This window comes from Ricinus communis, chromosome 6 (assembly GCF_019578655.1).
Source record: "Ricinus communis isolate WT05 ecotype wild-type chromosome 6, ASM1957865v1, whole genome shotgun sequence".
Lineage (NCBI taxonomy): Eukaryota > Viridiplantae > Streptophyta > Magnoliopsida > Malpighiales > Euphorbiaceae > Ricinus > Ricinus communis.
Window position 1 is genome coordinate 14,403,542 of NC_063261.1, and position 60,948 is coordinate 14,464,489.

At 31.7% G+C, this 60,948-nt stretch overlaps 4 protein-coding genes across 6 annotated transcripts in view; 2 read left to right on the forward strand and 2 right to left on the reverse strand.

Annotated features, from left to right (window-relative positions):
* LOC8282057 (EEF1A lysine methyltransferase 4) overlaps window positions 1–1,831 on the reverse strand; it is a 4,139-nt gene extending 2,308 nt beyond the window's left edge. The window contains exons 1-5 of one of the 2 annotated variants that reach the window (XM_015724634.3): window positions 1,353–1,831; window positions 538–651; window positions 412–432; window positions 209–303; window positions 51–103 (exon numbers count right to left, since the gene is read on the reverse strand). In XM_015724634.3, the coding sequence (XP_015580120.1) occupies window positions 51–103; window positions 209–303; window positions 412–432; window positions 538–651; window positions 1,353–1,536 (467 nt within the window). In that variant the 5' untranslated portion in view covers window positions 1,537–1,831. Of the gene's footprint in view, window positions 1–50; window positions 104–208; window positions 304–363; window positions 433–537; window positions 652–1,352 lie in introns of both variants that reach the window. The other variant, XM_015724635.3, reaches the window with a different exon arrangement.
* A 13,740-nt stretch (window positions 1,832–15,571) lies between these two features.
* On the forward strand, window positions 15,572–16,561 carry LOC8282054 (glyoxylase I 4). The gene is made up of 2 exons (XM_002527908.3): window positions 15,572–15,958; window positions 16,175–16,561. The coding sequence occupies exons 1-2, from the start codon at window positions 15,620–15,622 to the stop codon at window positions 16,439–16,441; spliced, it is 606 nt and encodes a 201-aa protein (XP_002527954.1). The 5' UTR covers window positions 15,572–15,619; the 3' UTR covers window positions 16,442–16,561.
* An 11,858-nt stretch (window positions 16,562–28,419) lies between these two features.
* Window positions 28,420–40,898, forward strand: LOC8282053 (protein transport protein SEC31 homolog B). Of its 2 annotated transcripts, XR_007216239.1 has the most exons (23): window positions 28,420–29,043; window positions 29,986–30,040; window positions 30,146–30,268; window positions 32,165–32,261; window positions 32,350–32,386; window positions 32,498–32,603; window positions 32,692–32,749; window positions 32,981–33,078; window positions 33,189–33,308; window positions 33,556–33,598; window positions 34,549–34,658; window positions 34,738–34,865; window positions 35,004–35,559; window positions 35,756–35,848; window positions 36,286–36,471; window positions 36,549–36,762; window positions 37,168–37,280; window positions 37,385–37,651; window positions 38,662–38,787; window positions 38,870–39,146; window positions 39,669–39,907; window positions 40,019–40,253; window positions 40,624–40,898. XR_007216239.1 is itself a non-coding variant. In XM_048375404.1 (22 exons), the coding sequence occupies exons 1-22, from the start codon at window positions 28,727–28,729 to the stop codon at window positions 40,118–40,120; spliced, it is 3,465 nt and encodes a 1,154-aa protein (XP_048231361.1). In that variant the 5' UTR covers window positions 28,420–28,726; the 3' UTR covers window positions 40,121–40,497. The 2 variants fall into 2 exon arrangements, 1 of the variants encoding a protein (XP_048231361.1); XM_048375404.1 differs by lacking the exon at window positions 40,624–40,898 and having other exon boundaries at window positions 40,019–40,497.
* Window positions 40,899–45,069: 4,171 nt separating this feature from the next.
* On the reverse strand, window positions 45,070–47,109 carry LOC8282052 (serine/threonine-protein kinase-like protein At3g51990). Its single transcript, XM_002527906.4, has one exon. It carries the CDS (start codon window positions 46,806–46,808, stop codon window positions 45,348–45,350), a length of 1,461 nt encoding a protein of 486 aa, XP_002527952.2. The 5' UTR covers window positions 46,809–47,109; the 3' UTR covers window positions 45,070–45,347.
* Between the last annotated feature and the right edge of the window lie 13,839 nt (window positions 47,110–60,948).

Here is a 60,948-nt window from a genome sequence, read left to right on the forward strand (position 1 = left end):
TGCAAAACACAATCAGAAATAAAACTATTAAATGTTCTGCCTAGCACGACCTGCTCACTTCCCCCAACATCTGAGCAGCACTAATTGGAGCATCATTTCCGCACTAAGTACACGAGCATATAAAAAAAAAAGAGTAACGATATCAACGATTAGGAACATCCAAAAATGGGAACAAAGGAGCATAAAAACATTTGGAAATGCATCATACCATTAAGGAATCAAGAGTTCCTGAATGAGAATCACCGAGCCAGAAGTCCATGGTTGTAATTTTAAGCAGCAAGAACAAAGTTAACATATAATTCACTGACATAATTGAAAAGCCAGCAATTAGAAGAGCATGTAATGGAAAAGGGAAGGCCATACCCTTGTCAATGACACCATTAAAAGACTCATCAGGAAAGAAGCTCATATCTCTAACGTCCAGTTGCATGTCTGAGATTAACCGTATTAGGGAGCTTACAAATATATAGATGTATTCGTGCGGGGAAAATAATTCTAAGATTCAGAACCAAATTTGAAAAATTCTTTTAAGGATACATTTGAGCTGAGGAAAATATTCATATTTCTTCCTCATCATGTCGATGGCCACTGAAGAGATGTCAATGTTCATTATGTCTTCATATCCATCCTTGACCATATCCTCTGACATGACTACAATGTAGAAAAAAGATCACCATTAGACACAGTCTCCAATTGTACAAAGAGATTTATTGAGAAACTACATTCCCCTTCCAAGGGTTAAAAGTACTTTCAACAGGAAAATGCATCATTTCCATAAGGGTCTAATAAAATTAGTCAACTCGCAGGTAGTACAATTAACAAAAACTTTGGTGTTATACCATAAAGGTTAACATATTAATCTCCCTAAATATGCTAACATATATAGAATTCACAGTATCTCAAACACCAACCAATCATCTACAGTTATTTCACTAGACAGCATCCTATCAACAAGTATAAACAACTAAGACAGTTGCATCAACAAGAGGATTTATATATGTATATACATATAGGCGTTCTTTGAATTACAAGGATATCCATTTCTACATTAACAAACTCTAAAGGTCACTACTTCACATCAATTCTATCCATGTCCAATACTTTTTCCATTCATAAAAGCACAAATTTTAAAAGGGGTGGATCTAGGAGCATAACATTTTTAGCCAGAAACCAAAAACAAAACCCTAACCAACCTATTATCCATATCAATCCCAATCACCCAATTCATTCACTCTATTCAATTCAACATAACAGACTCAAACCCAAATGCAAATGATAATGAAAAGCAAAATCACTACAACAAAACTAAAAAAACAAGAAAAATCAGGCAAAAGAGTTCAAGAGATAATTACGAGCATTGCCACAGCCAACCATGAGAACACGAGAGGAGAGAGGTATATAGCGACGAACAAAGGGACGAAGCGAGGAATAACGCTGGTACCAATCAAAGCTACCACCTTCTTGCACATAACGAGCATCCCAATACAAAGCATCACCGTAGTTGTAAGTGTTGCAGCTTGACACATCTCTAAGCATTTTGTTTGGTCTCGGTTTCTTTTTCCTTTTCCTTCTTTTTGTGCTTGTTGTTTCTTAATTTAAAAGATTACTATTTTTGTGTGGTTGTTAATATGGTGGCAGTGGTGGTCGTGGTGGTGGTGGTGGTGGTGGTGGTGACGGTGGGTAGAAAGGTCGTGTGGGGTCTGTTGTTAAGTTTGGTTGAGGTGTGAGAGAGCGAAAGAAATACAGAAGTGAATTGTAATTTGTGTGGGCTTGAAGCGTTATGGCACAATCGAGAGTAACGAAGTGAAGTCAACTAACATTGGGTAATGTAACTGAGACCTTTTCTTTCGACTTTCTTATTTTTATTTTCGCAAAGAGCACACATAACTCCCTAAACTTTCGAACAATCTTAATTAATTCCTTAAAATTAAACTCTTAAACTAAATAAAATAGAATAATTAAGCTTCTCCATGTAACTTTATTACTAATAATATTAAATGATTTTATTGACAATGGTTCACATATAATGACAATTAATAGCATAAAAACATCTAATCTACTTTCAAGAAATAATACAAAAACTAAAAAAATATTTCGACAAAAAAAAAAATATTTTTTTATTTTCACACGTAATAACAGCTTATCATATTTTACAATCTCTCACTTTTTATTTGTCAATTTCAAGAATCCAACTTTCTAGATCTTTAATCTTACCTCATGACCGACTACATAAAAAAATCTAATTTCTGATCGAACTACAATGAAAGCAAGCATCGTGAACCTACTCCTGAAGGTGGCGGCGAAGACAACAGATCTCACCGCCACCACTAGCAGCCACATACAATTAGGTCGTTATTGTAATAAGAAGGATGATGAGGAGGAAGAGGAATTTGGTTAGAATAAAGAGCAAGTCGTTACAATCTCTCACTTTTTATTTGTCAATTTCAAGAATCCAACTTTCTAGATCTTTAATCTTACCTCATGACCGACTACATAAAAAAATCTAATTTCTGATCGAACTACAATGAAAGCAAGCATCGTGAACCTACTCCTGAAGGTGGCGGCGAAGACAACAGATCTCACCGCCACCACTAGCAGCCACATACAATTAGGTCGTTATTGTAATAAGAAGGATGATGAGGAGGAAGAGGAATTTGGTTAGAATAAAGAGCAAGTCGTTACAATGTGAATATTGGTGTCAGCTAATCAGATTGGTTGAATTATAAGAAAATGTGGACAATTTGTTTAGAGCATCAAGAATGAGATTGCTCAGATTCGTATTTAAAAGATAAATATTTGCCTTTTTTGATTTTATCTTTTACGAGCTTTTTGTATAATTTATTTTTAGTGATTATGTTATTGCTATTATGCTATTCTTTAGTCTAAAAATGCTAGAATTCTCATTCAATTTGAAGTCTTTAGCGGCGGTTAATGGTGGTAGTGATGGACAGTGGTGGTAGTAGATGTATTGATAAAACAGACAATTGATGGTGATAAAAACCAATTCTTTCTGTTTTTTTTAGTAATTCTTCCTAATTGTTTTAATTTTTCTTCTAAAAATTCAAATATAAAAGATATATATATATATATATATATATATATATACTTTTTGTGTTTTTGTATCTCTAAAAACTATAGAAAATTGAGTTTATAAGTAAGATGTTGCAGTCCTATTAGATATCATTTTAAATAGGCTTCATCAGTAACAGAGGTATTAGTGATGTTACTATCAGGACTTGATTGTTATGTTTTATTTTATTTAAAGTTAATGTTTTCGTGTAAAATTTAAAGATTTAATTGAGATTTGGTTAAAAATTTAGAAAATTATTCATATTTTTGCTTTTTTACTTTTGTTTAACTTCTCGAAATTAGATTCTGGTTAAATTTAATGTTTTAACTGTTAAACTGCAGAATCTTAAATAATTCCTAATATGTGTTAAGAATATATAATAGCTATATAATTCTTATATTTAGTGCACTATTAATAGTAAATATACTTATTATATTATTTAATAAGTTTGATTTTAATTTTAAAGATTACATATTAATTATACTTTTATTATGAGGAATACATAAATGTAATTATAGATAAACTGATAATATCAAATGAGAAAACCTTTATTCTTAAGAGGATAAACTTTTGAGTACATGTCTCCACAGTGAAATCTTCTTTTGAAAATTCTATTAAGATAACTATAAGATATTAATCTTGAGCCTAATTTTGTCAGTTATGCTATTTATACAACTCTATTGAAAATATTCCTAAAGTATTGAAAATTAGCAATTTACTCATGCTATTGCATTAGTATTTTATTTATTTTATATTTAAAAATATTATCTTATATATACTATATATCATTATATTTGTAATTATATTAATATAAAAGAATAAATTTCATTTTTATAATATTTTTATTTATATTTATATTAATGTTTTCATAATACATTTTTATAAACTTTCTATATTTATTATATATTAAGGTAAATATACATAAGAAGTATATATATTTATCAATTTTAATTTTTTTATTTATTTCTTATACTAATAAGTTTCCATATGTAATAATTATGTTTAATAAATTTTTAAATTCTTATTATTTATTTTTTATTATTTTTACTTGTTGGTATCATACACGCACGTATATAGATTGAAAATTCTTTTCTATTCATTATATTGTACCAATAAATTTTTCAACATGTCAAAAATTTCTATTAACTACTTTTATGTTTCAAGTTTAACATTTTTATATTGTTACTATTTTATTTTTATTTTTTTTTTACATATATGGATATAGACATATATTTTATTATAAAGATATTAAGATTTATTATTAATATGTAGTAAATCATAAATTTTTATCATATTCATTATTAGCATGTAAAATCACATTTAATTCTTTTATAAAAAATTAAAATTATTAGAAAACAACATGACATGATTTTATAAAAAAATTCAAATAGGTTCTCATGCGAAAACTTGGCCTTCTTTATATATATATATATATATATATATATATATATATATATATATATATATATATATATATATATATATATATTTCTTAATAGATGGCTCAAAATTCCATATTTAGAAAAGGCCTAATTACAAATTAAATCTTGAATTTTACAATTTTAAAATTTTAAAGATAAACACTTATTCTTTTAATTTGTTTTCAAAAATATTTTTCGATGACAATTTTCAAATTTTCAAAATAAAAAAGATGATGTGGGAAGTCGATTTACTTACTAAAAGAATAACAATTATGAATTAGCAAAAATAGTTTACCCTAAACTTAATAATATAAGCACTGAAATTTTCACATATGTGCATTCAATCACATATTTTATATTTAAATATAACGAATTTTTTATTGACTCACTAATACTTATTGACCCGTCACATCACTTTTCTCATTATAAAATTTCAAAAATTATTATCAAAAAGTATTTTTGAAAATAAATTGAAAGTATATATATTTATTTTAAAAATTTTAAAAAATTGCATAAAATTGATAAAAAGATGTAAAGTTTAGAATTTAATTGGTTTTAAGCCTTTAGATAATTTTATATCATTTGAAGTTGTATAGTTGAAGAGTTTTAATTCCTAAGACTCCATAGTTGTAATGCAAATATTTAGGCTCGTGAATAAGAGAGCAAAAATCAACAAAAGAGTTTACAATGGCTAAGCAAAAGGATCCTTCCTTGTGAGAATTTTGTCACAGTTGTGAACACTTGAAAAGTGCATTTTTAACCGTCATGTCACATTTTCTACCATTATTGATACTCTAACTACTAGTTCTTACTTAAGGCTATATATACACCCACTTGCAACATTGTTAGATTAAATTGATGAACTTTCCAAAGTGTATATAGAAGTTTTCTAACATCAATATCATCAAATTAACAACTCTATCTTTGTTTAGCTAAATTATCGTTGCTTTTTTTTATTATAAAATGTGATGTTGTATTAAGGAGTTAGGGTGAGACCTGCATCATATAATAACAACTTCCTCATATGAGGAGGGAGAGGAAAAACTGCTAAAGAAAGACAAAGAAAGAGCTTCCTTAGCTAAGAAGTCTGCTACAACATTTTTCTTACGGTTAATATGAACAAAGAAAAATTACAATCCAGAGAGCAGAAAGCGTTTATTTTTAAAATAAAAGCTTCAATCTCCTAGGGGGTCTATCATCTGAACCATCAACCGCAATTATAAGAGTGATGTTATCATACTCAAAAGTGGCCTTATAACAGCCCATGTCTTTGGCAACACGAATACCTTCCAACAATGCTAAAGCTTCACATGCTAAGAGAGAAGACACTCTACTTCTTTTGATTCTGCCTCTAACTAAACCATCAGTTCAATCACGGACAACCACAACAATTCCTACATCCCACGATGTTAAATTAAAAGAAGTTTCCATATTGACTTTCAGAGCTTCTCTTCCCGGAGCAATCCAAAGAGGTGCAAAAGATTCGAGTGGACTTTTGATACCATGCTTGATAAAGAACTCAGGAGCATATCTAAACTTAGAGAAATAGGCAGTTACTCTAGTGGCAACCTCATTTCCTTTGGATTGGGAATCTTGCTTGTTAAAAATTATTTCATTGTGCATCTTCCAAATTGGCCACACAATGTTCATGACTCGTTCCACAACATTATCTTGATTTTTCAAGAGGAAGATTGTGAATACTTTCCACCAATCTTTTATAGAGCCAAATCCTATTGAATTTGGAGAATATCCCACATAACTTAGGAACCACACCTATATAGCAAATGGACAGAAAAACAACAAATGTTCTATCGTTTTCACCTCAGAATCACAAAGACCACACATATGGAATAGATTTGCATTGCATGCAATAGCATTCCTCATTAATCTCCAAAAGAAAACCTTAAGGTTTGGGGGAACCAAAGAGTTCCAAATTGACTTCCAAAAACTAGAGTCATTAGTTGATAAGGTGGATGCCTTATGACAGTTACGTGTTTTTCCTCGTTGATCAATAATTGATAACCACTCTTTACCGAGTATTCTCCTTTCTTCTCAAAGTGCCAAACCATGCGATCTAGAGCCTCACATGGACTAATGAGAATTTTCTGAATTTCATTACTTTTCTTTCTAGAGAACATATTCTTGATTAAGCTCATGTTCTATGATCTAGAACTCTCCCACTTTAGATCTGAGACATTGTATATGTTATAATTAGAAGGCTCCAAACATTGAATTCCAAAATTTGAGAGTGAAGGGATCCATTGGCGGAGCCAAACCCGAGCCCTGTTACCTCCATTTATGTTCCATCGAGCTCCTTGTTTGATAACTTCCCTGCCCTCCACTAGACCTCGTCATGCCCATGAAGAAATAGAGACAATGCTCACTGACCAAAAGTCATCATAAGGGAGGTACTTTTCGTGCAATATTCTAACCCATAGAGCTTACGGATTTTGATTGCTCTCCATGCCTATTTTGCCAACATGGCCTTGTTGTAAAGCTTAAACTTTGTAAAGGTACAACCTCCAAGATATTTTGACTTTGTCATTAATTTTCAGCTTTTCTATATTACTCCTTTCTTATCAAGATTTGATTTTCACCAGAAATGGGAAATAAGTCTATTAATCTCTCCACATATTTTTTTTAGAAACTTGAAACACATCATTGAGAATGCATGAATTACAGTGAGCATTAACTTTATAAGTACTTCCCTTCCAGCTTGGGACAAAATACTGCTCTTCTAAGATTGTGTCTTCTTTGTTATTCTTTCAATGATGAAATTCAGTGCTTTTATTTTCGAACGACCTTATTAGGAGGGAAGGCCCAAATACCTTTCTTTATACTTCATATTGTCCATCTTTAGAATGGAATATTAATTACTCCTGGACTAAGTTTGGATACATCCACCACATTACCAAATAAGCTTCACAACCATTTTTGATTAAATGGAAAGCAGCAATAGCTGAAATTAAACAAGTTGAAACAATATTCCTTTCACCCACAGAAACTATTTTTCTCTGTTCTGAGGTCTCAATAACCACTTCTTTTGTGTGGCAATCTATTATAGTATGATTCTTAGATAGCCAATCCATTCCTAAAATAACATCAAATTCCTTAAGTTTTATCACTACTAGATCTGCATACAGTGTGTTCCCATTTATGATCATAGGACAAGTTTTGACAATCTTATCTACAATTACAGTACCCCCAGCAGGCATTGATACACAAATGTTATACCCCAAGGTTTCTATATCGTTATGGTTTTTGTCACGACCCCACCTGTGGGCCCGTGACCGGCACTAGGGAATGGGTAGGCGTAAGGCCACCGAATTCCGTAGTAAGCCTGACACTCACTAACTCAAACCAATCTCAACTCAAATTTTACTATTATTAATATCACAATTTACAGTAACATTAAATTTTACACAATTAAATCAGTCTGCCAGAAGAATTAGGCGAGACCCGAAACTACAGAAAATTACCACTGATATCCCTACTATTACTACTGCGGAGGATCTAAGATTTTTATAATTTGACATACCAAATCAAACACCACCGGATGATGAAGGAGTCGAGGTACTGAATAAGAGTCGCGGGAAGACTAACAGTCACGAATCTGAAAAACAGTAAATGGAGACTATCAGTCTTGAGAGTGAGCTAAAATCATATATCTAAAACAGTTTCAAACATCTCAATATCACATTATTTAATTTTTAAAATAATTAATAAATCATGCTAACCATACATGTCATGCCATGCTTATACAAAAATAATTCCACATGCAACGGGATGGAGTACTTCAGTAGAACCCTAATCCCAACTCTAACATCTCAATTTATTTCAACACTTATGTCTCGACTAATCTCAACTCTAACATCTCAATCTCTCATTCCAACAAGACTGGCGCTCAGAGAGCAAAGCTCGACCAGGGACCTTACCTCCAGTCCGGTTACTTAACTCCCAGCCTTAGCCTTTTGGCTCTCTTATCCAATAAGACTAGCGCCCAGAGAGCATAGCTCAACCAGGGACCTTACCTCCAGTCTGGTCACTTGACTCTCAGCCTTAGCTTTTCGGCTTTCTTATCCAATAAGACTGGCGCCTAGAGAGCATAGCTCGACCAGGGACCTTACCTCCAGTCTGGTCACTTAAACTTCCAAATAACCCGGCGCCCAAAGAGCAATGCTCGACCAGGGACCTTTACTCCGGCAACCACACTCTACTAAGCCCAAAGAGCGATGCTCGACCAGGGCAGGTCCTAATCTTTCTTTCTTAAAATTTTACCTATTTATCCTTTCTCTATCTCATCTCTCTCAGATTTATACTGTAACACTCATCCAACTCCTATGTTCTACTGTCGTCCTATCCCGAGTCATCATGCATTATTAAAATTGGTGATAAAGGAAAAACATATTTAAATGGTAATTAAAAGCATCATGCAAATAATAATAATAATTAAATGAAAATTGAAATTGCAACTGAATAATCACAGTAGCAAATCAAATTTTATGCATGACACGTGCATAAGCGATATATGACTTTAACTCACTGGTTTGGCGACCTCTTAACTCTGCTCCGGTGCCTCAGTTGGAGCGAGTCGAACAAACGGACTATCTAGTCACGGAAAATAATTTATCAAAACGCTGAAACAATCGATCATTAATCCTAGGTCTAGACTCCTAGGACTGACTGTCTAAGTACCTCGACTCGGGAGAATTCTACCGAAAATCCGGCAGAACCTCCCCTACAACACGGACATTACCCCCCGTAAAAACGGGTCCAGGACCTGTCAGAAAAACACTTCAAATATTCAACAATTCAAACAACGGGAGTCGGGTCCCCAAACTTCACTATTTTCCGACCTCACACAAAGACAAAAATACAAGGCGTAAACCGATGACAATTATTTTTGACTCACAAATATTAAATACACAACACAAAATAATAAGCACAATTCTAAATCAAAGGATTTCCAAGATCAACGGGCTAGAGAAAATTATCGAGACGCTCAGTCGCTCGGTCGACTCGCCTCCGACCGCCGGAGTTCGATCGACGATCCAAACACACCATCGGACTCACAACGACGCGCTGATGACGATCCCTACTTCCGATTTTCCGATCCAACACCCGATCATCCAGAGAGATTTGCGGATGATCTCGGCCATCGATTCACAAACGAAGCTCGATTGCCACGAAACCGGTGCCATTTCGAAGCTTGAGGTGAGGAGAGTCGGGATATGTCCTCCGATCATCCATAGCTCACCGGAGCTCGTCGGAAAAATCCAAAAACCTCGGCTGCCTCCATTTTCTCTCTCCACCGTGAACCTCCGTTTTCGGCCACCATTGTCGACACCGCTGCCGCCAAAACAAAGCTAAGGCCGAGAGGAGTCGATCGGCACCAAGATCAGCGACCACCGACGCCGGAAGCGCCCGCACAGCGGCAAGGAAGCTTCGGCCATCTTCCTCCTCGCTGGCCACTTCGCCACGGGCAGCCAAGGCACGGACGGCCTGACACCGCAGCTCCTTCCTCCGCATGCTCCTCTCTCTCCCCCGACATCTCTCTCTCTTTTTCTTCTTGTTCCCTGATTCCATTCCTTTCAATATCGACATTAGGCCCCCGAACTTTTTCTTATTACAATTTGGTCCCTCAACTTTGTTAATTACTTACAATTTCATCCAGCAAGATTCCAATTTAACCCCTAAACTTTCCTTTAGCCTTTCAATTAAACCCCTAACTATTTAATTTGGGCCAAATTAGAATTATTGAAAATACACAATTACAAAAATACCCTTACCGACACAATTATTTACAAAAATACCAAACATACAAATTTCCATTGAAACCCCATATTAATGAAATTATACTTTTAATCCTTATTCCAAAATAAATTTCCAATTTAGTCCTAACACACAATTAAATTAAATAACCAATTTACTAATTACTTTCCAACTTAAATTTTAATACCACTAGTTAATTAAAAATACAAATTTCATCAAAATTCTTTTATAAAAACATCCTTTACAATTTCTTTCAAAAAATTTCAATATATATAATTTTATTTATACATATACATATACATTGGGAAAAAAATTAGAATAACCAAAAATATATTCTACCCTTCAAATAATTTACTTAATTAATTCTTAAAATTTCAACTAATTGGGTATAGAAAAATAATTTATTTAATTGACTAATATTAAAATTTCCATTAAATCATTTCAAATTAAACCAAATAAAAATAAAGTTAAATTAATTTAAATAAAAACTCATTTATTAATCATTATTAATATTATCTCTACTAAAGAAAAAAAAAATTCGGGTATTAGAGTTTTTTAATGCAAATTCATATGAAATGAATGAACATGTTGATCCTGGATCAATTAACGTATAAGCATCAAAACTATAAATAGAGATTTTACCAGTCACAATATCAGTTGCAGAAGGTGCTTCCTGTCTTGTCACTGCATACACTCTAGCTTGGGGCAGTGATTGTTGAGGTTGGCCTATCTGTCCAGCCTGTACCATGTTAGAGATATTGCACCGCAGAGGGAGTGTAGTTGCTAAAGCACATATTTAATTTATGGAAATTGATCTTTTGCCCTATAACTCTATTTGTTTTGAGGAGGATTTTTTTAATTATCTTGCCTTTTTAGGAAAGCTTTATCAAAGATTAGTGTTTCATCAGTAAACATAAGGTTTACTATAGCAAGGCATCATCTTGGCATTTTAAGACCTCTAATAGAGCCCCTGATCGACTATGCATCAAACATTTTAGGAATAACATCAGCAACAAACAGAGAAATGTAAAGGGACAGGGGGTCCCCCCTGCCTCAGACCTTTCGAAGAAGTGAACCAACCTGAAGGAACTCTATTAATGATAATAAAGAACTTTAGAGTAAAGACACATATCATGACCCATTCTACCCATCAAGCACTGAAACCCAATTTTTTCATAGCTTTCTTTAGAAAATCTGGCTTACATGATCATAAGCTTTTTCCATGTCCAACTTAACTGCCATTGGCCTTCTTTTTTCCTTGTAGACATGCAAAGCATGTGAAATCTTCATGAGCTACTAAAATGTTATATTAGATTAGACGGCTAGGCACAAAGGCCGTTTAGGTTGATAAGATTAAAGTGTTTCTTGGGTTGGTGAGATTAAAGTGTTTAAGTGAGGTTTTAGGCGATTGGCTAAGGTTTTTGATATTATCCTGTATAGGTAGTTGCAAAGCCCAATTGGTTTGTAATGTCCTATTAATTCTGGATTGGGAGTTTTTACGATTAGGGCAATGAAAGTATCGTTTAAGTGGTTTGAAAGGAGACCTGTAGAGAAAAAAATTTGCACTAAAGAGAAAACATATCATAGCCAATCAAATTCTAATAAGTTTAAAAGAAAGTACCATAGAAACATTAGGACCAGACAATTTTTATGCACCTATACTAAAGGCTGCCAGTTTTACTTCCTCCAAAGATATCAATTAGTCAAGAACATCAAATCCTTAAACCTAAGAACCGAAACGATGGAATCTCTTCCTAACGATTGATTTTAGGTTAGTCTTAAGATTAAATCCACTACTATTAAGAGTTGATAATTCTTAATCCGGCTAGTCAATTACCCTTATATCTAAGTGATCATTAACCAGTTCTTGCTATTCAAATTTTCAATTACTAAATGAACTTCTCAATTACATAAAGCAATCTGAACATCACAAATCACAACGTCTCATGAATAATACGATTTCTCATTAATAATGAAAGCAAGAAGAATACAAGCATTGGTAATCAAATCTCATAAACATTAAATGCAATCCAGCAACAAAGGAACCCCAATGGGTTCAACAGTTCTAGCTACTCATGCTAATAAGTAACACAAAGTAAGGAACAAATACAGAAAAGCAAATTGAAAACATGTACATCCTTCTTCTTCAAGTCAGATGAACAGCCCTAAATCCTAAAATCTGAATGATGAACCTCAACTTAAGAAACTCCTAACAATCCTAACATAACTAGGGGGTGGTAGCTTAGATATTGTTTCTATTTTAGCTCTATCAGCTTTCATCCCTGCATATGAAATCTTATGCCCTAAAACAATTTCCTCTCTCACCATAATATGACATTTTTCCCAATTTAGCACCAAGTTAGCTTCAATGCACCTAGCTAACATGTGTTCTAAATTTGTCAAATAGTGAGAAAATGAATTACCAAAGACAGAAAAGTCATCAATAAATACCTCCATCGACTCCTCAATCATATCATAAAAAATGGGCATGATACACCGCTGAAACGTAGCCGGCGCATTGCATAGACCAAAAGGCATCCGTCTATAAGCAAAGGTCCCATAGGGGCAGGTGAAAGTCGTCTTCTTTTTAAGTCCTCGTTGATCTATTGGCTTATCAAAGTTAGGAAATAATTTAAGATTCTATTGATCCCATAAACTCTCTTTTCCCCAAGTATTCCTTGATAGTGTTGATTATACTATCTTTGTCTTCTAGCTATAAGCCTTGGGCGTTCTTGATTCTCTATATGTAATATCTCTGCCTTCGCTGGACAACAATAGAATGGAAGAATTTTATGTTCTTTTCCCCTTATTTAGCCAGTGGATCCTTAACCGTTTTTTCTAGTGGGATTCTTCATCTTTCTATAACCTGTCAATCTCTTCAAGAATACCTTTCTTTTCTAGGTATCTTGCTTCTGATGTAGGGCTACTATTAATCACTTCCATTATGTCTGTTACTTATTTGATACGCGCCTTATAATTATCACAATTTATTTTTGCCTAGTTGATTAAAGCCCTCTTGCATCTTTGCATTATCGCAGTCGTATCCTCAATTCTACCTCTTTCCGTCTGATCGGCCATGCCCGAGTTAAGCCAGGCTTGTTGTATCACTTCGAAGTAGCTCGGAGTAAGCTTCCACTTTTCCTCAAATTTAAATAGACTATTCCTATTTTTCTATTATACCTCCATCATCAAGACCAATGGATAGTGATCCGATCCAAGGAAACTCTCATGAATCAGGTGGGCTTTCGAAAACAACTCAAGCCACTGCGTATTTACAAGAGCTTTGTCAATCCGCTCCATCACACATCGATCCCCAACTTGTTCATTAGACCAGGTATACCTTGGTCCTTTAGAGGCTAGTTCTAGCAAGTTGCTTATTCGTAAAGTTATGAAAATCTTGCATGAGCTTCGTCGAGGTAGGATTCTTACCAAGGTTGTCTGAGGGATAGGATATCTCATTGAAATCCCTAATGCAAACCTAAGGCTATCTACTTCTAGGTCTAAGAGATTTGATGCATTCCAACACATTTTCCATGAGCTCTTTTGTGGGCTCCCTGTAGACAAAAGTCATGAACTAATTTTCACTACCAGCAATACAAGTGTGAGTAATATTTTTATTTTTAAACCTCACAGGAATATCCACCCCCATTTTCGACCATAATGCTAAGCCTCCCTATGCTCCCTCTAGCTCTACATATACACCATTCTCATATTTGAATCTTCCTCTCAGCTTTTCTATTTTATGTTCCTTTTGTTTTGTTTCCATAAAGAACAAAATAGATGGGTTGTACTTCCTCTGGAGCTTTAACAAAGCTCAAATTGTCGAGGTTTGCCCTAACCCTTGACAGTTCCAAGTTATAGAATTCATTGTTGCACTGGTGGTCTGGTGGCTCCCTTAAGACCACCAGCGCATGCTGTTCTTCATTATCACAGCTTTGAGCATCAGTATCTTGAGAGAGTTGTGAGACCATTTTTTATCTTCTGACATTGAGTTATACTTGTGAGAGTTAGATGAGATTTATTATTCTTTAATTATTATATATTTATTAATATTGCGTTAAATTATAAAATATTTAAAAATATTTAATTATATATCTTGAAAGCACTTAAATTTAAAATTTAAAAAATTTTAACTATTAAAATATTTGTAAGAATTCTAAATGGGTGCCTAGAAATCCCTTAGTTTAATCTTACACGGTAAAATGATTATTAAAAATGGATTTTTAGGTTTTTAAACTTATATTTAGAATTTTAAAAATAAAAAATAAAAACTTACGAGTGTGTTGGTAAAATTCTCAATTGATGAAGATTTGGAGTTAATCAGTAATTAATTAAAAATTTAATTTTACAATAAATATAATGCTTATCTTAGTTGCTATATAATAATAATAATAAATAAAATTATTACTTTATTATAAACGGATAATAATATTTAATTTTAATTATTAATTCATCTTATTTTCTTGACAAGAATATATCTGTGGGTGTGTTTTTGTGTATATGTGTACGGTTACTGTACTCTTCTAATTAATTCAAAAGAAAAGGTTGATTATTGTATCATTAAAAAGAAAGGTTATTTGTATGTGCTACAAAATATTATCCTATAACTTAAATGGCTCATAATTCTTCATTCAGTTCTTATATGCTAACGTTTTATCATTTGTCCTTTAATGCAAAGAATACATATTCATGATTGAATTTGTTGTTCGTAATCACAGTTCTCAGTATGCTAATCTCAAAAGAATTAAGTTATTTTCTTCTTTTCCATTTCTTAATGTTTCATTTTAATAATATCACAATGCAAAACTCATTATACTATGCCCCCTTGTATTCTATTAATAATACCAATTGTCTAGTCAGCTTGTCTTTCCAAAATTAATTTTTAAATTATAGAAGAAAATAATAAAGAGAACTCAATTGAAAATCTCTTATATAATATAATTTACGTGTATATTTATATTATATTTATTAATTTTAGATAATTAAATATTTATTTTCTATTAAATATTAAAAATAAAAGTTATTTATAATATATTTATATTAAATAAGAATTAGAATCGGTCGAATACAAAGCTGAAAGAAATATTCTCAATAGTTATATGATCTAAATATTGTGACATGGTTCAGAAAAAGGAAAATCTACAATTTTAAGAGCTAAGCGCAAAATGCAGACGTCTTCTTAACATCACCCCACGTACTACAAACGTTTTCATGCATCACCCTTACGCGTCACAACCTTCACTCCTCTACGTGTCAAAGAATACATTCCTGTGGAGTAGGGTATTAAAGCAGAAACCCCGTACTCGCTCCATTCTTCTTCCAGCTTCTAGCAAAGTAGCATATATTAAGACAGAAAATGGAAATGAAAGAGGAGAGGAAGGATAGTAATAATGAGCAAGTGAAGATGATTAAGGAGAGCAATGATGAGAAGAAAGAGGAGAAAAAGGATGAGCAACCTCCTCTAATGGCGTTGAATCATGTGTCGAGGCTTTGTAGGGATGTGCAGAAGTCTATAGATTTCTATACCAAAGTTCTTGGGATGGTCTTGACTGAAAGGCCACAAGCTTTTGATTTTGAAGGTGCTTGGCTGTTTAATTATGGGGTTGGGATTCACCTTGTTCAAGCCAAGGATGAAGATAGGTTGCCTGATCCTCATCAGAGCTTGGATCCCATGGACAACCACATCTCCTTTCAGGTTTAATTATGTCTGCTCTGTTTTCTCTTTAATATTCATAATAACTGGTTAAGAGAATTCAGAAATGATTTTGAGCAAGACTTTTGGATTTCTTTCTATTAACTCTATGATTGATAACATTAATGGAAACCAAGAAGAGAAAAAGAAAAAAGAACATAAATGCTATTTTAATTTGGTATGGTAGCTATTGTTTTAAACTATAAATATGTTAAACAGTGTGAAGACATAGAAGCAATGGAGAAGAGATTGAAGGAACACAAGGTGGAGTATATAAAGAGGACAGTGGATGAAAATGGGACAAAGATAGACCAGTTGTTCTTTGATGACCCAGATGGATTCATGATTGAGATATGCAATTGTGAGAATCTTAAGCTCGCTCCTGCTGGTTCGATTGGCAAAATTAAGCTTCCCAAGGATCGCCATATCCCACCAGTGGATGTGGAAAATGGAAGGAATGACTCGAAAACGGAAAGCTCTGCTTGAATGGCATGTTAATGTTATTGTTAGGCTGAAATGAAAAGCAGAGTTTGTTTGTTATAATACAAAGTTATAAAGAGTTGTGGTGTAAATGAAAATGGAAAAATTGCAGTTGCAATTTATACACTGCAGATCCAGCCGAAGAAGAAGAAGAGTCGATGATGGATTTTTCCTGTAGCTTTTCATAGGTAGAAATTTGTATAAATTATAGTAAAATGAAATAGTAAAAGTTAGGAAAATATAAATTATAATTTTCCTTATAAAATATTTCTTTTATAACAATGATTACATTTTTTAAATTACATTTTTATTTTAAAAACGTTTATAAAAAATAAACTTTTTCTTAGAAACAATACCCTTAAAAGGTTAAACATCCTAAAACTGAATTGGACGTCAATTATTTTAAAATTCTATTATTAATTTTTTAAAGTAATTACATCAACAAAATTATACATTATAAAGGTATATGAAATAAATGAAAATCAATTAGTAGAATAAAAATTAAACAAATATCTAATATATAATAAATAAATAATCAATTAAAATGCCCACAAAACATAGTCATATTTCTGTTTATAAAAAAATAATTTAAAATAATTATGTAATATCAGATTAATTAATACATTAGTAAAGAAATTATTTCAATATCAAATTAATTAAACATCTACAAAAAAAGTGATTATGACTATATAATAACTTGAATATTTTAAATTTATTATATTTTGAAACTTAATTACTAAAATAAATAGATAATAAGTTCAAATTTACTATCACAAATTTACTTAAATATTTAAATATTACTTAAACCATTTCTAATTAAGTTATAATATCTTAAATTTTTAATTTTACGTGATCATAATTTTTCAAGAATAATTTCGTATTTAATATTTTTTTAAAATTTATTTTCTTTACTATTATTAATTAGTCTACATTAGTACTAATTAGTTTTGATTATAATTAAGTTTCTTAAAATAAAAAAGAAAATGAATGAAAATCGGATTCTACTGTAGTATTAATTTCCATTTAGATACGTAAAGAGGATTTTTTCATTCCAGCCAGTCTCTCCCTCTCCCTGACATATCAACACCACCGCCACCTGTAACCATCATTCACTGCCATCAAACAACGATTGTCCGTTGGGTTGATAGGTTGAGTATGAATTACAGAACTGTCTAAGGTTACTCAAAGGCCTAGGGAGATGGCTGACTTATTCATAGCATGGTTCAAGAAAATGTGAAACCGTTGCAAAATATTCCTATCCGTTGCAAAATATTCCTATCTAAGTATGTCAAGATGCCACAAATAAGTCTTAACATAGAATTAAGAAAAAAGTTTTAAGGCATGAAATTCATAGAATTTTATAAATTAGCTACTAAAGTTTCAAAGTATTAGGAACTTCTAAGAGAAGAAAATTAGAGAAGAAAAGAATCAACGGGAACATATTTTCAAGAGGTGAATGAGTCATTACGTGGCAGTAGCTGATGTCAATTCATGGAGATCCTTTATTTATGTGCTACTTATTAAAAAGATACCGGATTTGTAGAAAAAAACACAAACCACAAATGCTCAGCCCCAATTTACTTTTGATGTTGGAAAGATAGAGAATTTTTTTTATTTTCTCCTGAAGGAGAAGTTCATCACTGTCCTTGCAGACTATACAATTCTTTCTAAAGAGGAGATCAAAAGAAAAGAATACTGTAAACTTCACAATTCTTGGAACCATTCAACCAATGGTTGTTGGAGCTTTAAGAATGCAATGCAAGATCGACTCAATAAAAGTGTCTTAAAATTTTCAGAGAAAAAGGAATCAATGATGATCAATGAAGACCATTTTTCCTCCTGTGGCTACAATTAATACTGCCTCTTTTGATTTTAGAACTCTTCTCAATAAAATAGGGCGATAGATTCAAAAGCTAAAGGAGTATATTCTGAAGAAGTGTATCACAAGGTATAGGTTCTGAAAAAAGTTCTGATTCAGGCAAAATAAGAACAAACAAGGAGCTATCCAACAAGGATACAACTTGTTACTAGAAAACCACCAATTACACAAAGAAAGCAACAAAGATTTGTGGTGGCGCCATATGTGGAACCTAGTTTACAATGGCATGTTGTTCGCCTTAGAAAGTTTCCTCAACCTCTCACAATACTCAGAAAAGGAGATTGCAATGAAAAAGAGCTGCCACAAAAAGGTTTCTAATGTAAGGAAAAACCTGAGTAAGAAAGAAGTAAATTCAGAAAGGAGTCCACTGAAGGCCTATTCGGCCAACCTTCAGGCAAGTATGATTACGAAGTGTTTTATTCTAGACCTGCTTATATGAATATCCCCTTGGAATCTATTAAGGCGATAGGATGGAGCAGCTGTGAGTCCATTGATAGCTTTGGTGCGATGAGGAAATGATCCAAAGAAGCTTCATGATGGGAGAAATGTTTATTCCTTTTGGGTGTACGATGACATCAGTTACTTTTCCATCCACCTTCCAAAAGTGAGAAATAGAGAAGTCTCAAGGATACACGAACAGGCTAGGGGGGGGGGCATGTCAAACAGATTGTGAGGGACCGAAAAATCACTACAATTGTGTTATAATTTAATGCCCAACTATGGAAGGTCCCCAAAGGGTAAATTTTAGAAACATTACGAGGCAATAAGCAAACATATTCGGCCTTTATATATTAAGGCTGATCTTAATGGGAGGCCAACTTTAAGGATATTAGTAGATAATGGATATGCAGTGAACATAGTGTCATTAAGGATGTTGCAGACCTTAGGGAAATCAATTGAAGGTCAGATTTCTACAGAGATTTCAGCATTTGCTTTCATTGCAAAGGTCACTAAAACCTTAGGAGTTTTGCCGGCTAAGATCATAGTTGGAAGTAAAACTTCATTGGCAGCATTCTTTATTGTAAACTCAACTGTTGGTTATTATGCTTTATTGGGAAGAGACTGGATTCATTTGCAAATAGTGTGTACCGTCTTCTTTGCATCAGTTCTTATTATTTTGGAATCGAAATGAAGTAAGGGTTGTGCAGGTAAATGGTAAACCATTTCAGGCTTCCGCTGATTTGGTCGAGGCCAAATATTCTGATGTCAACTTAGGGCCTATTCAATTTTTTAAAAGAAAAAATTTAGTGCACCCAATTCCCTTACTCCATTAGAGAAAGAATATTGGAAGAAGAATTCAGAAACTTTAGTAACGCCTATTACTATCGTGCCTTATAGGAGAAGGCCAATGGCAGAACCGATCATTAAGAAGATCAATGATTAAGCTATCCAAAGGTCAATTTGCGACAACTGCAGCTGCTATTCTGAAAGCTAGGATGCAACAATTGTTTGACGATTAGGAAGTGGATGACAAAATTCAGGAGATTAATAGTGCAGAAGTAATCTATGAGGAAGAGCCAAATAAAGATGATTGTGAGGAAATCCAAGTTGAGAATTTATGCACCACCAAAATTGGAGCAGAGTTGAAGTACAAGAACCATTGGAGGAGGTGAACTTAGGATCCAAAGAGAAACCTCAGGTCACCTATTTTAGCAGAATTTTAGATCCTAAGATGAAAGAGGAAATAGTTAGTATTTTACAGTAATTTAAAAACTGCTTCGCTTAGAATTTTAAGGAAATACCAGGTTTGGATAGATAATTGGTGGAACATCACTTGCCTATCAAAAAGGAGTTCCAACTTCATAGACAACCTTTGAGAAGAATGTCTAAAGAGGTAGAATTAAAGGTTAAGGAATAGATTGAGAAGTTAACAAAGCGAGGTTCATTCATTCCGCCTAGTATGTGAGTTGGCTGGCAAATGTGATTCATGTAGTAGAAAAGAATAGAAAATTGAGGATATGTGTGGATTTTAGGGACCTTAATGCCGCCACTCTAAAGGATATATATGTCATGCATATGGATGACACGCTTATTGATGCAGCTGCATGCCATGAGTTATTATCCTTTATGGATTGTTTCTCTGGTTTGAATTATATTTGTATTGTCAAAGATGATACTTATAAGACGACATTCAAATGCCCTAGGTCAATAGGGTGTTTTGAATGGGTGGTGATGTTGTTTGGACTCAAAAATGCTAAAGCAACCTACCAACAAGCGATGAATGTCATCTTTCATGACATGATAGGTACGACAATGGAAGTTTATATTGATGATATTATTGTGAAGTCCAAATAGGCGCAAGATCATATGAAGTACCTCAGAAAAGCCTTTCAAAGGATGAGGACTCATAATCTAAAGCTTAATCCTCTTAAGTGTGCCTTTGGTGTCAGAGCCGAAACTTTTTAAGCTTCCTAGTTCATTATAGAGGTGTAGAGTTGGATAAAAACAAAGCCAGAGTAATTATGGAAGCAAAACCTCCTCAAAACAATAAGGACTACAACAATTCCTAGAGCAAATCAATAATCTAAGGAGGTTTATTGCTAATCTTGCAGTAAAATAAAGGAGCTTTTGGATCTTCTAAAGTTGAAGCAGGAAGAGCATTTCATATAGGAGAATAAATATCAGAGAGCTTTTGAAAAGATAAAGATTTGCTTAAGTAAGTCTCATGTGTTGATGCCACCTAGAGAAGGATCCCTGCTCATATTGTATTTGTTGGTCGCTCATGAATTCATAAGATGTTTGCTAGCTCAGAATTAACTCCTTAGAGCATGAAACAAGCTATCTATTATTTGAGTAGGGATGCTTACTGCAACAGAGATACAATACCCATCCAATAAGAAAATGCGTTTGGCGTTATACTCTGTCTACTCAAAGCTATGCCATTATTCAATTTGGTCATGGATGTACGCGGTATGTCAAATGGATGTAGTGAAGTATATGCTCAATAGGTCGCTTATCACTAGCATGATAGGGAAATGGTCATTGGCACTGATAGAATTTTCATTAGTTTAATTTCCTAAAAAATCAATGCAAGAACAAGCCTTAGCAGATTTTCTAGCAAATCATCAGTGGTTGGAGTTAAAAAAGGAAGAAGAGACAAATTTCTAAGTCTATGGAGTTGAGGTAACACCATGGATTCTTAAGTTTGATGGTTCCGGTACTGAAAGAGCTGCTGGTGTAAAAGTCATGATTACCTCCCCATAAAGTGCAAGAACTTCCTTATCTTTTAATTTGAATTTTGAATGCACCAATAATCAAGCAGAATATGAAGTACTTGTTATTGGATCGGAAATCCTTAAGGAGTTAGATGCTCACAATGTGCTTGTTACGGGTGATTCACAATTAGTGCTTAAACAATTATCTTGGAAATATAAATGCAGTAGTTTGTCTCTAGCTCCATATTTTACTATAACTATCCAATTAATCCAAGGTTTCAAAGAAGTGGAATTTATATATGTACCAAAGGATTTGAATTGGGAGGCCGATGAACTAGCTCAAATTGCATCTGGCTTGAGGATTTCTGAGGAGTTGACACATAAAGTAGTCTTAGTGTAGAATAGGATTCATCTATCCATTCTAGAAAGAGGAATAATTGTATATTATTTTAACATGGATATGAACGTGGTTGGAGATTGCCATTTAAGAAATATTTGGACTGCCCCAACATAAAAGTATCACATCAGATAAAGGTTCAGACTCAGAATTTTATCCTTATAGAAAATGAGTTGTTTAGGAAAGGCTTTGATGGCCTGATATTCAGATCCTTGGGTATCCTTGATGCTTTGGAGGTGATGAAACAAGTGCATGAAGGGGCATGTGGTGCACATCAATCATGTGTCAAATGAGGTGGTTGGTCAGGAAACACGACTATTACTGGCCAACAATTTTGAAAGATTGCATCTATTATTTGAAAGGGTGCAAGCAGTGCTAAAAGTATGGTAGTGTGCAGAGAGTTTTAGCTTCAGATTTAAACTCTACAATCAAGCCGTGGCCATTCAGAGGATGGGCCATCTACTTGATTAGAAAGATATATCTTGTTTCATCCAAAGGCCATAGTTTTATCATTGTAGCCATAGATTACTTCACAAAATGGGTTGAAGCATTTCTAATAAAAAAAGTGGAACAAAAAGATGTGGTTCATTTTATAAAAGAGAATTTGAATCACAAGTTCAGAATTCCTCAATCAATCACCACAAACTAGGAAACTATATTCACTAGCGAGAAAATGAAGGATTTTGTTGAAGACTATGGGATAAAGCTTATCAACTTTACACCATACTATGCTCAGGCCAATGAGTAAGTAGAAGCCTCGAATAAGATTTTGGTCAGCATCTTAGGAAAAATGATTCAAGAAAATCCTTGAGATTGGCATAGGTTGCTTTTAAAAACTTTGTGGGCATATAGGACTTTAATAAGAGATGCCATATGTGTGAGTCCATTTACACTCACATTTAGGCATGATGCAGTATTGCCCATGGAAAATGGACTAGAGTCTGAGGAGTACTCTCAATCCATATTAATGGGGTTGGAGGAATTGGATGAACACATAATGTAGGCATTCAAAAAAGTGATTATGCAAAAGAAACGTGTCAGTAAGAGCCTACAATAAAAAAGTCTCAAAAAAATGCTTTAATGGAGGAGAGCTTACTTAATGAAGAAAATAAATTAAATTTCTTTTTCATTTAAGACTTTAATTGAGAAGTTATATACAATCAATTATGTAAGCATTTTTTTATCATTATTGGAGTAATTAATAATAAAATGAATTAAAATAAAATATCAAAATTCTAAGATAATTTCAAATATTTTTAATAATAAATTATACTTTTTAAAATATGAGAAAATTTTATGGAAAATTTTCTTTTTAAAAAAAGCAAGTTTTATTTTAGTCCACCAAAATACTTAAAAAGAAAATCAGTAAAGGCCTGTTAGGTATGCATAGAAGCCTAATACATGTTAAAGGAAAAAATTTACAATTAAACAGTTGTCATTCTTTTATTAGTTGACTGACATGTAAAGGGATCTTACTTATAACTTAATATTCCTGTGCAACTACGAACTTGCTACTTTCACTGCACACGCTACCCAACAAGTACGCAGCTGACAAAAATACAAATATTAGTAGCAGTTGTTATTTTATTGATTATAAATAACAATGTGAATAAATTAATAAAAAATCTAATAAAATTCTTAATATTACATAATTATTTTTTATATTTTAGAAATTAACATCTTACTTAAATATTCAATATCCTGGAACATTGAAAGATATTCTCAATTTATTTATTTTGTAATTTTATAAAATTAATAAAAACTTAAAATAAATTCTAATGAAATATTACTCATTTTATAAGATTATTTGTGCCTCAAGATATTTATAGTTTGAGATTAAATATAAAAATAGTATCGAGTTAAATAGTTTCAGATATCTAATTATATCTCATTAAATTTGAAAATTTGAAAATTAAATTTCATAATGGACTTGATTAAAAAATAGGCCTACATCATTTTCATTACCTATTTAATACTTGAGCTTTTAATTTTTATTATTGGTTTAGATTTCTTATTTTTTTTCTTATAATTTTTTTAGTTTAATTGCTCTACTTTATTTGTGTTGTTATAGCTCTTTTAGTAGTGTAATTGCCATTTCTTTTAGTACTGATTTTTGTTAATTCATTCATATAAACTAACTAGCAATTTACTTATGTTAATGCACAATTATTGATAATTTTATGATTTAAATTTTTAATTCAAAATATTTTATTTTAATTACAAATATATTATATTGTAAAGAAATCATATTTAGCTATATTTTATTCTAATAAGTTTTAGTGTTACCATTTTATTTTAATAGCTCTAAAAGTTAAGGGTCATATAAAACAATAATAAAATTAAAAAATATAGATCTTTATAGTAGACTAGTGGCATTATAAAATCACTAACTTTTTAATTATATTTAGCTATCATTTTTTTCAAATAAACACTTAATTTTATCATTTTATTTGATTAGAATTTAATATTAAAATATAATTAATATTATCATTTTATTTAATTACTATTTAATGTTGTAATGAATTATTATATAATCACATTATAGTCACATATATTTTCTATTGAAATTCTACATGATGTGTATTTATAAAATATTACCAAGTGGAGCTTCATGCGAAAATTTGTCCTACTTTATATATATATATATATATATATATATATATATATATATATATATATATATATATATATATATATATATATATATATATATATATTATAGATTATAAATTTTTATTCAGATTCTACATGATATGACTTTATAAAATATTGTCAAGTATAGCTTTATGAGACAATTGACTATACTTTATATATATATATATATATATATATACATTATATTATAAAAGATTGTAGATTATAGATTGTAGATATTTGATAGGTAGGATATTCGTTATATTTAAGATATTATAATAACTTGAATAGGTTGAGGATTAAATAAATAATAAAATTAAATATTAAATAAGATAGGCCTAGTGCTTATTGATGTTTTTGACCATTTAATCAGTTTAACATTTTAATTTTCGATATAGTTTAAAAGACACTTATTACTCTTTTTGAAATATTTTAACATTTTGACATATATGTTTATTAAACATGTGTATATTCACATATAAGTATTTAAATATTATCGAAAAATTAAAGTTTAGATGTATGTTAGATTAAATTAAAAGCTATAGTCGTTTAAATATTAAATGAAATTCAAGTGTCTGTCAAATTAAATCAAAATTTAAAATATTAAACTAATAAAAATTAAATTTATATGCATAAATATATATTTAGTTAATAAATTTAGAATAAACTAGATAAATGTCTGTCCTATGGGCAGTTAATTTTAATGCTAATAAAAATTATAAAATTACAAAAATTAGAAGTAAATAATGCCATATCACAAGAGATTTAGCAAAATACTAAAAATGTTAATTGATTATATAACTATATATATATATTATTGAATTTTTTATTGGATATATAAATATTTTATATTTTTTTGAATTTTTCAAATACTTATTAATTTTATGATGATAAATTCATTAACTAAAAAAAGTTTATTCTCCTTTTTATATGATTTAGTAGTTTTTTCTAATTTACACTATTTAATTTTTCTTGTTTTGCTATATTCATAACATTTACATAAAAGTAAATAAATAGGATATCTCATAAAATTAAATAAACTAAACATTATAATAATATAACGAGTTGAATTAAATAATTTTGTTATAACTTGATTTAATATTTAATTATTTTATCTATTTTTTAAATATTTTTTTATGATTTAGTATTTTATATTCTTAAGTATATAATTCAATAATTTGTTTTTACTTTACAGGTATAAAAGTAAGGATATTTTATATTATTTTTTTATTTACTAAATTATAGAAAAATAATTTTTAATTAATTGAGTATTTACTTGAAATTGAACCATATTGAAATAATTTCATTAGAATATGAAAAGATAAATTAATTGTGTAAAAAAGTATAATATTATAATTAAAAAAATTATTTTTTGATTGGTAAGATAATTATTCAACTATGAGAATAGAAAAAGTTAAAAGAATCTAATAAAAAATTGAAATTATAAAGAAGAATTTAAAGAAAGAAAATAATTATTAGATATTTAAAATTTATAATTAAATATTGTATATTGTAATACAATACTTGAAAAAGAAATTATATAAAGTGAGAGTTATAAATAATAATTTAAAAAGATATATGAATATGAAATAATTAAATATCTTACTTAAGTTGAATTTTAAAAATAATAAAAAAATATTAAAATAGATTAATTTCTTAAATAAAAAAATAAATTTAGAAATCATATGATATGCCACGTAAGATGAGAAACAATATTATTTCTCATATGTATATATATATATCAAACCATTTGTAACTAATTAAGCTTACTAACTTTAAGAGCTCATTAATATCAAACAATCACTTATCAAATAAGAGCTCCTTCACTTTTTTTCATGGCTTTTCTAATTCCTAATTGTTGCTTGAGTTACTCTTTAGCAATGTCCACAAATCTATCCTACCACAATTTCTCTATATTATTGTCACCATCAAATGCTGTCATATTTAGCTTCTATTACTCTCAAGCACCTCTTTCTTTTATGTGATTAATGTTTGCTCTTCTTAATAAAGTTAAAATTCTGCACAAAGATAATCTTTTATTACAACTTTATAAAAGACTAATGCTTATCGGTTCTTTGGATAAAAACAATAGTTTAGGCTCTTGATTTCAAATGATACAAAAACCTGTCAGAAGCAAAATCTTTTAATATGCTTATTTTAAACTTTTCTTTTACTGGAACTCCAAAATATAATGATTTATTGGTAACTGAAAATCTATATATATATATATATATATAAACAACACTTTCAACTGAAAATCAATTAATAACTATCATTTTTTGATTTATTTTAATTAATTTTATTATTAAATACTCCCATAATAAAAGAAATACTTACATTATTAACTATATATAACTTTTTATTTAAAATTTTTATTTTTTATAAAATAAATGAATTTTTTTCTTTATATTTTTCTTAATGCTTATAATATTATATAACATATATATATACTCACATTCATTCTAAAATTTTATTTCTATTCAAGTTGAAATGATGTATTTATTGTATTTTTTATCAAATCAAATCAAATAGTATAATTATAATTATAATTATAATAATAATAATTATTATTATTATTTAAATTAAATTACTTTACATACGATTATTTATGCTAATACTTACACAATATGTTAAACTACTTATCGTTTGAAGTATTCAAATAATATTACTCAATAAATCATTTTGGCTAATGGATATTTATTAATAATATTTAAATTAATAAATTTAATAATTAAAAAAATTTAAATTTCTCTAAATCAAATAGTATAATTATAATTATAATTATTATTATTATTATTATTATTATTATTTAAATTAAATTACTTTACATACGATTATTTATGCTAATACTTACACAATATGTATATGAATTTTAAACTACTTATCGTTTGAAGTATTCAAATAATATTACTCAATAAATCATTTTGGCTAATGGATATTTATTAATAATATTTAAATTAATAAATTTAATAATTAAAAAAAATTTAAATTTCTCTATATGTAATATATTATTTTCATTTGATATCTTAAAATTATTCTATATATTTTATTATTGAAATGGAAAGTAATTTTATAATACCAAGTCGCTTACAATATACATAAATAAATTTTCACATATCATATATAAAATATTTTATATATAAATATATTTTTGATCTTTTACTAAGTTCTTCTAATATAAAATCATTCAATTTTATGATTTTATAATTTTTATTTTATTAAAATGAACCAACCAAAGAGCGGGCATATATCTATTATACTATAGAAAGAGAAAATAATATTAAAATATTGCTTTCTATATATATAATAATTTAAATTCTATTTAGGCTTAAATTAATTCTATATATTTGTATTTTAAAAAAATCGGATTTAAATACTTCTATAATGTATATATATTGGAAAAATTACTATTTTAAAAATTTGAAGAATAAAAAAAATATAAATAAACATAAAAATTGATTTTCTATTTTTATTTATTTATTTTAAAAAATTTATATAATTTTTAAAAATATTATGTTTCATTTAAATCTATAAAAAATTTTATTTTATTTAAAAAAAGGACATGAAAGAGAATATAAATTAGAAATAATAAAATTAAAAGAGATATTTTGATATTATGAAATATATTGATTTACAAATATGAAATTTATTTTTAAATTCTATCTATTTTGTTAGAATTTCATACTATTAGCACTGACTCGCCTACCACTATGTCTGAAGCATATAAGTTTTAGATTTCAAATAAGTTTTATAAATTTTAATCAAATATTATGTAAATACTTTTAGTTATTTCTTCTAATTTTCATTATCTTTAAAGAAGGAGTTTAAATGTGTAAGATAACTAACAACGTACACAATCATAACCCACATCGTCCAAGTTTAAAAAAATAAAAATAAAACAAAAGGAACAAAGTTTTCACTGCCATATCTCTCTCTCTCTCCCTCCCACAAATAAATGAAAACAGAAGTACGTCGCGAGCGAGAGAGAAAGAAAGCAAGCACAAAAGTGTAAAAACTCACTTTCTTCAGTTTCAAAATCAGAATCCCTAGGGAAACACACAACCAAAATTTGCAGATCAAAACCCTAATTTCATCAATCAAATTTCCAATTCTGGATCTTCACATTCTCAGATCCGTTTTCTCTCTCTGTAATTTATGCATTAGGTTTTTATAGGGAGTTATATTATTATTATTGTTATTGTTATTTTTTTTATCTTTTATTAAGTATGGCGTGTATAAAATCGGTGAACCGATCGGCGTCCGTGGCACTGGCGCCGGACGCGCCGTACATGGCGGCAGGAACAATGGCAGGAGCAGTGGATCTGTCGTTTAGCTCATCGGCGACACTTGAGATCTTTAAGCTTGATTTTCAATCGGAAGATCATGATCTTCCATTTATAGGCGAATTTCAAAGTTCTGAGAGATTTAATCGTCTTGCTTGGGGTAAAAATGGATCTGGGTCGGACCAGTATTCTCTTGGTCTTATTGCTGGTGGGCTTGTTGATGGTAGCATTGATATTTGGAATCCACTTTCTCTGATCCGGTAATTTGTCTTTTCATTTATAATTGAATCACTGTTTTGAGTTGTCGTTGGGGTAAAATTATGAGTAAAGGAAGGGAAAATTCGGGGATTGCATTGAGATCTGATTTTTCAAAAGTAAATTGAGTTAGTTTGTATTGAATTCAATTTGGTTAATGGCAATAGCTTTTTGTCTACTGTTTATGAATGTGAAATTGGTTATGTTCAATCAGGTATAGGCCCTATATATTTAAGTATGCTCTGATTTGATTAAATTAATGTCATCTGCAACTGGTAGGTTTTGTTGAATTTGATTATTGAGAATGCAAGTAATTTAGGCCCTATGTCATTTGTGGAAGCTGATTTGTCAATTTTTCTTATTATTTCTTCCCAATTTCATATAATTGTGGATTCATTTGAGGTTTTGAATGGAATCATGGGAAGGAAACATAATTTGGAGTTACTTCTGCTAGGAAGTTAGCTGGATAGTGCCAATTATGTATAATTGAACAATGATGTGATCCAATTTGACTTTTATTTCTTTTCTTTTAATAAAATTGGATTTGAGTTTATTTTATGGGAAAAAAAGTTGAACATTGAATGGGATTTAGATAGTTTGCTAAATGGGGGATGTATGCTAGAATTGGATGCTGTGCATGTACAGCCATTTAGATGGTGTCAAAATTGGTCGCTGCTATTATCTTTGCATTTCTGTATTCGTGTGGATTTTTGTTGAACTAATCTTGCAGACATAGAGCATTACAATGACCCCTTTCCTACTTTTGACTGGTACTTCGTTCAGCTTAAAAGTTAAAGTTCTCTACCTCTTTAAATTCATTGAAAAATGTGAAAAATTAGTATCCATTGCATTGTTTAGTTGCCTTTCTTTATGGAAGAAGGAGTGGGTGTATGTTATTCCCTTTGTTAAATAAGTCCTAATTTCGTCTATTTGCAATTCTGTCCCAGTCCTGAGGCTACTGAAAATGCTCTTGTTGGACATCTTTCAAAGCATAGAGGGCCTGTAAGTTCTCTTTTGCAATAAACTGTATTCTTATTGATTGACTCTATATTCTTTTAGGCATATGATTTTTTCTTGGCTTGACTGCTCCATTTCTCTCTATTTCAGGTTCGTGGTCTTGAATTTAACACCTTCACTCCTAATTTACTTGCATCCGGTGCTGATGATGGTGAAATTTGCATCTGGGATTTGGCTGCTCCTACAGCACCTTCTCATTTCCCACCTCTAAGGGTATGCTAAGCATGAATTCCCTATTTGTTAAAACTTTTGTGTGAGCATGAATATTTTTATTTTAAATTGACATGTTACTTGAATTTAAGTCTCACCAGTAATAAGAAACATTATATGATGTAAACTCCCATGACTCTGTAAATTTTAAAAGGTGTAGGATATAGTGTTCATTCTTCTTGCTGGAAAAGTTGCTTCCCATGAGGGCATTTTGTTTTTCCCTTCATTTCAATCACTTTCAGGCTATTTCTAGGAAGTATTATTTGCTATTGGAGCAGCTATATTTCTGATGCCTCCTCTTGTACAATTGGTTCTGCACAAGTACCTGAGAAGAGTTGTGCAATGATTTTAGTTGCATATCTTCAACATAGACTTTACTGGGGATAAGTTAAATCTTTTGTTATTGCTACTGGAATAAGCACATTTGCCTATGGCTTTATTTTTTGTTTTTGTTTTTGTTTTGAATCCTTAATCAATTGGAAACTATCACCAAAATAGTCTAGGATTTGGATTCTGCTTGATCAACTTTCAAAAGAATTTTTTTCTGGAAAAGTAAGGCAGGAAACAGAAAGGACTATGTACTAGATTGTGGATGATTAGAAGGCACAAAATAGTAGAAACATCTGATTGCTGATATGAGGTTAATTTGGGTTAGTTATGCAACTGAGAAGAAGTACCTTGGAAGATGAGCTTGAATCAATTTTTATTGCACGCCAGAGGGTTGAATAACATCTGTTCTTCTGGTATAGCAGTATTATACTTTTTGAGGTTTAATGTGATAGACTATGGCCTCATTGCAATTGTGATTTGGTAGGCAAAGTAGGAAATAGAAAACCTTAAAGAGTCCTGCCAAGGTGTTTTACAATTCTTGCAGTTGCTTGTATGAGGGTTTAGTATTTTGAGGTAATGGTAACGTGGCCTGGAAACCCTCCTAAGAACTTCTAAATCTGCCAAGCAGAAGCTTTTCTAAATGATTTAATAAGACTCGGTCGAAAGTAAAAAAAATTCTGATAGCAGAGAACCAAACGGCTCCTCAGCATTAAGGAATTTAAATTGTTATAGTTACATGGAGCCCTCTTATGTTAAATTTATCATAACTATTTGCAATCTCACTGAACCCTCCTAAAACTGTCACATTCATCTGGTAGATTGTGCTGGAGCTAAGTGGGATGTGCTATTGGAAATTTTAAATTGCTATTTGATTTTCAAACTTGCATTTGTTGCAGGATGATAAAAGATAAGCTACTATATGAGCTGCTTGATGGAATTTCCTGATATATGAAATAAATCTTTGGAAAAGATAATTGGCATAATGAAGAAATTTTTTGGTGATGTTGTATGGCTAGTCTTGCTTCTCAAGGTGGCTGTCTTTTTAGTCTCACCCTTTGAAGTGCATATGCAAATCCTTATGATGTTTATTTTTAGCATTCCTAGTTATTTAGGTAGAAATGGTGCTGCATTTGCATGATTCTATAAAATCCGGGCATGTCATTGTTGTTGCCCTTTCTTTAATGGATTGTGGTAATGCCTAGTTCAGTTTGAGACTTGCTTATGATATTGTAGTAGAGATGGGGTTGAAGTGCTTATGATATTATAATGGAGGTTTAATGGGGAATATTGCTTCAGCTGTGGCAAATTTATTATTTACAATGCTATTTATCATATTGCTGTTGTATTGGCCTTGTTCATTAGCTTAAACTTTCTTTGGCAGATATCTTTCTTCTGCTCTTGGTTCCTGTTTTCTTTTTCCTCCCTGACTGTTCTCTTTCTTTATCTTTTTCTCCTTTTTGGTTGAACTCCACTAGAATCCTCTTCCCTTGTGCTTTCACTCTTGGGTTTTGGCTAATTAATAATTGTTATTAGTTTTACTTCATTAAATCTAATTAATTTATTTTGCAGGCTAGTGGTTCTGCTGCTCAAGGAGAAATTTCTTACATCTCTTGGAATAGCAAAGTTCAACATATTTTGGCATCCACTTCCTTTAATGGAATAACTGGTGAGGGGCAAAATGTGTTTAGTCATTATTAATTATCCATTGATTACATGATTTAAGTTTGGAGCACTGAATATTTTGCATTTTGCAGTTGTGTGGGACCTAAAAAAGCAGAAGCCAGTTATCTCGTAAGTTGCTTGGCCATTTAATTGTACCAATCATTTGCTCATATTTGCATGATGCTTTTATAACTTAATTATACATCGTTGTAAACTGATTCTGTGTCTATAAATTAACAGTGTTGAGGATTCAGTTAGAAGGCGGTGTTCTGTTTTACAGTGGCACCCTGATGTTGCCACTCAACTTGTTGTTGCATCTGATGATGATAGTTCTCCTGCCCTGCGGGTAATGGCATTGCAGATGACAGTATTATTTAGAATTTTGATGTGCAATAAATAATCTAATTAAAAGTTCGTAAAACTGTTGCAAGCAGCTGTGGGATATGAGGAACACACTGACACCTGTGAAAGAGTTTGTGGGGCATACTAAGGGTATGTATCATCAGTTTTAATTCTAGATGTTAAATATGTTCTCTTATATGTGAAAGAGCTTGGAACCCAGTTCGAAACCATCATCCCTAGATTGTTATTTCATTTGTTTGTGATTTTATATGTCCTTGTTTTATCTGAAGGTTAATGCTTTAGTTCCTCAAAACCCATCATGTAGGAAGTTATTGAATACTTCTGATATGTTGGTTTGTTGTTGACTAATGTCTTTTACAGGTGTAATTGCAATGTCATGGTGTCCAAATGACAGTTCCTATTTGCTTACCTGTGCTAAAGATAATCGAACTATTTGCTGGAACACTATAACCGGAGAGGTAAAGTTATTTTCTCTGGCTTTGCTAGTCACGGGACTCCTGGCTTTGGTCATTTTCTTATTGTGACTTCTTGTTGTTATGGTGGCACTTTGTTTCTAAATTTTCTATAGATTGTCCGTGAATTACCTGCTGGCTCCAATTGGAACTTTGATGTGCACTGGTATTCAAAGATACCAGGAGTTATAACAGCATCTTCTTTTGATGGAAAGATCGGGATTTACAACATTGAGGTATACATTTATTCTATTTATCTTCTGGCCAGCACTATGTATATAACAAGTCCTGCAAAATGCGTGTTAGTAACTGGAAATTGCACTATAGTGGGCGTGCATAACAACTGTAGCTTAACTAAATTTAGACTGCTCAAATACCTCTTACTGAAAGAAGAGTTTGAACTTGGAACTGGAAAACATGTGGAAAGGAGGAGAGATATAGCGAATATTACTTAAACATCTCGTCATGTATCTTACTGTGCAGGGGTGCAGTCAATATGTTGCTGGGGAGAGTGATCTTGGAGCAGGTAATGTTGTTAAGTTAGAAGGCACTGTGAATTTATATATTTACTGTAACTTCAATCAGCAATTTGGGAGTGATCAGTCATTCTGAATTTATTTGGGTCCATTTATCATATAATTACACTTGATTATAATGCTATGTTGAGACTGGATGGGTTACATCTTTGTTTGGCTTTATCATTACGCTTCTCTTCTTGCTCCTAAATGATGGTGTGCAATTTTAATTTGGAGATTGGTTATGTGTTGGCTGATAACAGTTCAATCTTGGCTTTCAGTTCTAAAAGTTGGGTGAAAGCTTCGATCAAACTAAGGCTAGTAGGACCTGGTAGCATTATTGTTTGGCTAAAGTGTCATAGTTCTATTTTCACAAGAAATCTAATATAGGGTTGAAAATTTATTGATGAAAAATGTTAACATCTTACGATACTAATGCTCAGTGATATCGTTCTCAAATATAGTCCAACGAAGAAAATATTTCATTTTTAATTACCATGCTTTGTGCAGTACTTCTTGCGGGGAAGTTATTTTCTGCTGGATCAATGGAGCTGTAGTTCTCAACTTCTTTTTTTTTTTTTGAAATAAGATTTAATAATTTTCAAATGATTATCAAAGTAATGACTAGTAGATTAGTGTTGTTTCTCGTGCATAATGCAAAGACCGTTCTTGTTTTCTCTGAGAAGTTTGAATTAGCCTCCCCCATTTGAATTTTTCTGGCGTTGAAAGTAAAATATTTTCTTCTAGAGTTAGTTCCCTGCTAAAAAAGGCATTCTTGTAATAGGTCCTGTCCTTGGTAAAAGATATTGCCAAATATCTTTCCTATTCTATGTTTGAACATGCATTGAGGACTGTTGTGTCCTGTTTATTTTTTGTTTAATGCTGTGCTAAAATATTATCTTGTTTTCATAATGCTTTCTACTTCTAATATGACTTTTTTTTATAAAAAAAATAATTTCAGCTACACTAAGAGCTCCAAAATGGTATAAGCGTCCAGCTGGTGTGTCTTTTGGCTTTGGGGGAAAGCTTGTATCATTTCACCCCAAGTCTTCTACAGCTAGTGCTTCAGAGGTATGCTTTGTTTGTGGGATTGCTGTTTTGTTCCTGCATTTCTTATTTTTTGATAGACTTTTTTGCTATCTTATGCCAGGTTCTTTTGCATAACCTGGTTACAGAGCATGGTTTGGTCAGTCGGTCATCTGAATTTGAATCTGCCATACAAAATGGGGAGAAGTCATCACTGAAAGCATTATGTGAGAGAAAATCTCAAGAGTCCGAGTATGTGTTCTTTTACGAGCAATGGTTTAATTATTTTAATCTTTTGAGTAAGAATTGTAATTTTTCTTTCTTCACCATCTTATACATCTAGCAAATTGACCTGTTGCACATTCTGTGTCTGGTCATTTGTCATAACAGGTCAGAGGATGACCGTGAAACTTGGGGCTTCTTAATGGTCATGTTTGAAGAAGATGGGACAGCAAGGACAAAGATGCTTTCCCACCTTGGTTTCAGTGTACCTGTTGAAGAGAAAGATGCCCTGCAAGATGATATCTCCGAACAAATAGATGCTGTTCGGCTTGATGATACAGCAACAGATAAAGTGGGATATGAGAGCGTTAGAGAGGCCACTGTTTTCTCTGCAGATGATGGGGAAGATTTTTTTAACAATCTCCCAAGCCCCAAAGCTGACACTCCACATAAATCGAGTGATAACTTTGGCACTGGAAATTCTGTCCCTCAGGCAGAAGAACCAAAACTGGAACCAGATGGAGTGGAAGAGAGTTCTGATCCATCATTTGATGATAGTATTCAGCGTGCTTTGGTTGTGGGTGACTACAAAGGTGCTGTTGCACAGTGCATATCTGCAAATAAAATGGCTGATGCTTTAGTTATTGCTCATGTTGGTGGTACTTCTTTGTGGGAGAGTACACGTGATCAGTACCTTAAGATGAGTCGTTCACCTTACTTGAAGGTAGCTTAACTTTCAGCCTTCTTGTCTCTGTTCTTTAACCATGATAATTTTATTATCTTAATTGTTTTCATGGAGCCCTGCTATTTGTTTTGTATGTAGATGTATTTATCTCTATACATACCTTGGATGACTAGCATTCCACTTCATGCATCATTTAAGTGGATTTCACTAAACACTTAATCATTTCTACTTTCAGATTGTTTCTGCAATGGTGAACAATGATCTGATGAGCCTTGTAAACACGAGGCCTCTCAAATACTGGAAAGAAACACTTGCTCTTCTCTGTACGGTAAGTTTTTGAATTTTTATCTTGTCAAACATATGATATTCCTTAGCTTAATAACCCCTCTATTTGAAGTTAAGGTTCACTTGAGTTGTTGATTGGTTTTCCTCTTTTGTCTTATCTTAAAAAAAATTTCGTGCTCTTTTTTCCTCTTGTGGATCATTTCGATGAATATTACAACTTGCTAATGGAATAGCAGTGACTACACATGACACGGCACCTACAGATGCATTTAGTGGCAGGCAATACTATAGATCTTTTTGATTCTCTCTGTGAACTAGACTATTTTCTTTCCTGTGTATATAGTACTCTTGCAACTCGCAAGTGCTATTCATGTGATGTTATTTGAACATTGTGTGATTTTGGCCTTTTCTTTCAGATTTGTCTGTGGCATATCATTTGTACAATGTATGTGATCTTGTTTAATTGTTATGAATAATCAGTTTGCACAGAATGAGGAATGGAGTCTGCTATGTAATTCACTCGCATCAAAACTAATGGCTGTCGGAAATACTTTAGCTGCTACTCTGTGTTTTATCTGTGCTGGAAATATAGACAAAACTGTTGAAATTTGGTCAAGGAATCTGACATCTGAGCATGAAGGGAAGTCATATGTTGAACTTCTTCAGGTAAGCTTGCATCAATAGAAGGATACACCATTCTACCTTCTTTGTAGATTCTTGATAATTTGTTTTGGTTCTTTTAGGATTTGATGGAGAAGACTATTGTCCTTGCTCTGGCAAGTGGTCAGAAGCGATTTAGTGCATCTTTATGCAAGCTTGTTGAGAAATATGCTGAAATTTTAGCCAGCCAGGGCTTGTTAACGACAGCAATGGAATACTTGAAACTCTTGGGATCTGATGAACTGTCTCCTGAACTTATAATTTTAAGAGATCGTATTGCCCTCTCTACAGAACCCGGTACGTCCTTCACTAAACTACTCCATTCCTAGACTATTCATTTTCTGCTAAGCATATTTCACATTTTATAGGTGACAGTTGCATGTCAAACTTTTTACATAATATTACGCATTTGAGGATGACTGTCTGTTGAATTAAACTTTGTATTCAATATCTTTGGCATTTAAAATTTTCCTTCTTTATTTGGTTAGTTCCTTAAGTTGTGTGAACATATTCCGAGTACGAATTGAAGTCAATGTTTGTAGATTGTTGATAGAGCATGTAATAGAATTTCTACATACATTTTTGGTATTAATATTAGGAGCTACGCTGTGGCCTAACCTTAAGTGTTGGATCATTGTCTACACTGCCTTCAGGATGAATATAAGTTGAATAATATGATAGTATGATTTGTCCATGATGCAGAGAAAGATGCCAAGACTACGACTTTTGGCATCTCCCAACAGCCAAGTGGGTCAATGTATGGTGCTGAGCAATCCAGCTATGGTCTAGCTGATTCGTCTCAGAACTATTATCAGGTGGTTCTCTAACACTTAGCTTGTCTCTGATATTTTCTTTTATTCTTATAGTAGGATACGATGCTGTTGACTTTTGATGACACTTATTTGTTGAACTTGATTAGGAAACACCAACATCACAAGTGCATCAAAGCATTCCTGGAAGCCCATACAGTGAAAATTATCAACAGTCTCTGGGCCCTTCATATGGAAGAACATATGGTGCTCCTGCACCATATCAGCCTGCTCCGCAGCCTGCACCGTATCAGCCTGCGGCACAGCCTGCACCATATCAGCCTGCACCACAGCCTGCACCGTATCAGCCTACACCATATCAGCCGGCCTCACAGCCTGGAATGTTCATTCCATCTCAAGCACCTCAGGTTCCTCAGGTATTTTGGCTTGTGGTCATTTTGATGTAGAACATGCAGCTAATTAGGTAGGGCAATTTTTATGTTAGGGTTAAGAGTTTTTCCTATTTGAAATAAAAAAGGAACAAATTTATTTCTTTCATTAGTGCTTAAGTGTTATTTCTTTTGCTGTACAGTCATATATGGTAAAACATTATCATCTGAGAGAACCAAATCTCAATAGTCTTACATCTCTAAATTAATCCCCAATAATTAATAACCTCGAACATTTAATAAAATGTTATGTAACCAGCGCGGAGTTCTATAGGCATAATTTAATATTTCTGCTATCTAATAATTAATAAAAATATGAAAAAGAAAAAGCAGAATCTCGTTCTTTAGAGAAGCATCAATCTGGAGTGGCTTGTTTTTCCCCAGTTTGCGTGCCTTGGAGTACCTAATGAGCTACAACATAGGTGGAGTTTGAAAGTTTGATAAGAAGGAAAACAAGAGTGAAGGCCACTAATATATTTTTGTTACAAACGGGTTGCTATCATCCATATCTTCTTTGCCTTCCTCTTCATAATGGTCTTCTCATATTATTTGCATTTAATTTTAATTGGGTATATGTACTAACCTTGCATTTGATTTTTTTTTAATTGGAGATATGTATCAAATTCATTGGTAATTTACAAACAATAAATATACAAGGCTTAAGTTAGCATGATAAAGAATTTCTAACTGTCTGGAAGTATGTGGTGGCATTAGTAAGTATATGTGGTATTTTTTAAGTAGATCTTCTACAAATTAATAACCTCCACTAATTGATAAATTACTGTGCAATGAATCATATTAATATAGAGAGGTTAAATTGTAGTTACTCAGGAATAGCTAATTTGCATGTCGATCTAGAGCTTTTGGCTCGAAGCTTGAGTTCATTTGAATGTATGTTCGATTAGTTTTCAAATATGTTAATTGGAATATTACCATACTTGTGCAGTTAACTCGTCTAATTACATTTTACCTTATCTTAAAATTTGTTTTCCTGTTAGGCAAGTTTTGCTCCACCTAATGCTGCCACTCAGCAAGCTGTGAGGACTTTTGTTCCTTCAGATGTCCCTATTTTGAGAAATGCAGAGCAGTACCAGCAACCCACATTGGGTTCTCAGTTATATCCTGTATGTAGATATGGAAGTTTACAAATTGAATGTTGCAAACAAGACTTGTGATGATATATTAATTCTTGTGTGCGTATTTCAGGGGGCTGCTAACCCTACCTATCAGCCTGTACAACCTCCAGCTGGTTCACAAGGCCCCATTACATCTCAAGTGGGTCCAATTCCTGGCCATAAACCACAGGTTGTGGCCCCCGCTTCTACACCAATGGGATTTAGGCCTCTAACAAATTCTGGGGTTAGACCTGCAATAGGTTCAATGCAACCTCCCAGTCCTACTCAGTCAGCAATAGTACAGCCAGCTGTGGCACCTGCTGCACCGCCAACAACAGTGCAGACGGTTGATACTTCAAATGTACCTGGTATGACTGGAAGTCCTCTCTCGTTTAAAAATTGTTTCCTCACATTTTTCTTTTATTTATTGGGTTTGTTCTACTTCTAGTCTTAGATAAGATTGGGATTGGCTGCTTTAGTATTTGAAGTATATTCCTGATGTTTCATACTGTACTGGGACTGGCATCAGACTTCAGAGCCTATTTGATATGAGAAATTGATTTGAATGTATGCTCTGGTTTGGAAATGATGCATCAATTAACACAAATGAACGTACATATAGTCATTGTGGGGGTCTTGTTACATTGTTGCAGAAGCACTAAGGCTCAACTGGAAAAGGGTCTAATCATCAAGATGTCTTGCCAGTATGAATATCTTGATAATTTATTTTTTCAACGAGTGGCTGTTGAAAAAAACTGTAATACAAGTATTTATTAGATAAATGTTTTGGAACCCAAATTAGATGTTAGTAATATTTGTTGTATTAGTTGCTTTTAACCAATATAATGCTTTGCAATAAAGGCAACATGTTTGTGCATATTCTGCTGCAGCTCATCATAGGCCTGTCATTACGACATTGACGCGACTTTTTAACGAGACATCAGAAGCCTTGGGAGGTTCACGTGCAAATCCAGCCAGGAAGCGTGAAATAGAAGATAATTCAAGGAAAATTGGTGCCTTGTTTGCCAAGCTCAATAGTGGGGATATATCAAAAAATGCTTCCGATAAGCTTGTTCAGCTTTGCCAGGCATTAGATAAAAATGATTTTAGCACAGCCCTCCAAATCCAGGTATGCTATTTGAAATCAGGAAGTAATTACGTTTGGTGTATTCTTGAATAGATAAATATGAATATAGGTCTCTCTGTCTTACAAGTGTTATTATTCTTGGGCATGAAACAGGTACTTCTCACAACAAGTGAATGGGATGAATGTAATTTCTGGCTAGCAACACTAAAAAGAATGATCAAGACAAGGCAGGGTGCAGGTGTGAGATCAAGTTAAAGCAGAAAAAGCATCCAATTTCTGTGTTCTCCACTTGGTATTTATGATTTAACTGGTGGTAATGCTCCATGGATGCTGGTTGTTAGTTTCTTCGGTGTACACAAGAACATCTTTTTTACACTGCGACTACAGGGTATTGGATCATAGACCTACATTCCTCCTACAAAAATGTCGACAACAGAAATATCTCAAGCAATTAGCGAGGATAGTTTCAGGAAATGAATGAACTTGTTGCCAATTGGTTTTTGACTTTGAAATTTGTAGTATTGATTGACTATTGAGAAAATATAGAGTTTTGTTTTCTTAGCCCACCAACGTCTTACAGGTCCAATTTTTTGGTGCGAAGTTAAATGGAATTATGAAATCTGTTGGTGTCACCTTGATTGGTTTTTTTTTTTTTTTTTTGTTGTTGTTGACATTACCGTCAGTTGTATTGCCTGTGATTTATCTAAAATGAACATTCAGAAAGCTCTAATACACATAATTTATCTTGAATTTTTCAGTTCAGGAGCTCCCTCAACCCTCTTCTTCTTCTCTACTGCCAAATGGCCAAGGATTCTTTGTCCTCCCCTGAAGCATCTGGTAAAGACCCATCATCATCAAAGTGGAATATTGCATCTCGTACGTACAGCCTATAGCTTTACCATATTTTACTGTCGCGTTTAACTGTTCATATGAAATTGTAGTTTGGCATATTGCTGTAAATGAGGCGCACACAGAGATGTATGGTTTTAGTCATTCTTCCATAATCAAATGAAGTATTTTAAGTACTTGAAAATCTGGGAAGGGGAGTATTTTAAAGGGAATTGTTAACAAAACCAGCTGGCCTTTCGTTTAATTATCTTGCTATGTTACAGAATTTTAACAGCCCAGAGTCAGAGATTATTTTTCATTTGCATTTTTTAATTTTTATTAAAAATAAATACTTTTTATTTTTATAGACAACTTGTAAAATTTGTAAAATATCTTTACTTGCTATCATATAATTTTTTTTTTAATTTTCTATTTAGATAATAATTCAAGTATAAAGGATAAATTTTGAAATAAATGAAGTGAAAAAAAAGTGAATTCTTATTTAAAGAAAAATATAAAAAATATGTTAGTTTTTTTTTTAAAAAAAATTTAATTATAATTTTAAAAATATGAAAATTTATTTTTTTATTTTTATTTAAAAAAAAACAATATATATATTTTTTATTCTCATTTAAAATATTTTCTAAAGAAACTGATATAGCTTTTTAAAAGTAAATAGACTCGCCATATCAAATACTACGGAGTGAACTATGAACAACAATCTTCAGTGTAATCTGTTATGTACCACTTGGATTAAATTCTTACTCATCCAAACAATCTCTACATTTGTAGAGAGCGGTCGTTCAATATCCTATTTTAATATAGAAATAGACATAATACAATAACATTAGAAACCAAATTATAAACAAACTCTTTCTCATGACTAATAATAAAAAAAGAAAACAAACTGTTCACCATGAAAAAGAAAAAGAAAAAGAAAACAATCTTCAAACTTTTAAATAATAATATGAATAGGCAAAACTTGAACTCAAAACTATTTGATTTTAGTGTCTAAGACTAAAGCATTAGATCCAATTCCTCAAAAAGAACCAACAAGGCATGGACAAAAGAAGAGCCATTCAAGTAAATATATACTGCTCTAACTTGGTAAAAGCAGTGTATATTCTTACATTATTACACCCCTTCCCTTCCTTACAAAAGTCAGCACTTCTTCCCATGATACTGTTTATGCAATTTTTAGAACAATAAAAGAAAATGGAATAGGAAAAATGAATAATTACAAGGACCCACCCAGTTAAGAAATCAATCATGTGGATCCAATGGAGAGGATTGAAGAATATAAAGTTTTAAACTTTCATTTTTCAACTGTCTATAAATGGCAGCAGCAAATGTAATAAAATGATGCCTGGCTTGGCTTCAGTCAGGATATGAAAAGGAGAGGCACATGCAATTGGAAAATTATATATGAGCTGTAAAGCCTTGATAGATGGACAGGAATATAAGTCTTCTTACTTGTAGCTGACAGCTAAGGACACTATGTTTTCTTAATTCTCTTCCAGTTATTGGAGATTGAGTCCATTGTGGAGCCAATTTTTCTTGTTGTCTGAATGGGTAACTGATATTCAATTTGTCTGTACTCTCTACCCAAAGTTGGTTTTTGTCTCAACTCATAAAACTCCATGTGAATGGACTTCATTGTATGTGTAGCTCTGTTCTTGGGCAAGGAGCACAATTTTGTTCTTTGAAAATTGTCTTCAGATGCCTCTAGGGTTAATAAAAGAGAACGAAAAAGAAATAATAATAATAATTATTATTATTATTAATTAATTACCCTAAAACATGGCATATTGCAAAAAGGGTACACTTGAGCTTATATTATACAAATAAAAATTTGATAAAATAAAGATAATAATATAATAAGACAAAATCAATAGCATAATATATTTTTTAAAAGAATATATACAAATATTATTATATAAACTTAAAAATATAGAACACAATATAAAATTTATTTTTATTTACAACCAGTCTAAATTGAAATTAAATTTTTTTATAATTTTAGACTGAAATTGAATTTTTTTTATAATTATGTGGAAATTATTATTATATAATATATTACTGTAAAAAGATTTTACTATATTACATGAGATTTCACTCATTACAAGTTTTAATCAAGTTATTTCTTAATGAAGTAGGCAACTGCCGTACAGAAACTTGGATTTTGGTCCACCGCAGAGTACTCGTACGTGCTAATAGGCTATTGGTCCAATGGCTACATTCTAACTTTTAGTTGGAAACATAAATATTCAGTTTTTGTATGAGAATATTTCTATATGCTGTTTGTTTGCTTGCCTTCCAAAACAAAAACAAAAACAAAAAGACAAGTAACAAAAAGAAAAAGAGAGAGAGAGAGAGAGAGAGAGAGAGAGAGAGAGATTATGGAAAGACAAGAATTTGAGAGTTATTTTTCTTAATTAGCCAATCTCTTTTGAGTTCCTTGACCAAGAAAATGTTGAAGCCATCATCATCACATCCATGGGAGGAGCATACATGGCACTGGACAATAAAGAGAACAATTTTAATTTCTTTCAAGTAAAAAAGTGAACCCAGAAAAAGAAATTACCAATCATTTCAAAGTGAAAAAGAAAATAACAAATAAAGGAGAAGTATGATGTAAATAGAAAAGAACAATGGAGTTGGCCTACATAGAGGAATCCCAATTCTTAACCACAGTTAATTAGGTGCATCTATGATTAATCACATAGAAGAGAGTTTATGGTTGACCAAGGTATCATAATAATAATAATAATAATAATAAATGTTTACTAATTATAGAAACAATAAATACCATTGTAATGTAAAGAAATCATGTTAGAGTGATGCACAATCTTTTATAATGCTAAGTTTTGCAAGTACAACTGGTTTATCCTTCAAAGCAAATCAAGAGCAGACATAATTATTTAAAGTTTTGAGATTTGGCAGATGATTGTTTAAGATGACCCAGATACAGCTTTGCAAATATTGGCTACCAACCTAGCCAAACTTGATGCCAAATATGACACATGGTTAGCCATATGGTGCCAGAAGTTTCCTAAGATTTTCTAATGGACATATCATACATGTTGAGAACAGAAATAATTCTAATTATCATAACCCAAAAACTGAAGTCAGTTAGATTTATTCTTTTCTATGGACTAAGAATTCTTCTCCTAAGACATGTAATTAGCAATAAGACAAGAGGCTAAAATAAGTTTCTTATGCAAGAATATCCATTTCATAAAATGTGGTAGTAATAGATTGTCAGTGAACTGAAATGAATCTGTATTCTGTTACTAGGTTGTCACACACTATTGAAAGAATAAAGCAGGTAACAATAGATTAAATTAAGTAGCTCAGTAGAGATAATAACAATTCATTGGGGTAGTTTGTATAATCATTCAAAGTAGAAAGATGGACTGTAAAATTCAAGAATATCATATTAATGAGTATGCAATTTACCTTTTTTCTTTTAACCTGGCCTTTCTCTTTATGCAGAGGAGCAGGGAAAGTCCATTCTTCCATGGAGTGGCATTCAGGAAAGTATCTTCTGCTCCATTTCAGATTTATTTTGTAGTGACCTCACAGGTGAAAAGATGTAATATGCACAACCAGCAACTCACATGCTAATGAAACATAGCTTTTTGCATGACAATTTCTAATATTCCAAAAATAAATAAACTGCCAACCAAATAATGCTTTAGGAGCAATTCCAATTGGATGGAGAATATAATAATGTTGGATTGACAAATCAAGAAGAAAAAACTTAGCAAAAATAGAAAGCAAAATGTAATCATGTGGTTGTTTGGGAAGATTGACTTGTAATTCTGCCCTTGTTGAAGAACAGATCATAGACCATATTAACAACCTGTTCCAATTAATAGTGTGAACTTGAACCTCTTTCGTAGAACCAGGCATTTGGAAAATTTTGAGGATAACCAAGGGAGAATTAATTCATTTAGTTCTGGGAAGATGAAGAGAACCAAACTGCCTCTTTGAACAAAAGTGAATTGCGTTCATACTGATTACACTAAAACTTGAATATATTCCTTGAGAGTGTATATTGTGGTCAGCCACCTCAATATTAACAAACATTCTTCAATCCTTAAACTCTAAATTCTTGTTTCACTTGTTCAAAAACTTTAAATAAAAGGAATTCTGAATTCTTGTCATTTCTTTAATATTCTTTTCACAAAAAATCTACAGAGATATTGGACCAAACTTTAGCTAATTGAAATTTGTGACAGTCAACAGTAATTTTGGGAAGAAAACGGAGTATACATTAGTTTTATCTACATAAAAGACAGAAGACAAAAGTTATTCAATAATGTTTTAGAACAGAATAGCTGAAGCAGAATAGATTTCTTTGCAATTAAAGATCTGTGAAGAAGCATTTATTCTTTAGCAATTCTGTAACATAAATCAGCTTTGCATATCAAAGATGAATCAGGGACAGGGATAAACAGCCTATTAAGGGGACATTAGCGCTGTGCCCCTCATCTACATATGTGAACTTAACAAAACATTAAGTAATTGGAAACTCACAAATCAATGAGCTACTAACAAACCTACACCAATGTAATTCACAAGCAAGGGAAGCTTACAAGCCTGAGCTTCGCTCTGCTGTCGAAGTTGCTTTAGTCATTTTTACAATGTACTAGATATCATGACATCCTTGAGTACTGAAACTCGAACAAGCAACTGTGTCATCCTGCTTTGAGAATAATTCTGAACCATTTCCAGCAGATTGGTTTCTTCTCATTGGAAATAGACCTTTACCATTACCACGACCCCTCAAACGAGGTATTCCTTTGATACCATATCTTGCACTACCAAATCTAGAGCTAGAAACCCAACTTCCAGACTTCAAATTAGATTCAACCCCATCCGCTTCACCCAAAAATCCAGACTCACCCTCTGTACCTGCCATGAGTTCCATCAAATTGCTCCGAAACCCCAAGTCTGAATAAACTCTCCGTGAATCCTTCACTGACTGTACACCTAGTTTACTATCTATACCATCCAAATTCTCTTCTCCAACACCCTCCGGTCTTAGACCGAACTGGGTATTTCTCAGTTCAACTGGCCATCCCATTGTCTCTACCATCATACACGGATTGTTAAATCCATTCCATGAATGAAGAGGAACCAATTTACTCAATGTAGTTAGCCAATTAGCTACCTCTTTCATTGCTGGCCTCCTCTCCCTACAGGACCTCACACATTTAGTAGCAATCAAAGCCAACTGCTTTCTAGTCGTAGGATCTTTAAGTGGGTCAATTCTTGGATCATAAATAGCACCAAGCTTCCCTTTCTTTACAAGTGGAATTGCCCAATCCACAATGGAAGGTGGTGAATGACCTACATCAATAGCCTTCCTCCCACTAATAATCTCCAACAACAAAATCCCAAAACTAAACACATCAGTTTTAGTACTCAAGTTATCAGGAGTAACATAACATGGATCAAGATAACCAATGGTACCAGCAGGTGGGGTTGATTTGAGTCTATAATCATCATCAATACCACACCTTAATGCTAAACCAAAATCACCCAGTCTTGCATTGAAATTCCTATCAATCAAAACATTAGCAGACTTTATATCTCTATGAATTATTGGTGGGTTTTGTGAGTGTAAAATGTCAATACCCTTGGCAATTTGCAAAGCTAATCGAATTCTTCGACCCCAATTGGGTGGTCTTGAATTTGAATGAAGAACATCATAAAGAGTACCATTACTCATAAACTCAACAACAAGCAATCTATCTTTGGTATCATTAGCGAAGCCTAATAAGTTTACCAATCTTGGACTATGAATCTTGGACAAGATCTCCATCTCATTATCTACTTCTTGACCAACTTCAACACCTTTTGATGGTTTCTTGATGGCAACATGGCGTCCTCGGATAACAGCCTTGTAAACGCAACCATGGCTGCCTTTGCCCAACAGTTTCTGGTCAGAGAAACCATTGGTAGCTGCCTCAAGGTCACTGTAATGAAACTGCTGGATCTTGATGGGTTTTTCTTGTTTATCTTGTGTGGGCTTTGAAGATGTAGTTTGAGAAACCGGTGTTAAGATAGCTATGGCTGATTCTGCCTTGCAAGAAAGGTATCCCATCAAGAAAAGTTTTATCTTTGTGGTGGTTGCAGGCAATTTAAAGAAATGGGTTCTTCTTTCTTTATTGATAACAATAAAGAAATGAATGAATCTATTGCAAATTCAAGATTTTCCTGCTACATGAAGAGGAGAGAGAGAGAGAGAGAGAGAGAGAGAGAGAGGGTCCGTTGAGGGGAGCCTTGCGTATAAGGAGATCAGTTATTTGCTGGGTTGACATGAGATGAAATGAAACTCTGACATTGGTGTTTTGTATGGCAGATGACTGAACGGAGGATATGGAAAAATTGTTGGGTAGTGACTAGTGAATGGAAAAGGAGCCCACCAAATTGGAATCCCAATGCTAACTCCAGGCATTGACACAAATTTGACCCTCAACTAAATTATTTATACCCACATTGGTCCTCAATATGGCTTTTTTGTTTTGCTTTATTTGGAAATTCTTTTGCTTTCAGAAACAATCCATTTAACCATCCCAACAGTACTTCCTCTATATCTCTTCATTAAATTATAAATAATTAACAGTTAACATATGTATTGCTATTCTTATTATTATTATATAATTATAAGATTAAATTTATAAATAAAATTTAATAATTTTTTTAATATCTAATATTTTATTATTATATTTTAAAAATAACAATAAATTAAATATTTTTAATTATTCTTCACTTTATAATACTTTAAATTTTATTATTAATTAATTTTAATATTATATAAATTAATACTATCAGTATAACTGATATTACTATTTAAAATTAAAAATTATTATATAATTTTAAAAATTAATTTATTAGTAAATATAATATTAATAATAATATCTTCTAGAATTAGAATATTATCTAATTAGAAAATTAATTTATTAATTAATATAATATTATAATATGATTAGTATACTATTTTTTAAATAATTATTATCTAATTAAAAAATTAATTTATTATTTTATATAATATTAACATATAATTAATACATAATTTCTTAGTATTAGAATCATCAACTTTTTTGTATGAAACTGGAATCAAGGAATTATATTAAATCAAAAGCCAATATATCAAAGAGACATAAATGAGGTTTATCCCGCCAAACCTCAAAGTTAGACATAGAACAAACAACTTTTACAATCTTCAAAATTAAGACTAAAAACTGAAGAATCTGAATTTTAACGATGAAGTGCTTGAACCAAAACTTAAGAATCAGATTCAACAAGCACTTCCTTTGACCCCAATAGCTTAATCCAACTAAGGGCCTTACGTAGACTTAGTGCTTTAGCTACTGTAGAAATCAGCGGACTAGCGATACAACCATACTTAGCCAAGATAAAATGTCCCCTCTGAATCCCGAATAACACAACCAGATCTAGTTTTCTTAAGATTAGCAAAAAGAGCAGCATCAACATTCAACTTAAGCTTACCATTAGGAGGCTTTCGCCATTTAGCTTGAGGCTGAGGAGTGATTGATATTTGAGCATTATAATTGAGATTAGCAGATAACCAACTAGTATAAAATAATATAGCAGTAGAGACAATATCTGAATCCTATTGTCTCTTATTCTGCCATACCACATCATTCCGATTGTTCCAGATTGCTCATAATAGTATGCCAACAATAGGAAGCTCTTCCTTTGAAACTTTCAAGGAAATCTGCACCTACCAATCCACAACTGAAGAACACCTACCAATCTGATCACCAATAGGCGATAATCGCCATATATTTCTGGTATAAGGACAAACTACGAGTGCATGAAAACCATCCTCTAGAGCATTCTTGCAAACAAGGCAGTGATCATCAACTTGAAAGAGATAACATAAGAATTGGGTTTTCATTATTGTATTCTAATATCAAAAAAGAGATACATTAGCCTTATATTTATACTCATACATAAGACATTGATAGAAACTAAATAACAACCTCTTAATAGCTAGACTCTAAATTTAAAAGATAAATACTTATCATATCCTAACAGCCCTAACAACTCTTCTAGAAATAAGAATCTCAACACTCCTCCTCAAGTTGGTGCATAAATATCATACATGCTCAACTTGCCTAGACACTTAAAGAACATGTGATTCGAGACTGCTTTGGTAAGGATATCAGCCAACTGATCTTCAGAATAAACTTTAAGCAATTCTATGATATTCTCATCAAACTTCTCTTTGATAAAAAATCTGTCAACCTCTACATGCTTTGTCCGATCATGTTGTATTGGATTATAAGCTATATCACGTGATGCTTTATTATCACAATACAATCTAACTGGCTGCCTCGGTGCATAACCCAAATCTTCCAAAATTTATTTTAACCATAAGGCTTCATACACACCAACAAACATTCCTTGAACTCAGCCTCTGCACTAGACCGGGCAACAACATTTTGTTTCTTGCTTCTCCATGTCACAAGATTTCCACCCAGGAACGAAAAATATCCTGCAGTTGATCGTCTATCATCGATCGATCCAGCCCAATCAGCATCAGTGTAGACCTCTATTTTTTGCCAATTCGTATGTTGAGTGAACAAAATTTATTTTCCAGGTGCAGACTTCAAATATCATAAGATGCTTATGACAACATTCATATATCTTTCTCTAGGATTATGCATGAACTGGCTAACAATACTTAAAACATACGTAAGATCAGGTCTTGTGTGAGCTAAATACATTAGTCTTCCTACAAGTCTCTGATATTTTTCTTTATCAATGGGTACTCGGTCTACCTCAATGCACAACTTCAGGCCTTCCTCAACTGGTTGACACGCTGACATTCCAGTTTTATGCAATAAATCTAATGCATACTTCCTTTGGGATAAAAAAATTCCTTTCTTTGCTCTTGAAACTTCGATTCCAAGAAAATATTTCAAGTAACCTAGGTCTTTCATTTCAAACTCTTTGGACAAGTATTCTTGTAATGCCTTCCTCTCTTCTGGATCATTTCCTGTAACTATCATGTCATCCACATGGATAATGAGAGTTGTGATCTTCCTATTTGCCTTCTTTATAAACAAGATGTGGTCTCCATTACTTTGATGATATCCAAAAGCTTTCATAGACTTTAAAAATCTCCTAGACCATGCCCGTGGAGATTGTTTCAGTCCATACAACGATTTCTTCAACTTGCAAACTTTCTCATTCTGCATTATTGACATACATCCAGGTGGAAGCTCCATATAGATTTCTTCGGATAATTCACCATGTAAAAAAGCATTCTTAACATCAAACTGTTGTATTGGCCAACCCAAATTTGCAGCCAAGGATAATAACACTCTTATAGTATTGATTTTAGCTACGAGAGAGAAGGTTTCAGTGTAATCAATCCCATAGGTTTGAGTGTACCCTTTTGCCACCAATCTTGCTTTGAATCGCTCGATTGTGCCATCTGCTTTATACTTTATGGTGTAGACCCAACGACACCCTACTGGTTTCTTTCTTGCTGGACAATCAACAAGCTCCCATGTTTTATTCTTTTGTAAGGCTTTCATTTCTTTGTTCATTGCAGCTTTTCATTTTGGATTAGATAACGCTTCCTGCATACTGTTAGGAATAGATACAGTAGATAATTGATTTGACATTGACTTATTTAATTCTGACAGGTTATGATTCGACACATAATGACTCATTGGGTATTTAACTTTACTAGAAATTTCAGGCTCATAACTAAGTTTAAGAATACTTCTGGTGGATTGTTTTGGTAATTGTTTTCTCGGTGGATCAGGTTCAGGAATAGGAATATCTTCAGCAGGTGATTGGCATGGTATTTTAGCTTGGGATTCAAGGTCTTCTTCACTCGAGGACTCTTTTTCAACCGATGGACTTAGATCTTCTTACTCAATACGTATCCCATGATTTTCTGAGTGATCACCAACACCATTATCAACCATTTCATACTCCTCCTAAAATTGATAATCTAATGTCTGAATTTCTTCATGTCTCTCCTCCGGAAATTCAAACTCAAAATATATCACATCTTCATGAAAGACTATATCTATGGATATGAACATACGTCGAGTTGGAGGATGATAACACTTGTACCCTTTTTTATTTGTTGCATATCCAAGAAACTCACATCTTATTGCTCGAGGAGCAAGCTTATGGCGGTGATATTTATGAATATGTATAAATACTACACAGCCGAAGACACGAGGAGGTAAGTTTGATGTTGATGGAGCAACTACAGTATCATTAAGGACCTGAAAAGGTGTTTGAGAATCAAGAGTCCGTGAAGGACTTTGGTTAATTAAATATGCAATAGAAGAAAGAGCTTCTCCCCAATATGATAATGGCATTTTTGCGTGAAGCAATGAGGCATGAATAACTTTTAGTAAATGCTTATTCTTCCTTTCAACTGCCCCATTTTATTGGGATGTATAACACATGTACTTTGATTAACAATTCTGTTTTCTTCCAAATAATGCTTCAATTCAGAGTTATGGTATTCACCACCATTATTGTTGTGAAACACTTAAATATGTACATTATATTGAGTCTTAACATGTGTGTGAAATTTCTGAAATAATGCACTCACATCACTCTTAGATTTCATTAAGCACACCCAAGTCATCCTTGTACAATCATCGATAAAAGTAATAAATCAACGAGATCCCCCTAAAGTTAAAATTTTAGATGGACCCCAAACATCAGAATGAATAATTATAAAAGGTAAACGACTTCTATTAAAACTTGATGAAAAAGAGCTACGATGACTATTGGCAAGTACACAAACATCACAATGAAAAATAGAAACATCAATGTTGTTAAACAAGCCAAGAAATAATTTTTTTAGGTAGCCAAAAGAAGCATGCCCTAGTCGTCTATGTTGTAACCAGATTTTTGCTCTATTTTTTTCCTTCTTTGGACCATCCATTGTAAACACATGATGTAACTTGGAAGAAGTATTCGATTGCAAGTCCAACTAGTGCAAATTCCCTCGCCTAATACTGCAACCAATCGTTTGCTTCGTTTGAATATCCTTAAAACAACAGAAATTAGGCCAAAAAATAACAACACAAGACAAAACTGATGTTATTTGGGAAACAGTTAAAAGGTTATAATTTAATGATAGAACAATTAAAACTGAGTCTAAATTTAAAGAATTGGTGGCAGTAATAGATCCCTCTCCAATAACTAGAACCTCATTACTATTTGCTACAGAAACATATTTTTGTAAGGATGGTCTAAGTTTCTTAACCTGTCCATAATTAAAGGTCATATAATTTGAAGCACTAGAATCAATTATCCATGTACTATCACAAACAAATGTAGAAACATTAAACACCTTACCTTCCTTGCTTGTGGTTGCTAATAATGTTGAAGTTGATTCAATATTGTCCACACTTGTTTTGGTTTCAGTAACAACGAAAATCAGGGAATTCTTAGCTTTCCTTCTTTGTGATCCTTGATTCTGATCCCACCAATCTGGATAGCCTACAAGCTCAAAGCAACAATCTTTGATGTGGCCTAACTTATCACAATGAGTACATTTTTGTGTAGACTTTCCAATACCAATAGATGTCTTTGACTTGTTGCGAATTACCATAGTAGCAACATCAGAGTCTCCATAGTCTCCTTTTAATGTTACACGACGGTTCTCCTCTCATCGAATCAGGGTATAGCTTTCTTCTAGGCCTGAAGTAGACTCCTGACATAGGATTTCTCCGCGAACCTACTCAAAATGATCATCCAATCCAGCTAAAAATATATGCACCTGTAGTCGTTCAATAGATTTTTTGGTACGCAACCACATCATCAGGATCCTTCATGACCACTTTGTCTCTGTGATCCAATTCCTGAAAAATTGCAGTTAGTTCTCCATAATATTCAGAGAGAGATCTTCCATTCTGTTTGGATGCAAAAGCTTTCTAGTTTAAGGCGAAGAGCTGCAACTCATCATTGCCATCATAGAAAGCTTTTGATAAAGCAGTCTAGATTTCATGGGCAGTGGATAAAAGTGTAAATATCGCTTTATGATCTTTGGACTCATAGACATTAGCAGTCATCTCTTCACCTTTTGGTTTTCAACATACCACTTTTCATACACATCCTCTGATTTAGCAGGTGGTTTTGTTTTTCCCTGAATATAGGAAAGCTTTTCTCTTTCAACAATATGCATTTCTATTAGTTGGGACCCTATGTCAATAATTCGATTCTATAAGCGTAATTCCTATATTGAATGCTCCTTCAGATTGAATGATAATAGGTTTCGATCGAGAAGGTTCATCATCTTTACCATTCATGTTGTTTTAAGTGTTTCAAGGCTTTTTTTTATTGGGTCGGTTCTGATACCAACTTGAAAGAGATAACATAAGAATTAGGTTTTCATTATTGTATTCTAATATCAAAAAAGAGATACATCAGCCTTATATTTATACTCATACATAAGACTTTGATAGAAACTAAATAACAACCTCTTAATAGCTAGACTTTAAATTTAAAAGATAAATACTTATCATATCCTAACTGCCATAACAACTCTTCTAGAAACAAGAATCTCAACACAATCAACACATGTTTGCCTCAAAAAGTTACATTAGTCGACATACAATGAGATAAAGCTTTCCACAATAGATTATTGACATTTGGCGGGGCCTTCCTGTGCCAGAACTGTTTCCAGTTCATAACAGGCTGTTGAATTGGAGGATTTAGCCGAGCTAGTAGAAAACAGTAAACACTCTTAATCGTATAGTTTCCACTCTTATCAACAGTTCAATGCTATTTATCAAGACCTCCTCTAAGACTTAGTAGGATAGATCAAATAAGATCAGCACCCCTAGGATTAAACAGATCATAAATTGCATCAACATCCCACTTACACAGATATGGAAGCATCAAAGGGTTAACGGTAGCAACCACTAAACTTGAAATTTGAGGAGAAGAAATAAAACAATTAGTATCATCAAACAGCCTAGGATCCTTCCAGATTGATACTGACTTGCCATTTCCTATTCTCCAATAAGAACCAGATTTAACTAGAGCTTGAGCTGCTAATAAACTTTGCCAGACATAGGTTAGGTTAGAACTGATTTTAGCTTCTAGAAAATTAGAATTTAGAAAATAATTAGCACTAAAAATACGTGACACAAGAGAATTGGGGGCTGTTAAGAACCTCCATCCTTGTTTACCAAGGAGGGAAAAATTAAACTCATAAATACGTCTGAAACCAATCCCTCGCATCTTATGAATGCTCTAACGATCTCAACTTTGCCAATGAATGCCATTATAGAATAGGAGTATAACTCATCTATCAGTACATTAATAGAAAACAATCATAAAATTACATAAAAGCTTTAATCTCATATGTCAAAAAATAAGTACACATGTCAAAATAAAATTTTTATATGTCAAAAAAAGTTATGTCAAAAAAATTTAGATATCGGGAAATGTGTATATATATATATATATATATATATATATATATATATATATATATATATATATATATATATATAATTAACTCTCTATTTTAACTTGTCTTGAAATGCGTGTGTATTTCAATAATACTCTTTGATTTACTCCCTAGTTAACTTTTTATTAATATAGTAAAAAGAAATAAAATGAGTAAAGAATGAGAATGTGACTCTTAAAAAAAATAAAAAAAATAGAATATACTTAAGAGACATCTAAGAGTCATCTTTTCCCTCCTTAAATTCTTAAAAAGAGAATGTTGCTTCTAAGTCATTGTAGGAAAGGGAAATGGAATATAAAATCTCTTGAAAGCCTAATTTTGTATATAATGTGACAACTTGGTCCATAGAAATGGTCTGATGAGGGCAGAAAATGGGTGCCAGAGCAAAGATAGGATGCCTGGATAAGAAGCGACTTATAACAAATTTTTAGGATGACAACACTCTAAACTATAAGGGTATATGAATGAATTGAATTGTACATCAAAATAATGCAGAGAATGGTTGATAGCATATATGTAAAGAGTTGAAACTAATTACATGAGGTATCTGTTGGTTGTTTAAATGTGGAGTTGTAGGAACTCTAAAGTAAAACGTGCTATGTTTAAAAAAATATTAAAATGGGTGACCTCTTGGAAAGTTCTTAAATACGTTAGGAGACAAGACCTTGAAGTAAGAATGTGATTTTAAGAACTTGTTAGGGATGCTCTTAAAGCTCTTGAGCTAATAAAGCCCAAACTAACATTAGTTTATACTAAGTTGACAAGTGAAAATAGTAAAATAAAAATATGATTTAAGAGCTTGTTGAGATGCTCTTAAGACTCCTAAGCTAATAAAACCCAAACCACATCAGCATTAGTTTATACCGAAGTGGACAAGTGGACTCCATTTTCTTTTCTAATAAAGCGGTAATATATGTTTATATTCACATTTAACGTTACCTATATCATATTTTTACTCTTAATTTAAATTAAAAATTAAGATTATATTAAAAATAAAATTTAAATTTTATATAATGGATGGTTATTTATTAAATAATAAATATGTAACCATTAAATTTGAATTTAACCGTGAAGATTATACAAATTATATTATGTAAAATATAAGAGGATCTTTGTCCTAAATTTTTTTATCCAAGCGGCTTTAATTAGAAAATAGTAATTAATTGAAAATTTTAACACCTATAAGGAGGAAATTGAAGAATATAAAGAGGGTGATTAGAGTTTGCTTTAGTTTTGATTTAGAGATAAATCAAAAGTCTCAACCTATATATATATATATATATATGTAGACGGTACATTTATCACTAATGCCTCTTTGGGACCCCATTAGCTCAAGGGTCTGGTAGGGTTCTTTTTGAAAATAAGAAGAAGTTACAAATAGAAAAACAACATGAAGGATCAATATGGGCACTATCCTAAAGTTAAGGATCCAATTTGAGATATTAACCCTGTTTTTATGCCATAAAATGAGGAACTTTTACTGATACTTATTCAAGCCTTTTTGTGTCATTTATCTTGTCATTTTGCCCTAATATGGAAGTTTCCCTCCATTTCAATTGTCTACTTTAGCATTTCCTTTTGCAGCTCTTCAATTTCAAATATTTAGTTCATACATTAGTTTTCAAATGGCCATAAGAGGTGGTGTTGAATTTAATGTTTTGCTATTTTTCTCTCTAGTTTTAAATAGGTGATATAAAACAAACTCCTTTATTTTAGATTTTGTTTCTATTTAGTATTTTTTTTCCCTTTTAAAAGAGTTGAGTTTTGGCCCAACTATTTGTCCCCTTGTAGAGCAATAATTTATGCCTTGTTGAGGAATCATCCACAAAATAACAACTTAAAGAAGTTAAAAGGATCAAGACACTAACTCATTTTTGGTTTCAATCATTAATGGGAGGACCAAGGACGAACACTATAAATAATAATAAAAGATTATATATTACTATATAATATCTATTACTATATAATAACAAATATTCATTTGTGCTATGTCTTTCAACTTAACAATACATGTGAGACCATTTATAAAAAAAGCATTACAATTCAAATATTAACAAGTAGGCATAAAAATAAGAAGAAAGAAAGATAAAATCAGCCTAATTTGAAGGACAAAAAACGTATTGGCTCTCAAAAATATGGAAACCACAATTGAAGAAGTGTAAGTCCAATGAAGAATAAGGAAATAATTCATGGTCCCATTGGAGAAGTGTTTGTTTTTGCTTTATAACAACTTTGTGAGTAATATATTTAATCTAACACCTTTTCTATTAATTTTTTATACATTTTTTAATTTGAGGTTTAATTAATAAATATTTGTTAATATGGACAATTTTTTTCTCTATAATTAGATAATTTTTTTTAAAAAGAATTGTAAAAAATAAAATAGTACCATAAGCTGGTACTATAAATTATTATAAAGCTTTAGGAGAAATAGCGTTTCTCCGGTGCTTACAAATATTAATTTAAAGATAAATCTTAAAAATAGTTAGATCTTGAATTCGAGCCCTTTTTTTCTTACATTATGAAAAAATATACATATATTATTTTTCTAAGGCTTTCTTTCTTATCTTTAACTTAAGGTTGCCTGTCACTTTCCTAACAAGAACTTTTAAGCAGAGGTCCAAAGGAATACCTATTACACCAACCATTCTCTTCATTTGTTTTTTTGGACCCAAATGTGCCTAACCTTAGAGGCAACAAACCCACCCATCAATTCTTGAAAGGAAAATTGCAACTTCCTCTTGAATAAGCACATGGGTGGGAATTTTATTGATCTATAATTGATGATTGGCAATGAAAGAGTAATATCTTAAATATGATTATGGCTATAAATCACTATTTTATCTCAACTCAAACTCAATATTAAAAGCCATCACTATCTTTGATCATTATAGCACAGGACAACTGCTAACAAAAATAATCACCCAGAAGTTTCTTGATTGTTTTTGGCTTTTGGAAACGACAAGGTTCATCTTAATCATGCCACCATCAAGCAAATGCTAAGATCCAACTTTTCTTGGTAAATAATACCCATTAAATTGCATGCTTGACAAATTTTTTAGGGGGTCAAGTATGTTACTATATGAATCTAACCTCCAACCCGTTTGGTATTGAGATTAGAAAAGTATCTTTTAATTTTTTTGAATTTAAGAATTGCTTTTTGGAGAAAAATAAATAAAAATTGAAGTAATAATTAGAAAAATAGTTTTGGGTCACAAATGTTTCCTTTTTTAACTATGAAAAGCAGATCCTTGCATGAATTAATTTTTGTTTATTCATTTACTTGAATTAATTTTTGTTTATTCATTTTTTTGAGAGGAAAAATATATTCTATTTTTACCTTTTAGGTGAATGCAAGAAAATAAAAAAAAGTGTAACCTTAAAATAATTTAGAAAAAAATATAAAAAATTGCCATATATTTAGCACTTTTTTGCATTTAAGAGATTTTTTTTTTTGGATAAAGAAGTACCTTGTCATTTAATTGTTTTATATTTTTACTACCTTACAAACTAATATCTTTAAATTTTTATAATTTATTATCAGTATAATACTCATTTTTATTAAGTGATTTAGCATATAACTAACTATATTGAATTTATGTTAAGTAAAATTAATATATATTTTTATTTTATTAGGAATAAAATAAAGTAATTTTTAAAATAAAATTATAATATTCTTAGGAAATTTCTGATAGTTGATTTGGCGGTAAATCACCTATAAAATAATATTATTATTAAAAATAAATATTATACTAATATTTAATTATAGAAATTTAAAGATATTAATTTGTAAAGTAATAAAAAAATATAAGAAAACTAAATTACAATAAAAAAAATATAGTTTTCTAAGTGCAAAAGCGCATAGTCATGAGGTATGTTTTTTTGTATCCAATAATTTAAGCTAAACTATTAGTAATCAACTATTAGGAATAGGTACGACTAGCATCTACGAGCAACAACTTAGCGAAACATGCATTTATTAATATTAACACTAAATTAATTCTTATTCAATAGAGGATATTAGTTGTAACAAATGGAACGAACCAGACCGGAAACGGTGGTTCGGGACCCTACTTCTAGTCCTCTCGGGATTGAATCATGATTGTCCTCATCATAGTTGTTACAAGTTACATTTATATATTGAATCGTTCTGGTTTCTATTTCAGTTTCAGTTCGATTAATTTAAAACTAAAAGAATTAGAGGTTAATTGTTTACAAGAAAAAATTGAAGAAAAGAATTTGTATGAGAAGGACAATTCCTGTCAGTATCATGTATCAAATAGAAAACCAGGGAACTGCATCATGCTGTTGAAGAATTTTTCGCATCCTTAAGTTGATGGTTAACTCGAATTAACTACACTTCCATACAAAAAGTTTCATGTCGCGTTGCCCTTACCCTTTGAAACTTGTTGCTTCTGCTGTCAGGTAAAGTCATAAAATGGAGGGCAACTGATTGTATTTCTGGTTCGCTATGTTTCTTTGTTCTGCTAGTGATACACGGAAGGGGCACAACATTGTTTGCAGTTTTCTTCTTCACTGCACATTTTTCTGCATGCGGTTTCTGTAATACCACTTGTCCCAAGTGAACTTTCTTCATAATAAATGAGAATCATAGAGTCACACTTCTTGTAGTTTTCCTTTGTTATGTCTAGTGCAGTGTAAAGCTACAAAAGAAACTCATCTTAGGTTTCCAGGACTGTTGCTTGCAGATATGTAATCATACTGATTTTCCATCTTTTAACTACGCAAGCTTTTGGTCAAAAAGAAAAAGGCAACTTCTTCTGTAAGTGAATCCTTGCTCATCTGGTTCAGTCTGTGCCCAACTATGGAAGAAGAGCTAATGGAGTGTACGATTACAGTCTACCAAGCAACCTTTTGTTAGAAATATAACACCTTTGATGGACCTTTAGGTTTTGGCTTACTTTTATGAAGTTATGCTCTAAACTTTTGGTCAAAAGTTCATGGCACTTTATACGTTGCTCGTCTGGTTTGTGCTTGTCAAATCCATCAAAGCTTTGTATGTCACGGGCAAAAGAAAAAGCTTTAGAGAAAAAAACACAGGAACACAAAAGTCTTAAACTTTGGAGTGTCTGTTATTGTTTAAGTTTTCTATTTAGAAAAATAATAATAATAAAAATATGATTGTTTAGAAGTGTTTAATTTTCTTTTCAAACTTTTTAAAAAAACAGTTTAAGAAACATAAATAGCGTTTTAGAAAATTATAAATTGTGGTTTCAAACATTTTATTTTTATTTTATGTTTACAGGAAATATTCTTCTAAAAAATATTTTATATTTTTCAATAAGTTATTATTAGTCTGAGAAAAATCACTTCAAAACACATGTAAATAACTTTCATTTTGAGGGTGGAAAATTACTTTTCAACCCTTAAAATTAAAATAAATTAAAAATTATTAAAAATTATCTTTAATACAATCTCTTCTTTTGCCTCTCTCTTCAATAATCTTCTTGTTTATCAAACATATGAACTCAATTGTTTAAAATTCTTTTTCTTTTTTAGAAAAGTTTTGATTATTATTTGAATTATGTTTGAATTAGTTGAAAAGTGATTGTCTTCCCAAATAAAAAGATTTAAGATTGATAGAATACGAAGTAGGGATTTTAAGTAAAAAAATGGAGCCTGAACATGCGTAATGAGAAGAATCTTTTAGGAGTAAATAAAACAGTTTTTAGAAATAAAACAGAAATATAGTTTCTAGTTTTTCAAAAATAAAAAATAAAAAATAAAAAATAAAAAACGCATAACTATAACAAATAGACCCTTAAGCACATATTTTTTCCTTCTTTTCGAATTTTTTTTTTTTATAGAAATAGAAAATATCTTTTAGTTACAAATAAGTTTAATCGTATTTCAAGGTAATCACTTTGCAAATGAAAAATTAACATGCGATAAAAAAAACTAATAAGAAAAAATTAAACAAGAAAAATGTAATATGTTAATATTTTATTGACAAAACAACTAAACTATAACTAAAATAAAAATTGAATGAATGAAAAAAAAAAATTAAAATATTTAACCAATTAGTGCAACGTATTAATATGTTATAAAATGTAAGTTTTTTAATTTGCGAATCTATTCATGTGAGCATGTGTCTATTCTTGGTACATAGTAAATATTTGTTGAATACATTATATAAGAACTATTTCATCAAATCAGCTCAGGAGGTTAACAGGCAGATGAAAAAGGAATTTGAACATGCCAAAACTGCTAACCCTCCTCTCCCAAGAGTTTGGAAGTTCAATATAGATGATAAACTTTTTAGGGTTTGTTTTACATTAACGTTTGAAAAATGTTTTTTCAATTTTAATTTTATATTACTTCTTAAATCTTAAAAGTTACTTTTATAAGAAGTAAGTAAATTAATATTTTCTCTAAAAATATGTTTTAAAAAAGAAACTGATAAAAAAATTTAAAAATAATATATTAAAGAAATTGTAAATCTACTTTTTCAACATCCAATAACAATTTCAATACACCCTTAGAAAACGAAAGCAAAGCATTAAACATCTATTGCAGTGGTGTCATTAGCTCAGAGATGACTCAGGCAAGCTCATTGAGGATAGAAGCTACAGAAGGACACAAAAAGACAACACACTCATCCATTAGTCCTGTGGGAATCTTTAACACATAAGGAGTTTGGCCAAAATAAAAGGCAATTAATACGCCAGTTTTCTGAATCAGATTATAAGAACCTCATAGCTGTAGCGAAGGGATCAAAGGGAGCAGCTGG

What these genes read in the sequence shown, in the direction of transcription:
- LOC8282054 (XM_002527908.3), top strand. Translation starts at nt 15,620, where the DNA reads ATGGAAATGAAAGAGGAGAGGAAGGATAGTAATAATGAGCAAGTGAAG. An exon ending in ACAACCACATCTCCTTTCAG is followed by an intron (nt 15,959 to 16,174) that starts GTTTAATTATGT and finishes TATGTTAAACAG; the next exon opens with TGTGAAGACATAGAAGCAAT.
- LOC8282053 (XM_048375404.1), top strand. Translation starts at nt 28,727, where the DNA reads ATGGCGTGTATAAAATCGGTGAACCGATCGGCGTCCGTGGCACTGGCG. An exon ending in CATATGTTGAACTTCTTCAG is followed by an intron (nt 36,472 to 36,548) that starts GTAAGCTTGCAT and finishes TGGTTCTTTTAG; the next exon opens with GATTTGATGGAGAAGACTAT. An exon ending in AAGCACCTCAGGTTCCTCAG is followed by an intron (nt 37,652 to 38,661) that starts GTATTTTGGCTT and finishes TTTTCCTGTTAG; the next exon opens with GCAAGTTTTGCTCCACCTAA.
- LOC8282052 (XM_002527906.4), bottom strand. Translation starts at nt 46,808, where the DNA reads ATGGGATACCTTTCTTGCAAGGCAGAATCAGCCATAGCTATCTTAACA.